The sequence below is a fragment of the Diceros bicornis genome, chromosome 28 (genome assembly GCF_020826845.1).
Source record: "Diceros bicornis minor isolate mBicDic1 chromosome 28, mDicBic1.mat.cur, whole genome shotgun sequence".
Lineage (NCBI taxonomy): Eukaryota > Metazoa > Chordata > Mammalia > Perissodactyla > Rhinocerotidae > Diceros > Diceros bicornis.
Genome location: NC_080767.1, coordinates 43586562 through 43652491, shown reverse-complemented (window position 1 = coordinate 43652491; position 65930 = coordinate 43586562). Strand labels below are relative to the sequence as shown.

The 65930-nt window shown below is 60.7% G+C and overlaps 6 protein-coding genes across 15 annotated transcripts; 4 read left to right on the top strand and 2 right to left on the bottom strand.

The window, feature by feature from the left end:
• The first annotated feature begins 1626 nt into the window (after window positions 1-1626).
• On the top strand, window positions 1627-5640 carry DPP7 (dipeptidyl peptidase 7). 4 transcript variants are annotated; one of them, XM_058524573.1, is made up of 13 exons: window positions 1627-1735; window positions 1811-1924; window positions 2010-2149; window positions 2232-2395; window positions 2633-2768; window positions 2844-2925; window positions 3063-3229; window positions 3462-3522; window positions 3915-4033; window positions 4194-4350; window positions 4510-4574; window positions 5006-5076; window positions 5202-5640. In XM_058524573.1, the coding sequence occupies exons 1-13, from the start codon at window positions 1654-1656 to the stop codon at window positions 5335-5337; spliced, it is 1494 nt and encodes a 497-aa protein (XP_058380556.1). In that variant the 5' UTR covers window positions 1627-1653; the 3' UTR covers window positions 5338-5640. The 4 variants fall into 4 exon arrangements, with proteins under 4 accessions (XP_058380556.1, XP_058380555.1, XP_058380554.1 ...); XM_058524572.1 differs by having other exon boundaries at window positions 3375-3522; window positions 3936-4033; XM_058524571.1 differs by having other exon boundaries at window positions 3375-3522.
• Window positions 5641-6806: 1166 nt separating this feature from the next.
• Window positions 6807-24641, bottom strand: MAN1B1 (mannosidase alpha class 1B member 1). The gene is made up of 15 exons (XM_058524703.1): window positions 24618-24641; window positions 21786-22470; window positions 21387-21661; window positions 20683-20791; window positions 18851-18966; window positions 16166-16320; window positions 15771-15880; window positions 14207-14392; window positions 13359-13507; window positions 12793-12981; window positions 10426-10616; window positions 9503-9623; window positions 8796-8993; window positions 8592-8723; window positions 6807-7780 (listed from the first exon to the last, which is right to left on the bottom strand). The coding sequence occupies exons 1-15, from the start codon at window positions 24639-24641 to the stop codon at window positions 7577-7579; spliced, it is 2844 nt and encodes a 947-aa protein (XP_058380686.1). The 3' UTR covers window positions 6807-7576.
• Window positions 22806-29720, bottom strand: UAP1L1 (UDP-N-acetylglucosamine pyrophosphorylase 1 like 1). The gene is made up of 9 exons (XM_058524570.1): window positions 29417-29720; window positions 28551-28755; window positions 28136-28311; window positions 27652-27824; window positions 27347-27540; window positions 26700-26840; window positions 25952-26137; window positions 25257-25323; window positions 22806-24767 (listed from the first exon to the last, which is right to left on the bottom strand). Exons 1-9 carry the CDS (start codon window positions 29703-29705, stop codon window positions 24684-24686), a joined length of 1515 nt encoding a protein of 504 aa, XP_058380553.1. The 5' UTR covers window positions 29706-29720; the 3' UTR covers window positions 22806-24683.
• A 4430-nt stretch (window positions 29721-34150) lies between these two features.
• Window positions 34151-42279, top strand: SAPCD2 (suppressor APC domain containing 2). Its single transcript, XM_058524569.1, has 6 exons — window positions 34151-34811; window positions 37740-37852; window positions 38460-38606; window positions 38963-39070; window positions 39196-39315; window positions 39389-42279. The coding sequence occupies exons 1-6, from the start codon at window positions 34244-34246 to the stop codon at window positions 39515-39517; spliced, it is 1185 nt and encodes a 394-aa protein (XP_058380552.1). The 5' UTR covers window positions 34151-34243; the 3' UTR covers window positions 39518-42279.
• A 9858-nt stretch (window positions 42280-52137) lies between these two features.
• On the top strand, window positions 52138-58092 carry ENTPD2 (ectonucleoside triphosphate diphosphohydrolase 2). Of its 7 annotated transcripts, XM_058524568.1 has the most exons (9): window positions 52138-52338; window positions 53814-53931; window positions 54509-54659; window positions 54853-55012; window positions 55093-55320; window positions 55778-56032; window positions 56129-56248; window positions 57242-57376; window positions 57457-58092. In XM_058524568.1, exons 1-9 carry the CDS (start codon window positions 52222-52224, stop codon window positions 57658-57660), a joined length of 1488 nt encoding a protein of 495 aa, XP_058380551.1. In that variant the 5' UTR covers window positions 52138-52221; the 3' UTR covers window positions 57661-58092. The 7 variants fall into 7 exon arrangements, 6 of the variants coding, with proteins under 6 accessions (XP_058380551.1, XP_058380550.1, XP_058380549.1 ...); XM_058524567.1 differs by lacking the exon at window positions 57457-58092 and having other exon boundaries at window positions 56916-57376; XM_058524566.1 differs by lacking the exon at window positions 57457-58092 and having other exon boundaries at window positions 55778-56248; window positions 56916-57376.
• A 1620-nt stretch (window positions 58093-59712) lies between these two features.
• Window positions 59713-65470, top strand: NPDC1 (neural proliferation, differentiation and control 1). The gene is made up of 9 exons (XM_058524561.1): window positions 59713-59985; window positions 62722-62868; window positions 63984-64118; window positions 64215-64385; window positions 64458-64524; window positions 64606-64690; window positions 64781-64860; window positions 65069-65165; window positions 65288-65470. The coding sequence occupies exons 1-9, from the start codon at window positions 59874-59876 to the stop codon at window positions 65375-65377; spliced, it is 984 nt and encodes a 327-aa protein (XP_058380544.1). The 5' UTR covers window positions 59713-59873; the 3' UTR covers window positions 65378-65470.
• Window positions 65471-65930: the final 460 nt, after the last annotated feature.

Here is a 65930-nt window from a genome sequence, read left to right as displayed (position 1 = left end):
AGGACTTCAGCCATGAGAAGGGGAAGGAGGGTGCCCAGGGGAAGGGCCAGCAGAGGCCAGGCAGGACCTCGTTGGGGCCATGCAGGCCTCCGTTGTGGACCTGCCCAGTTCAGGGTGCCTGGGGGCCCCAAAGGGACGTGCACAGGTCGTGGAGTCAGGATCAGAGTCTGGGCACGAGAGACAGGTTTGAGAGTCCCCGGGTACAGGGTTGTGTCGTCTAGAAAGGGTGGAGGAAGGGCCTGGTCCTGGGGTGCCCCCACCCTTACCATTGGGATGGGGAGGAGGAGAGGGGTAGTGGAGACTAGAGGGTGGTCAGGAGGCAGCCAGGGGAGCAAGAAACATGCCCTCCACAGAGAGCTGGTTCTGGGGAGAATGCCTTTGAGAACCAGGTGCCCTGCACCTGGGGACGCCCTGTGTCGCTAGTTAGGGTGTCGACGTAGGCCAAGTCTGCCCCGGGAGAGGATCCTGGGCCCAGTGCGGGCTCCACCGTGCAGGGCTGCCCTGGGGAGAGACAGGAGGCCGCTTTCCAGACTCTCACTCTCCATCAGTGTGTAGAGAAGGGAGTTTTCAAGCGTGAGGCCGGCCCCGGGGCATAGCGGTTAAGTGCGCGTGCTCCGCTGCAGCGGCCCGGGGTTCGGATCCCGGGCGCGCACCGACGCACAGCTTGTCAGGCCATGCTGAGGCAGCGTCCCATATAAAGTAGAGGAAGATGGACACGGTTGTTAGCCCAGGGCCATTCTTCCTCAGCAAAAAAAAAAAAAAAGGAGGATTGGCAGATGTTAGCTCAGGGCTGATCTTCCTCACACACACACACACACACACACACACACACAAAGCAGACAAGCGTTTCTTTCACTTCTTTGGGCCACTCTTTGCATATTGACTCGTAACTGTAGGGAAGCGGAATGTGGCGCGTTTCCCTATCGACAGACACGTTTCCGCTGCTTGAATTGCTGTGATCCAGTCTCTGGTGTCCAGGAGGGGCTGGATGGTAAGGAGTGAATGTGCACGTCTCTGGTGCAAGGCCTCGGGGAGACTGCCCTTCTGGAGGCTGCGGGGAGGGCCACTGACCCTCTGCGTGGGAACCCCCGTCCCCAACCACCCCCATCTTCCCAAGCTTCCTTCCATCCCCCATCAGGGACCCTGCCCTGGAGAGCCACTCCTCTCCCGTGGGCTGTCTACAGGAGGACCCGGCCCAGAACATCGCTGTGTGGCCCTGAGGCTGGGAGGGGGCCTGGTAGGGAGCCGAGCACTTCTTGCCTGGGTGTGTGTGTGGTGGTGACACATCGCCCAGCGCCGGCCCCACAGGGCGGAGTGTGCGTGTGGCCGCTGAGCCGAGGACCAGCCTGGAGGACCCAGGGGGGAGGTGTGGGGCAGGGCTGGCACCAGGGCGACCCTCCTGCTCCCCCGGCTCTCACTGTGCGCTGGGATCACGTCCTGCCCCAGCACCAGGTCCTGGAACCCTATGCGTGCTTCACATGTCCCCACGGCAACCGTCTCCGTGGTGACACACTGGGGGCCAGCAACCTATGGGAGGACCGGGAAACTAGGCTGGCTCTGCTCACTCACAGCCCCACCCAGACTGTCACGTGCGGGTGTCCCGCGAGTCATGTGACCCCGCTCACGTGACCCGCCACTGCCGGCAAAGCAGACATGAGCCCCCAGCCCCGGGCAGCCCTGCCCTGGGCCCTGGCCCTGCTGCTGGCACTGGGGCTGCGAGGCCTGGAGGCTGGGGGTGAGTGCGGACCCGCGGGGACCCTCCTCGCCATCCCCGGTGTCCCCCCGACCGCTGAGTATCGTGTCTCTCCAGCCCATAGAGCGACAGACCCCGACTTCCAGGAGCACTACTTTGAGCAGCTTCTGGACCATTTCAACTTCGAGAGGTTTGGCAACAAGACCTTCCGCCAGCGGTACCTGGTGTCAGGTGAGGTCGCCCTGGGGACCCCGGGACCCCGCGACCCCGGGGGGCCTGTCCCACGCCTCACCCACCCCCTGCCTGCCTCCAACAGAGAAGTTCTGGAAAAGGGGCGAGGGGCCCATCTTCTTCTACACCGGCAATGAGGGGGACGTGTGGTCCTTCGCCAACAACTCAGGGTTCATCCTGGAGCTGGCAGCACAGCAGGCGGCCCTGGTCATCTTTGCGGAGCACGTGGGTCCCCGGGCAGCGGGCTGCGGGCTGGGGGGCTGGGCGGGAGGCCGCGGAATCAGCATCCGCCGTCGCCCGCCCACAGCGCTACTACGGAAAGTCGCTCCCGTTCGGCGAGTGGTCCACGCGGCGCGGGCACACGGAGCTGCTGACCGTGGAGCAGGCGCTGGCTGACTTCGCCAGGCTGCTCCGGGCGCTGCGGCGGGACCTCGGGGCCGTGGATGCCCCCGCCATCACCTTCGGCGGAAGGTAGGTGTCCCTGTGAGGAACAAGTGTGGAGTTGGCCCCAGGGCCAAACTTTCTGTGGGTCTTACATGCTTCAGGTCCTTCTTGGGGGCGCCCACGGGCTCTGGGGAGGGACGCGGGTGCTGGGGTGCAGGCCCGGCCGGGAGAGGTGGCCTGGGAAAGGCTGCCGCCAGAATCTCCCTGGGGCGGGTGTGCACTGCGGTGGGAGGGCCACGGACCTGACCCTGCGCCTCCGCCCAGCTACGGGGGGATGCTCAGCGCCTACATGAGGATAAAGTACCCCCATCTCGTGGCGGGGGCACTGGCGGCCAGCGCGCCCGTCCTAGCTGTGGCCGGCCTCGTCAACTCCTACCAGTTCTTCCGGGACGTCTCGTTGGTGAGTGAGGGTTCCGGGGTGTGGGCCAGCCCAGGGCGTGGCGGCGGCTGCAGCCACAACCGTCCCTCTCTCCAGGACTTTGAGAGCCAGAGTCCCAAGTGTGCCCAGGGTGTGCGGGACGCGTTCCGGCAGATCAAGGACTTGTTCCTACAGGGAGGTGAGGGCTGCACACCCTCCTGCCGACCACCCCGCACCTCCACCCCCTCACCGGATGGCCACGCCTCACACACCCCCGTCCCCCACCCCACATGCGGCGGCAGCCTCCAAACGCCCTTGTCCTCCCCCTCCTGGCAGCCTACGATACGGTCAGCCAGGAGTTCGGCACCTGCCAGCTGCTCTCTGACCCAAAGGACCTGACCCAGCTCTTTGGGTTCGCCCGGAACGCCTTCACCGTGCTGGCCATGATGGACTACCCGTACCCCGTCGACTTCCTAGGGCAGCTTCCTGCCAACCCCGTCAAGGCGAGGAGGCCTGCTCCCGGCGCAGGGAGAGGCGGGCTGGAGTCTGAGGAGGGCAGTCCCCCAAGCACAGAGATGGGCCCAGCTGCCCTGGGGTGGTCAGTGCCGGCCAGCCCTCCGCTCTGAGGGTCTCCCACCCACTCTGCAGCTTGGGACCAGGGAAGAGCAAGCGGGGAGGAGGGCTGCAGGCCGCAAGTGGGGGTCTCCTGCTGAGCACTCTGCCGGCACCCCCCAGGTCGGCTGCGACCGGCTGCTGAGTGAGAGCCAGAGGATCAAGGGGCTCCGAGCACTGGCGGGTGCGTCTGCCCCTCAGCCCTGGGCCACTGCCCAGTGTAGTGGCCCGACATCGGTGTGGGCGGGTGGGCCGAGGAGTAGGCGGGCGGCAGCCAGGTCCAGCGAGGGCCCTGTGGAGGCAGGGAGCAGAGATGACCCCACACAGTCCCTGGGGGAGGAAGTGGCCACACCCCCTCCTGGCCCAGCCGGGGGGTGCTGCTTCAAGGGGCCTCTGGGAGGTCCAGGCGGGGAGGCCCTGCTGGGAGGGGGAGCTTCCAGTGGGCCCCCTCAGCAGCTAGGGCAGGAGCTGACAGCACAGACACCAAGGACCCTACTCCTCACTGGGCACACAGGCCCCCTCCGAAGGGGCAGGGTGGGTGTCCAGGTGCCTGGCCCCAGCCCCCCTCTCCTCCAGGGCTGGTGTACAACTCCTCAGGGACAGAGTCCTGCTACGACATCTACCAACAGTACCAGGCCTGCGCAGACCCCACGGGCTGTGGCTTGGGCCCCAACGCCAAGGCCTGGGACTACCAGGTATGGGGGTGCTGGGGGCCGGGACTGCCAGGGATAGGGGTGCTGGGGGCCTGGGACTACCAGGGATGGGGCGGCTGGGGGCCTGGGACTGCCAGGGATGGGGGAGCTGAATGAGGTGACCCACCCCACCAGCCTGACCACAGTGTGGGGCGTCCCGCAGGCCTGCACCGAGATCAACCTGACATTTTCCAGCAACAACGTGACGGACATCTTCCCCGAACTGCTGTTCACTGAGACCCTCCGCCAGCAGCACTGCCTGGACACATGGGATGTGTGGCCCCGGCGGGACTGGCTGCAGACCAGCTTCGGGGGGGGCGGTGAGGCTCAAGGCAGGGGCTGGGGGGCTGCATCCTTACCTCTGCACTGAGCTGGCTCTGCCCCCCCACTCCCAGGGGCACAGCTGGGGTCTGATCTGCCCCGCGGGTCACTAATCCAGGGTCCCCCGTCCCCACCACTGCTTGCTCTGTCCCTTTCAGACCTCAAAGCTGCCAGCAACATCATCTTCTCCAACGGTGACCTGGACCCCTGGGCAGGTGGCGGGGTGAGTCATGGCCCGGCAGCCACTGCCCCCAGGTGGGTCCTAGCACCCTTGGCTCTGACCCAGCTGTGGCCGTCAGTCTTCAATAGCGGTCCTGTCCAGGGTTTTCCCTCTGGGTTTGCCAGAATCTCACAAGAACTGATGTTGCCTTTGCTGATATCCACATCTCAGTTCTGTACCTCCTTCATTTTTGCTCCAATCTTCATTATTTCCTCTCCCTTTTTTGGTTCTTTTCCTGACTTCCTACTGTGAACTGACATCCGGCTCATTAATCTTCACCTCTCCTTTCTAACGGGACCATTCGAGGCTATGCAGTCACCTCAAGTTACTGCTTTAGCTGCAGCCCACAAGCAGGCTGCGCGGGGAGGGCTGAGGTGGGGCTGTGGCAGAGCGCACACCGCACACCTGACAGGAGCCTCCCTCCATGGACACAGATCCAGAGTAACCTGAGTGCATCTGTCCTCGCCATCACCATCCAGGGGGGAGCCCATCACCTAGACCTCAGGTGCAGACCTGACCCGGGAGGGGGTGCTGCGTCAGGCCGGGGCCAACAGCTGGATGTGGGCTGGAAGTGGCGTGAGGCTCCAGGTCTGCCTGCCCAGCTGAGGGTCCCCCATGCCTGCTCCTCAGAGCGTCCCACCCAGAAGACCCCGTGTCCGTTGTGGAGGCACGCAAGCTCGAGGCCAGCCTCATCAGTGAGTGGGTCAAGGCAGCCAGACATGAGCAGTGGCTGCAGCTGGCACAGCATGGGGGGCGCAGAGCCTGAGGGGCGCTCCCCCAACGAGGACCAGAAAGGACAGCAGGGGAGTGTCTCGGGAGAGATTCCGGGGGCGAGGAGCCGCAGCCGATCTTCCTGAACCCGGAGCTCGGCCCAGGGTAGCCAGCCAGGCACCTTGCCCGGGGCAGAACAAATGTCTGGCATCCTGGCCAATCACCTCGTGTCCTGTCTGTGGTCTGCGTGGGAGAAGGGAGCCCGACATGGTGAATGTGTGGCACACAACCTCCTAAAATCAGCTGCACACTTAATAAAACAGAATCCTCAACCCCGTGGTTTGCTGTTTTGGGGTGACGGGGGTGGGGGGGGCCTTTCCCGTGGCCAGCTGACCTGCAACACCAAACACGAGAGGCTGCCGAGTGATTCCCTTCCACACCACCAATGCCACTGCCCCGAGTGTCCCTCCGGGGAGCCCCGCTGAGGGAATGTGGCTTTGCATCCCGCCCCTCCTCCTCGTCCATCTGTTTGGGGCCAGGCTCCGGGGTGTGGGGTGCAGAATCTGCCTTTCTCGGCTGCCTCAGGCCCCACCTCCCAGCCGGATGTCCAGGTAGACACACTCGCTGTCCCGAGTCCGGCTGCACAGCTGCTGAGGAGGCTCCCAGGCTCCGAGGGGCCAGCAGGGAGCTCGACACGCCCTCCAGCGGATGGGGGCTTTGCAGGGCAGGCAGCTGGCAGCTGTGAGTGCTGGGACAGGAGGCCACTTCAGAGACAGGCCCTGCACACCTTTCCAGGCACAAGCCATGCGAGGTTGGGAGCCGGGCTGGGTGAGTCGAGGAAGACAGTGCAGGTGGGTGGCTGTGGGAAAGCAAAGGGCTGCCACTAGGCACCTGAGTGCCGGAAGGAGCAGGGAACGAGGACCAAAGCTCTGCCCGACGATGGGAGCCCAGCAGAGGCACGCCCAGCAGTAGGGGACACCCGGCTTCAGAGGGAAGAAGGATCTTCTAGAAATGAAGAGAGCAATGGGTGCCTCACACTTAACAAAGAGGGAGAGCAGAGCCTGTCCTACAAGGTCATCTGATCCTAGGAGGCAGGGAACCCCTCGCTTTCCCACATTCGTGGCCTGGGTTTCTGTCTTCTCTCCAGAAAACGGCCCTGGGTCAGTCCTAAGGGATGGACCTGCAGGTTACACTGAAGGAGGCAGGGCAGAGTACAAGCCCACACCCGGAGGAGGAGGCACGAGGCCCAGCTGCGCCACACGCCGGAGGAGAAGCGCACAGAGCAGGTGCAGGTGCGACCCCACCGTGCCACAGCACCTGCACAGCCTCCCGTCCTCACCACCACTCTGGGCCCCACAGGGCCCAGGGCCTGCCCCGTGGGTCCCACGACACTTCCAAAGTCCCCTGCAGGCCAGTGAGGGCAGGAGTCCTGAGCTCAGTGGACAGGATGTGAGGCCTGACCCAACCACAGCTCCCCCAGGGCCATCTACGGGTTCCAGGAAATACTCGCTTACACACATGGGAAACACCACAGTTAGAGCAAATCTACTTTATCCCGATTGAGAAGTCCATTCTATCGGGGTGGGTGGGGAGCAGGACGAACTTGCTCCCCAGCCCCTCCCAGCCCTTGCAATGGGGGGAGGATCCCTGAGTCCAACGTGTAAACACCAAGCCGGCCAGGAGCCAAAACGCCCATGAGATCACAGACGCCCGAGACCCTCGGGTCAGGGTACGTTCACAGGCTCTGACACCCCAAGGCCGAGCTGCATCCTGGCCGTCCCCTCAGCTCGTCTCAGAACAGAACATGGGCTCCGGGGACCCACAGCAGCCCCAGGAGGCAACCAGAGGCCCCAGGACCCCCACGAAGCCCCTGTGTCGGGTGACGGGAGGACGTCCAGGTTCCAGGAATGTAAGTCACGATTCGAGTTTCCTCAGGAAGAAGGAAGGAGGCTCTCCCAGGACAGGACCACCTGAATCTCAGCACTGATTTCTTCTGACTTGTTCCTAACAGTGTCCTGATAAGAGCCACAGACAAGGAGCCCAGAGCCAGCGGAGGACCACCTGCTGCCCAGCGGCCACCCCGAGCACCTCATGAGGCCCCCAGACGTCCCGGGCCCGTCACACACCGGCCTCCATCATCAGCCTGGCTTGGAGCACGTCCAGCCAGCTGGGTGGACACCACACGGCCAAGGTCAAAGGAGGTGGATCTCCCAGGGCCAGGTCCTGCTGACAGGCGCCCTCGACGACAGGACGTGTCAGACCCCCGGGCGGTGCCCACTCAGGAGTCATCCCGCCTAGGCAGGGGCCCAGATGGGCAGTGGGTGAGCCTCGGTGTTGAACACGTAGGCGTCCAGGCTGAGCAGGTCCGGGTCGTCAGAGAAGAGCAGGTACAGGTACTTGAGTGTCTCCCCCAGGAAGAAGCTCTCCATCTTGTCCCTGGGCTGCGGACTGCGGGGATCCCGGACGTTGCTGATGGAAGAATAGCCGCCCGAGGGGACCTGCACAAGAGCCGAGGCCACAACGTCACAGCTGCAGGCACAGCTGGCTTCCCACTCCCAGGCTCAGCCCTTGGGAGGGGACCAGCCAGAGGCATAACCCCTGCCTCACTGCACCACGTACAGCCCCAGGAGAGGGTCTGGGGTGGAGGACACCAAGGTCAACAAGGGGACTGGCCGCCCTGGAGCTCAGCCACAGTTCCTCCAGAGACCCCTGGAGATGACAGCTCAAGTGACCAGATGGAAAGCGCCACATCCAGAACTCGGCAGAGGCCTCGCAAAGGCCCTGAGGTCACCCCACGGGTCCAGAACCCACCGCCTCACACACCACAGGGCAAAGGTCTATCTTGGCTCTGCCAGGGCAGGTGGTGGGCCCTGGGCAGGGCATGACATTCTCTGAGCCATGGCGCTGACTGTAAGACAGATGGCCAGGCCTGAGACGGCGGGGGCGGCATTGTGGTCACGGCACCCATCCTGGGGAGCAGTGGTCCCGAGGTCGTCCCTGGGTGGAAAGTGCTGCCCATGCCACACAGAGGGTCAAGGAGGGACACACTCTGTGCACATCAGGCCACTGTAGGGACCCTCTCCACACACACTGGTCCCTCAAGACAGGACTGAGGGACACCCCAGACACCAAGACCCTGGGTCACACGTGCCCTCAACTCTGAGGGAGAGGCTGAGGTGGGGCCCGTGGGGCTGGGGTGGGGCCTCCTCGAGGCCACAGCAGGCCCGCCCCTCCCCGATCCCAGCGCCCTCGCCCGGCCGGTGACCAGCGAGGAGCTGGGGACACTGACGGGCAGCGAGCGTGGCTCACCCGCGTGTACGTGTTGAAGCTCTGCAGGAGCTCCCAGCCCCAGTCCTGGTACTTGCGGTCCCCCGTGAAGCGGTACAGGTAGAACAGGCTCTCCACCGTCTCGGGCCGTAGCAGGTTGTGCCTGTCGGCCGGCTGGGGAGAAGACAGACTCAGGTGAGCCCCCGTGGTGCCCCGACCCAGGCCCTGACCCCGGCCCCAGCTCACCTTGACCTGCACATCCTTTTGGGCCTTCTGGGGGTACAGGTTGAAGTGTACGATTTCGGGGCTCAGCCCTGTCTCCATCTGACGGTTCATCTGGTAGCAGGTGTCCATGAGGGCCCGGGCCAGCTCCATGTGGTCGGCGGGCAGGCCGTGGTGGGCGCCCAGGGCCAGCGTCCCTGGCAGGAAGCACACCAGGTGGTCCTGAAATCAGAGGGTCTCCTCACCACCGCTGAGCCTGAGGCCACACGAGCCTCAACACCGAGTCCAGCGCTATCTCAGGCCTCCCACATCCCCAGGAGCCACCAGGCCTGAGTGGTGTCCTTAACGTCTACAGCGCAGGAGCATGACCAGCGACTGAACTACAGGCCAAGCACTGGAGTCAGTGTGGGCAGGGGAGATGCTGGCAGGAGGACACCCGCCTCCGAGGGAGCAAATGCTGACGCAGGCCGTCCCCGACCCTCTGCCCCATAAACACCAAAGGAGCACGGGCTGCAGGAGGGCGGGGTGGGGCCCTGGGGGAGGTGCCTGTGGCACGACACAGACCTCAGCTCCCCCTGCCATCACGGGGACAGCGTCTACCTGTGACAGCTCACACTCCATCGCCAGAATGTCATTGTTCTCCCCCAAGTCATGGAGCCATGAAGCAACAAGGACAAATGGGTGCGGTGCAAAGTCCCCCCAGGCTCCGCCTGGACCAGGCACGTGCTCACCATCTTGGGGCTGAAGCGGCCATGGGCGAGCTCACCCACAAAGGTGAGCTTCCCGGGTTCGGATTTGCGCAGCAGGTGCCTCTTGATTCCCTCGACGGCTTCAAGGTAGTCTTCCCGTAACCTGTGCAGACCAGCAGGCCCTGTCTGCTCCGGCCAGGCCGGTGCACCGCCCCCAGTTATCCGGGGACAGACGCATAACTGGCAGCTGCCACGCACACACTAGGCCCCGAGGCCTGGCCCTGTCTGGGGCCGCACCACTGAGCCTGGGCGTGGTGGCCTGGGGCAGGGCAGCCCCTTGGGGCAGAGGGCAGGGCCTCCTGCTCCCTCAACAGGGCCTGTTCCTCTTAACCAGCCAAGACCAGCCTCTGTGGAGCCCCAGGACCCAACACGTCCACCTCGGTTGTCTGAACAACCGCCCAGATGGTGAAGCCCTTATCCATGCCCATGGGGGTCAGCCTGGAGCTGCCCCGGGGCTTCTGGTCACAGTCATCCCTGGGCTTGAGACTTTGGGCGATTCCAGTTCCCTTACGAGGGATACTTGTATTTTCCGATCGTACAGAACTGAGGTACAGTTCTCTACCTGGAGAGCGTACGTTTTTAGCGACAGAGTAATAAGAGGAAGGAGGCCCAGGTGTTCCTGGGGAGCGGAGAAGCAGAGCTGCCTCTACCCAGCCTTGAGGAAGACAACTCGGCGGGTGAGCTGGGGCCCCGCGGCCAGACCCGGACCCCCAGCCCTGTGTGGTGCTGACAAGCCACAGACTGCCGTGACCGTCTGGGCCCCGTCTGCTGCAAAAAGCCTGCACATTCCCCACGGAGGGGCCAAGACCTGGCCTGGCAGGGCCACTGATTCTGCCCAGCTTGGGACAAGCAGAGCCTCGGGGAGCCCCAGGGAGCCCGCCCAAGGCAGCAGAAACAGGCCTCACTGCGTCTCCTTCTTCCCGCCCTGGATCCACTGCTTCAGCAGGTACTCATAGTAGCTGTCGGCCCTGGCGCCCAAGGTGAACACTCCCATGTGGGTGAAGAGGCCGCTGTGCGTGTTGATGAACATGGGCACCAGCCCATCCTTCTTCCCAGACAGGGAGTGGATGTGCCTCATCACCTCCTCTGCAGCATCCTGGGGCAGACAAGGGCAGAGTGCGGGTGAGCGGGGGGCGCAGAGCTGCAGGCCAGCTGCAGAGATGGGCTGCATGAGTCCCGCCACCCTCGTGACTGAAGGGTTCCCAGCAGAGGGGAGAGAAGGCCGGTTCTGGCCCACGGCATCCCTCAGCCACCTGCACCTGGCAGGGGTTTCTGAAGAATGGCCCACACCACACAGCAATCAGGTCCCTTCACTCAGATGTGGCCGCCTCGGGCCTGACGACAGGGCTGAATGCGCCCCCTCGACAGTCCAGCCCCCATTAAAAGAGGGCTGGATCTGAGACCACCGCCATGGTCCTCAGGACCTCCTGCCCGGGATGCCACCTGCTTCCACTTCCTGGAGGGAAGGCAGGCACGTCTGGTTCCGAGCCCAGGGTTGCTGCTAGAGACATCAGCTGCCTGGACTCCTGGTCCACCGGGTGAACTCCTATTCGTCCTTCAACACCCAACCAACCTCAGCTCCTCCAAGCTCACCTGTATGGCCCGGGCAGCACCACATGTCTGTTCTCCCAAGGCTGTGTGTACGTTTTATCCCAGGGCTCAGAACCCTGCACCTGACTGATTTCCTGGTCTCTACCCGACACGTCCACCGACACCCATCTACGGCTTCCTCCGAGGCGGGGCCGCTTTATTTCTCTTTGTCTCCAGCAACTGTAGAGACCCGGCAATATGTGGGTGCCTGGCGGATGTCTTAGGAGCAAATGGCAGAAATGCCGAGTTTTGGCATTACAACTCAACAACAGAAAGACGGCTTCTCCAACCAATGAAGAGACCTGAGCACACATGTCTACACAGAAGATAAACAGGCCAACCGGCACATGGAAAGGTGCTGCCCATCATTCACCACTATCAAATCAAATCCTAAATGAGACACCATTACACACCCACTAGGCTGGTTACAATGGAAAAGACGGAAAGAGCAAGTGCTGGCGAGACCCTGGACAAGTGGAACCTTGTGCCCTGTTGGAACCTGTTCACAGGGCTCTATTCTTAACACCCCCGAGTCACAAACCACCGAAACGTTACAGCTGATGAGTGGATAACACGTGTGGCCCATCCACACAACGGGACACTGTGTGGCCGTAAACAGGAGATTCTGACACCTGGATGTGCCTTGAAACCATCACGCTCAGTGACAGAAGCCAGACACACACGGCCCATGTCGTAGGATTTCATTTATGTCAAATGTTCAAGATAGAGAAATCTAGAGAGACAGGCCATTTGTGGGTCCAGGGGTAAAGGCATCGGAGAACAGGAGGATGGGTCCTGCTTTCTTTTTGGGGTGATGAAATAGTTCTGGATTTAGACTAGTGATGGTGGCAGACGTGCGAGTACACGGCAAAGGACATGTGGAAACGAAGAATTTCTTGATATGTGAATTCGCCCTCAATTTAAAAAAAAAAAAGAAGAAAAAACCAATGGAATGGAATACCCAGTTTGGAAGTACCCCCCACGTACTGGAAGTTCACCCAGGAGAACAGCGACACTGCCAAGGGGGACCACGGATCAACACACAGAAACATTTCAGCAACGGGGCAGCAAGTTAGAAAAACTAAACGTGGATCTTGCCTTCACTCCACATACCATACGCCCATCACGTCACACACAGGGTGCCTGCGAGACAGCAACGCCGCTCCCAGCGGTCCACCGAGGACAGACGCCCACCTGAGCCCCACTGCCCGTTCCAGGTGCCACCACAGCGCCAGGGGAGGCCGACGGCCGGGACGACGGCAGTGTCACCAGCACAGAACTGGCTACGAAAATGCCAGCGTCTCACCACATCCAACACCACACAGCCCTAACAGAGGGGGCCTACAGTGCGCTGGCACAGAGGAGGCCCCAAGACATACTGCCAGGTGGACTCAGGGCCACACAGGGCGCTGCATGAGAAGCTGTCAGCTCTGTCAGGGCCCTAAGGACACAGACAGCACCAGGGCAGGGCTGGGGCAGAGGACTCACCCTGTAGCCAATGCCTTCCGTGCCTGTGCACCTGTTACCAATGAGGAAATGGGATTCTCTAAGAAATAATTTTAAAAAAGGACACAGGTCTTGGGCCCAGGGTCAATGTCCACACAAACCTGCACTTACTGCGCTGAGCAGTGAGCGCTCCCACAGGAAACCCCGCTCCAGCCAGAATCCCAGCCCCTCCGTACCTGAAATTTCTTTACTCCCGTGAGACGAGAGAGCTCTCGGAACTCCAGCTGAATGCTCGTCACCTCGGCCACCGTGCTGTCAGAGGTCCAGCGGGGCGGGTGGGCCACTCCAGTGCCGATGTTCACATCGGAGTACGGAATCTTGGAGGGCGTCTGGAACGCAGGCATTAGGCGATTTCCAAAATCTTCCTGATACACAACACAGTGAGGAATCAATGTTTCCTGTCACACAGTGGCCTTTGTTTCACGGTGCAAAGCCGTCACCCATTTTCATCCAGTTGAGTGGAGAGACATGAGTTTGCTGGCTTCATGCGGCCCCAACACTCAACAGCAGCAGAAGTGAGCTGGACTCACTCAGCTCTGAGCGGATTTTCCTGCTGGCTGCGGTGGCAGTAAGCAGTACTGCCTCAGCTCACACCCCCACAGAAACCGAGATGGAAATGAACTGGAGAAGGGAAAATAGGAAACCTCCACCCTCAGGGCCCCTTGAGCAAGGGCATGCTGCTTGAACACCCGAGCCTCATCTCCCTGCAGGGCACCTGCCAGCCCGGTGCCAGGACACTCACGGCTTTCTTCAGGAAGAGGTCGTCCCCAGACAGGTGGTAGGCACTCAGGAGCCCCCCCAGGATGCGGATTGTGCTCTCAAACAGGTTCACGTCCACGTCTTTTTGAAACACTAACTTGTTGGAGACCCACTTCCTGGCTTCTTCAAAATCTGCGACATGAAACAGTAGAGGATCAAGAACAAATAGTCCTGGCATTCCCATCTGATCCAAAGCTCTGGGGCTGCATGCATTCTTGCGCCCATCCTTCTCCCACAGGGTTTCCCTCTCATTGCCTAGTGCAAGGGGGTGAGGCCTATCAACTCCGCAGATGAGGAGCCAGCATGCAGGCCGGGTGAGCCCATGCAGTGTCAGCACGAATGGCCCACAGTCAGAGGCCACCACACAAAGGACCACGTGAGAGATTCAGGGGTAGTCTTCAGCCTATTCACAAAACTTACAACGGTGTTTAAAATATCAATTTAGAAATAACTAAAAACACATAATCCCAATTTAAGTCCATCTGTGTGGCATAAGGAGGCCGTCAGGGAGAGATTCAGGAGCTGGCAACTACATCAGATCACGTGTCACCTCCCGCCATGGAGCCCCGACCGACTGCAACAGAAACACAGGCTGCAAATGGCCCTGGACGCCTGCCCAGGGTCCACGCTCAGCTCTCAGCAGGGGGCGTAGGGGACAGCTGTCCTGAGCGTCCCCGGGGCGCCTGGACGTAAGGTGACAAAGGAACCACCCAGCAGGTCCACTCCACGGTCAGATGTAAACAGCAGTGTGGACTCCCGTGGGTGCGGCTCGCAGCCCTGCCCGAGCGTCACACACAGAGAACTAGCCCATGCTAGGGATCGAGCAGATACCTTTTTTCAGACCCAAAATCCACATGGTGTCCAGGGCATCAATCAGAGTGAGGCCGAGGCCAAACCACTCACTGAAGGACCGGGACACAGGCTTCAGCTCGTCGTGGCCCCAGGCGAACTTGCGGTATCCGGTCCAAGCGTGGCGGAAGGCCTCGATCACGGCCTGCTGGCGCTCGTTCGGGGAGGCTGGAAGGAGGGAAGCAGGTCGTGGGGACCTGGTCCTGGTCAGGGCTCAGACAGAGACCCCCTATGGCCCCAAAGTGAGTGACCCTGACACACGCAACACTGTCTGGGCCCACAGGGCAGCAGTGGACAGCAGGGAAGGTCGGGCACAGCACCGAAGGTCAGATTCTCACACCTGGACACAGCCACCAAGGCAGCGAGGCCTCTGGGGACTGCACACGACAGCTTGGACTCTCGTCCGCCTGGCCTGGGCCCATCCACATCCACCAGGGGCTGGGCAGGTATGACCCTCTGGGGCCGCAGGGAGCACGCTGTGAGCAAAGGCATCTGAGGCAGCAGCCCAGCGTCGTGGATCACGTGGCTGCGTGTGCACTCCGTCCGGGCTTGGGAATGTCAAATGTGATGGGCTGGGGACTCGAGGAGAGCCCCTGATCTCAGAGGTCCCCACGTTCTGCCACAGCAGCTCCAGGTGTCATCAAGGAGGAAACACCGTGGAGCAGATACACTCAGGCCCCTCTGTGGCCTTTCCAGGGCGCCCCCAGGATGATTCGGGGAGACGTCGTCTCTCCACACGTGGGAGGACCACATACAACCACAGGGTTCTGGTGTGGATGAAAACCTGTGTCCACGGCCTCACACACACGTCCTCTCAGTGTGGTGTGACACCTATTGTGTGCACGGCCATGGCTGTGCCATCCAGTCTTAATGCCACAAGATTGCTCAGCGTCCCCCACATGCCTGGCTGCACGTCCTGGCCCTGGGCTCCCTCGTCCTTCCATCAGAGGCACCAGCAGCAGGAAGGAGGGTCACAGCCTGAGCCCCGGACTCAGCTGACCTGGCGCAAGACCCCACACACGAGGCAGATGGCCTTGGCAGGCACTGACCTAATCCCAGTTTCTGTCTGGAATGGGGATCCGAGAGACGGGCTACCTCAAAGGGCACCGTCAGAACAAGGCAGATGGGCTGCACACACCTTACAAGGCAACAGCGCCCAGGAGGCCCTCAACCACTGGTGCCAGAACACAGGGACCCCACAGAGCTGCCCGAACCCGCCAGGCCAGGGGAGACGCTGTGTGTCACATTCCTAGGCCCCTGGTGGCCCAGACACAGGCAGGGACACGAGCTCCCCCGCACACGCACTCCTCCTGTGGCTACAACGTGGGACACGGGACGACGGGCCATCAAGGAGCCACAGGTCATCACCAAAGCTCTAAAGGCCCTGTGACCCCAAGGACCTAGGCCCACCTGGGTGAGGAAGGATGACCAGCATGCAGAGGGACAGCAGCGCTGCACCGCACACCCAGGACAATCTATGCCTGTCTACACGCCCTCTCAGTCAGAATGTCCAGGTAAGGCCCGGGAAGGCTTGGTGGGGCCTTACCTGGTTGGTTCTGAATCCTGGCGGCCTGCGAGGAAGGCTTGGTGGGGGCGTCTGCCTTTCTGGAAGGGAGTTCAGTGCCCTGCTCTGGCTCGATCACTGCTCCCCTCCAGCTTCAAGGAGAGAAGGAAGGGCAGTCAGCCAGCGCAGGACACAGATCCAAATGCCCCGGGGTCACTGCCCAGCTGGGGCTCAGCCTCGCCCTCCATGCGGGAAGGAGGGCTACAAGAAGGCAGGGCCCCGCCCTCAGGATGGGGCACGTATTGTCAGCTTCAAAAGGAAAAGCTCCTTTAGACATCATGCTGGTTCTTTATCTTTGTTTTTCAGAAAAGGAAACACGAAACGGACCAGCCACAGTGGTTCCACATGTTCAGACCCATCTCTGGTGCTCCTCGTACCTAATGATTGTTCTCTGGGTGTTTTCTTCCTGGCGAGCAGCACCCACGGCCTCTTCCCTCCTCTGGGCGTCATCCTGCCTCATGCCCTTCGAGTCTTTACCGGGGGCTCTAATCTGCAGGTTGGGTGGTCCCCGTCGGAAATGCCTTTGAGGCTTCTAGACAAAAATGAGAGTCAGTTATGAAAATAATTCAATGCTTAGGAGCCGCTATTCCTTCTCCATCTGGAACACTCTCCCCAACCAGACCCAACCCCACAGAGCGCTGTGCACTGGCCGAGGAGCACGGCCCCAGAGGAGACCATTTTCATTTTTCTTCACGAAATGCGGATTCAGGAGGAGCTCCTTATGCACAATCTCCTGGCCCTGACCGCACTCATGGAGACTCCACCAACGGGCTAGTGCAGCCCTGGATGACGGGTTGAGCCCCTGGCGCGGGGTATTTCCAAGCTGTCACAGACACTAAAGGTACCCTGAAAGGGTTAGAACCACGTCCTCAAAGAACAATGTCGCAGGCCTGTGCCCCGGGGGCTCCCCCACTTCATCCCCAGAACAAAGCGGGAGACAGGGGGCACCGGGGCCGCTGACAGAGCGCAGGGCTCAGGCGCTCTGTTGACTGCAGCACTCTCCCAGATGGGGCGGCCACCCTCAGCAGAGGGTGTGACGAGGCGGCTCCTCCCGAGGACAGGACGGAGGCCGACTTGCAAGGGAGAAGTCTCTGCTTTTCAGCGTCCACGTAATCCGTGAAGATGTTCTCATTTAAAGATGCCGCCAACTCAGAGCTGGGACCCTTGGCAGAGAGAATGGGGTCTGGCCCTGCCACAGCACCGTCACTGACACAGGTCTCAGGGACAGGCCCAGAGTCCCAGCAGGAGAGGCCCCGCAGCCTCCAGAAGGGCAGTCTCCCCGAGGCCTTGCACCAGAGACGTGCACATTCACTCCTTACCATCCAGCCCCTCCTGGACACCAGAGACTGGATCACAGCAATTCAAGCAGCGGAAACGTGTCTGTCGATAGGGAAACGCGCCACATTCCGCTTCCCTACAGTTATGAGTCAATATGCAAAGAGTGGCCCAAAGAAGTGAAAGAAACGCTTGTCTGCTTTGTGTGTGTGTGTGTGTGTGAGGAAGATCAGCCCTGAGCTAACATCTGCCAATCCTCCTTTTTTTTTTTTGCTGAGGAAGAATGGCCCTGGGCTAACAACCGTGCCCATCTTCCTCCACTTTATATGGGACGCTGCCTCAGCATGGCCTGACAAGCTGTGCGTCGGTGCGCGCCCGGGATCCGAACCCCGGGCCGCTGCAGCGGAGCACGCGCACTTAACCGCTATGCCCCGGGGCCGGCCTCACGCTTGAAAACTCCCTTCTCTACACACTGATGGAGAGTGAGAGTCTGGAAAGCGGCCTCCTGTCTCTCCCCAGGGCAGCCCTGCACGGTGGAGCCCGCACTGGGCCCAGGATCCTCTCCCGGGGCAGGCTTGGCCCACGTCGACACCCTAACTAGCGACACAGGGCGTCCCCAGGTGCAGGGCACCTGGTTCTCAAAGGCATTCTCCCCAGAACCAGCTCTCTGTGGAGGGCATGTTTCTTGCTCCCCTGGCTGCCTCCTGACCACCCTCTAGTCTCCACTACCCCTCTCCTCCTCCCCATCCCAATGGTAAGGGTGGGGGCACCCCAGGACCAGGCCCTTCCTCCACCCTTTCTAGACGACACAACCCTGTACCCGGGGACTCTCAAACCTGTCTCCCGTGCCCAGACTCTGATCCTGACTCCACGACCTGTGCACGTCCCTTTGGGGCCCCCAGGCACCCTGAACTGGGCAGGTCCACAACGGAGGCCTGCATGGCCCCAACGAGGTCCTGCCTGGCCTCTGCTGGCCCTTCCCCTGGGCACCCTCCTTCCCCTTCTCATGGCTGAAGTCCTGCCCAGCCATTCTCCTGTCGCGCACTCTCCCCATGGTCCAGGCAGCTCAGTTCTCCTGCCTCCTGCCCTCCACTCCTGATGCTCCACACGTCTCCACCAGGCAGCCAGAGAATCTTCATGGTGAAAATCTCCAACACTCCGACTCCCAATCTTCCCGTGTGTGTGCCACTGAAACCTCCAGTGCTGCCCACACCCCAGGAGGACCCGCAAGACCTGGTCTGGACTGAGCCCAGTCCCCTTCCCCAGCCAAGCCCACTGCCCGGGGCCGTTTCCCTCCCTTCAAGCCCTGCTCTCCGGACTCTATACAGAGCCAGCAACTCCTCTGCCTTCAGAGTGCAATTCAGTGTCTGTCCTCAGAGGGGCTTCCCTGACTGGAGGACCCGCTCCAGCCTTATCTCCCAGGGTGTCTGCTCTCTTCCTTGTAGGATGTGCAGCACGGGCCACCTGCCTGCTCCTGTGTGTTGCTGGTGTCTCGCCTGCCTCTCCCGCCAGCCTGTAGCTCTGAGAGAGAAGGGGCGGGTCTGTCTGTTCGTCACCTAACACAGGATCCGGCACACAGCAGGTGTTCAAACAAAAAGGAACGAAAGAATATTCCTCCTCCTTTCCCCAAATATTGTCCAACCAGCCCAGAATAAGGAGTGTGAGGTTAAAACATCAAACAAATGGGAAGAAAAAGAATTCTTACCCATCTGTTTGAAATACCATGTATGTTTTGAAGTGCTTCTGGAACTGACCCGTTACAACTCCACATATTTTATTGAAAGTACCTTAGGTAAGAACCCCGGGAAGTGTTCTGGGTTAACATCTGCCTTCTGAGGAGCTGGTAAGACTGGTGGATTTGCTGGTCTCATCTTCTGCTCTTCCGCTGACCTGCCATTCGGGGCTAAACAAGAGAATCTCATGCATCTCAAATATGCCACGAGGCCTAGAGGAGAGGCATGGTGGGCCGTAGATACGTCTAGACAGGTGTGATTCCTTATAAGAGGACATCAGGAGACCTCAGAAGTCATTTAAGTGATTCAAGAATGGCCAAAGACAAAGGAAATCATGAACAAAATGAAAAGACAACCAACCAACTGGGAAAAAATATTTGCAAATCATATGTCAGAGAAGGGGTTACTTTCCAAATATATAAAGAACTCGTACAACTCAACAACAAAAAGACAAACAACTCGATCAAAAAATGGGCAGAGCATATGAACAGACATTTTTCTAAAGAAGATACACAGACGGCCAACAGGCACATGAAAAGATGTTCAACATTAGTGATCACATCACATTAGTGATGTTCAACATCACTAATTATCAGGGAAACGCAAATCAAAACTACAATGAGATATCACCTTACACCCATCAGAAGGGGTATAATTAACAAGACGAGAAATAATAAGAATTGGAGAGAATGTGGAGAAAAGGGAACTCTCATACACTGCTAGTGGGAATGCAAACTGGTGCATCACTATGGAAAACAGTACAGGGATTTCTCAAAAAATTAAAAATAGAAATACCATACGATCCAGCTATCCCAGTACTGAGTATTTATCCAAAGAACATGAAATCAACAAAACAAAGAGATATATGCACCCTTCTGTTCACTGCAGCATTATTCACAATAGCCAAGATGTGGAAGCAACCCAAATGCCCATCAATTGAAAAATGGATAAAGAAGATGTAATATATATATACAATAGAATACTATTCAGTCATAAAAAAAAAAAAATCGTCCCATTTGCAACATCACAGATGGACCTTGAAAGTATTAGGCTAAGCGAAAGCAAAATAAGACAGACAGAAAAACACAAACACTGTACGATTTCACTCATATGTGGAATATAAACAAACACATGGATAAAGAGAACAGATTAGTGGTGACCAGAGGGGAAGGGAGAGTGGGGCAAAACGGGTTAAGGGGCACACATGTATGGTGACGGATAAAAACTAGACTATTGGTGGAAAGCAGGATGCAGTCTACACAGAAACTGTCATACGATATCATACACCTGAAATTACACAACCTTATAAACCAATATGATCTCAAAAAAAACAATGACCAAAGAGAATGAAAGCTTTTAAGAGCACTTGGTAATTTTGTCCTCATCCCCAAGCCACAACCCAAAACACTGGGCCTTAATGTTCCATTCCAGGAAGTACAAATGGTGGCAAACAGGCCATCTACTTGAGCGACCTGGGGCAGCTCTTTAGCTTTCCTCCTAAAGAAGCGATCTTAGAGAAATTCAGGATTCTTACATCCTCAGCAGAACTCTGCCCAGTCCTTTCCAAACACACGGAAACACGTGTTATGAAATTCATGGAATGCCTGTAGGCTGAGCATTCAACCTCGGGACTGGATTTCTCTGTAGACGCAGAGGAGGGAGGCGCCAGGACTGACACCAGACCCGTAGGAAGCATCAGACAGCGCCAGTTAACATCCACGTCCTAGCTAGGTGGTTACAACAGGACGCTTCCTTCTAGCTGGATTTCTGCCAATCCGCTGACATTTACGCCTCCTGGAGGCAGTTAAGGTAGACTGCAAGACGTCCTGCCTGTCAACCCTCAACGACCCGCACCCATCATGTTACGCCACACGAGTAGCTGATACCTTTCCACGGGTCAGCCACGCTGATGTAGGACAGGAGCCCGCAGAGCACCAGAAACGCGAGGAGGAAGAGGATCACGTTCCGCTGTAATCTCGACAGTTGCTTCCATTTCTGAGGGAGGCACAGAGAATGACACTTTTTACTGAAAATAACGCAACTGGAAATCTCTCCAGCTGCTACAGACTCAGCGAGGACGATGAGTAATTCCGAAGGTGCAGCGTTGAGTTCTACTGTTTCTGAACTTTGTTCTCTCTCGGCAGGGATTAGGGCTGGGACGACACTCCAGCGACATAATGCACGGGCACACGTAAGATGAAGTAAAAACAGACGCGGAAACCATTTGTGTCCCGTTGCATGGGCAGTGGACGAAGACTCCCGCAGCTCGCGGGTTCCGGCTGAGACACCCAGCTGGGCCTTGCGTCTGCCCAGACGTGGTGTCCCGACACCCTGCAGCCGGGGACCACCAGGAACACACCAGTGGTTCAGCCGGGTGGGCCCAGTCTTTTCCACACCGAGGGAGAACGAACGTTCCACTCAACACGGAGACGGCGGAGGCGCGCCGAGACCTGCCGGCCCGGCCTCTCCCCCAGACCCTCCCCGCGCCTCCCCGCAGGGCTGGGCCGCGACGAGACGGCTGCGGGCGGCCGCCCTCCGCTTCCCGGCGCGCGGCGGGACGGGGCAGAGGACCCGCGGGCACGACCCTCACCCTCCAGCACGAGCGCCGCCGCCAGGTCTTGCTGCCGTCGTAGCCCTGCCCGGGGCTCAGCGTCACCGAGATGAAGTCCCGAGGCGGCGCCGGCGGCGCCGGCGGATACATGACAGCGGCAGAGGCGGCCCAAGGGATCCCGCCCAGTGGCCGCGTCAGGAAGCCGGGCGCTGAGAAGGACCGAGGACTCCGCTGCTCGGATAGCCTCGGGCAGCCATCGCCGCGCCGACCACACCACGCCCATCGCGCTGCGCGCCGATGCGCCTGCGCCGAGCCTTACAAACCCCACTGCGCCTGCGCACGCTCTCGCTGCGACCTGCGTGAGGGTATACGGCCTACGGCTCCTGCGTAGGTGCGCTCTCGCGCCTGCGCGGTGACCTTACACCTTGCGGCGCTTGCGTATGCTGGCGCCCGCGCGTATATCAGCGGAAAGCGGCGGTGGCCTGGACTTGAGAGGGTTCTGGCTTTCGCACGGCCCCGGGTCCCGGTTCCCCGTGGTGGCCCCGCTGCGCCCCCGGCCGCGACTTCCCCGACGGGCGGTGGTCAGTGAGGACCGGCCGGCCTCCCCGCCATGCAGGCCGGGGGCCCCTGCTCCTGGACCCGCGGGGCTGGCGGGGGCGGGCGGCCCGCTGGACTGTCCGCGCCGCCCGCGCGGGGTGGGAGGCGGCGGCTCTCGGGCTCCTCGTCCCGCCCCCGAGCCTTCGGGGTGCCCGAGGCGTCGCCGCGCTGTGCTGTGCGCGCGTTTTTCCTCCGCAGAAGCGGGGCGCACCGCGGCCCCGCACGGCGAGGTCGGCCCGGCTCTTGCCCTGCCGGACCTCAAGCTCGGCCCCTCCCTGCGGCTTTCCAGGCCAGGCTGCCCACTGCCCCTGGGGGGAGCCCGCTGCCTCCTGCGGTCCTGGCTGCAGCATTTCTGGGTGTCCGGAGGGCTCCCCAGTGTGCGCGCCCCCTGCTCAGCGCCTCGCTTGTCTGAACCGACTCCGGGAAGCCCCTTCCGCTCTCCTGCCCCTTGCCCTCCTCGGGTAGTCCCAGCGATGCCCTCAGGCGTCCCTCCCTGCACAGCCTGTTCCCAGGGAAATGGTGGCACCTGGAGGATGCAGGTGCAGGAGGACTAGTCCCCAGGCTTTCAGACTGAGAGCGCCGAGGCCGCCCCGGCGTAGCTGGGTCAAGAGGCAGGTTCTGGGCCCACCCCCAGGGTGCCTGACCCACTAGGTTGTCTCAGGCCCCCCTGAGACCCTGGAGAAGAGCTGGACGGGAGCACGAGGAAATTCCTGGGCAGCCCAGAGCGGGTTCGCCCGTATGGGCTCTTGGTCCCAAAGGGCCCCCACTGGGCTCCAGCCCTCGGATGGACCAGAGCTGTGAACACCTGGTGCTGTTCCCAGCACACACGTGCTCGTCAGAAACCGCACTCCCAGGCGGTCAATCACAACACGTTGTGTTTATTGGAAATCCCCCACCTCCTGTGGAAGATCAGGAGTTTGGCAATCTTTCAAAACTCAGTTGTTTCATTAGCGGGAGTCTGGGGTCGGAGATGGGGTGACCATAAATGTAGCATGAGGGAGGTCTCTGTGGTGACGGGACACCTGCCTCTTGAGAGCAGAGCAGGCGCAGGAATCCACACCTGTGGTTAGCCACTTAGAGCAGCACCAGCCTCTCCTGGTCTGCCGGGTCCTGTGACCACGTGAGGTGAAAACACTGCAGGAAACTGTGAAGGGTCCCCAGGACCTCTCCCTGCTATGTTTGACACTTCATGTGAAGGTATAGTTATCTGAAAATAAAGTTTTTAAAAAGCGAGCTGTTTCAGCCGTTTACCCAGCTAACTCGACTTGTGTAGAGAAGAGCTCGTGCAGTTAGAGCAGTGAGGAGCCGCTGTGGGCAGGACCTGGACCCGGGCCTCCTCCTTGGCCGACCCCCCTCTGCCCCTGGCCCTCTGCTTGCCTGTAGAGCAGCTGAGAGAAGGATCCTAAGGCACATGGTTTGAATCTGAGGTTTGCACAAGACTGGCAGAGCCTAGGCGTGACCCTGGCCCTGCCGTCATGCCCGGGTCAGGATGCATGGGCACAGCTACCGTCCACCCCAAGCCACTGGAGTCATCAGCTGCGTCTGAACCCACCACCCAGATAACGTCCTTGCCTTGGGGACACCAGGGGTTCCACGCATGGGCTGCGGGCTGCAGCAGAGAGGGAAGGGGGTTGGTGACCCGGTGGGGCAGTAGGCTGCATTAATGCTGCTCCTCACATCACGGGGAGAGGTGGTGCCGCTGCATTGGTTTTCAGAGGGGAGAGCAGGTGCCGGGGCCCAGACAGCAAAGCCAGAGGCAAAAGCCCAGGGCCAGCTGGTTTCCTCCAGCCTCGGCCAGGCTGCAGGGAGGGGGCCATGGCCCCAAATATGGAGGCTGTGTCCCCCCCCCCCCACCAGAGCCGGGGAGGAGGGGGAGCACCAACAGCTGTCAGAAGCTCCTGGTGGGCCGGGCAAGGGATGGCGCCCCCCACCTGGTAAATTCGAGATTAATCACCCACCGCAGGAGGCCGCCACTGGTCCTGGGGGAAGCACATAAAATTCAGCAGCTTAAACCAGCCACTGACGTGACGGAGGCTGAGGCTTTGGAGAGGAATTGAGAGAATTCGGTCTCAGGTGTGCAGGCCGAGCTTCTCTGAGAGCCGGCTCTCCCTGAGCGACCAGCCTTTATGGGTAGGGGTCGGGCCCCTTCTGCTGTGGGCCTCAGCTGGGCAGGCTGGGCTGTGTTAGTAGTTCAGCTGCCAGGGAGGGAGGGGGCAGCCTCTGTGAACACGTCACCCTGGGAGAGAAGAACACTGTCCCCTTCTCTCGTTCCCTCATCTGTACATCTGCAGAGATGCTTCTCCGTGTGGCTGGGGCTCCTTCTCACCATGCAGATGTGCATGTGGGGCAGAGGAGCCGCCTTCCCATCACCTCTCAGCTCAGACAGCAGAAGCAGGGCGCGCTGCTCTCACCCGCTGACGCCACACCTCCGTTGGGCCCCTCCCCACAGCCTCCTCTCAGCCCCACTGTCCAAGGTCCTGAGTCCCTCTGCCTCCTCCTCGGACCCCAAAGCCAGGAGCGAAGCCCAAGATCCTGAGTTGGCCGACAGCAGGCCTGGCGTCCCTTGTGTCCATGGAAACGGGTGACAGGAGAGGTCCCACCCTCCTGGAGTAAACCAGCACGCTTCCTTCTGTGTTCCACAGGCCGGAAAGGCACAGCAGCCTGCTTTCCTACCCAGAGCCCCAGGTCAGGCCCCATCTTCACCCCTGGAGACCCTGGGTTTGCAGGTGTGGGAGGGAGTCAGGGCTGCAGCGCCCTGGCCCGCTTCTCGTCCAGGATGAGCGGGGACTGGAACTCCCGCCCTCGCAGGTACACCTCCAGACCCTGGAAACAGGCAAGCCACGATGGCCAAGTGTTCCCCGCTCAGCACCCCCGAGCGGGGTCCCAATTCTGCCCGGAGCCAGGGAAGGGCAGAGCCAGAGAGGCTTCCAGAAACAAGGGTCGAATGTCTCCTAAAGACCACAGGCCAGCATGAGCCCTCCCAGCAAACTCAGGCCAAAACTTACCAGACAAGGGAAGGGGCCAACATTCCTCTCAGCAAGGCTCCCACAGAAGCCTGACTCCCCAAACCCCAGACTCAGACCTGGCCTGGCTGGTCCTCTCCACCCCTCCCAGGACCTGTGACGGCCTCTTGACACCTCACCCCACCCCGGGACCCAGAAGGTCCTCTGCAACTTAAGGGACTATTTACCCCACTAGTAAACTGAGACAGAGCTTGACTTCCCACCCATGCACCCACCTCCCCCAGACAATCTTCCTCTGATCATGCAAACCCCACCCCAGAAAGGCCTCACACGGGCGGGGGGCTCTCACCTCTCCAGAGTAGGACACCAACGGCGAGATCTCACAGATGGCCAGAGGCTCTCTGCTGCCAGGCAGGCTGGGGGAGCCCACTTGTCAGCATCTGCTCAGGGGTGCGCACCCCGGGGCCCTCTCCCAGCACCACCGTCATGGGAGCTGGCCCTCCTCGCCTGGCCCAGCAGGCTGATAACCCCACCCAGCCCCTGCAGCCCCTAACTCAGCAATGCCTCTTCCTGCCGACACCCAGAGCCCTGAGCAAACTGCTCCTGTCTGAGTGACAGGCCCTGATCTGAGCTGGACACCCGCTCCTGCCAAGCATCCTGCACAGATCTGGGCAGCCAGATCTAGGGGCAGCCATGGACAACCAGGGAGTTTGAAACCTGATGTCAACCTGCCTTGCTGTTTTCTCAATGTCATGCCTGGGTCTTGGTTTCAAAGCTTATGAATGAACCGGAAAGGGCTGCAGTCCCCCACCTCCCCCAGGGCCTTGAGCAGACCTCAAGAGCTTGGGCCAAAAGGCTGCAGTGACAGTCACCATATGGCCAGGCTGGGCACATAGCCACCTGCGTTCAGTGTGGGGCAGAGGCGGAAACCCCCCCTCGCCCCGCCCCCAGCTCAGACAGCAGCAAAGCCAGAGGGGCCCTGGGGCTGAGGGTGGGGCCCTGATTCCCTTGCCCTTTGGGCAGCACGCTGGGGCCCACACTCACCTGGGCAGCTCGGGGAGCCGGGCTCCATGTTCGTCCAGAAAGTGGGCCCCCGCCTGCAGGGCCCACTGGTAGTGCTGAGCAAGCAGGGCCCGCCGGGCTGTGGAGGGGTTGTCCCTGTCTGCCGAGTCAGAGTTCTTCAGGGGGGAGAACTCCTCCTCCCGCAGCACTTCAAAAGCCACGAAGTTCCTGGTGGAGAAAAGAGCTGGTGACCCAATGTCCTGGCCCAGAAACCCTCGTGCTGGGCAGGTGAAGGCCAGGCCAGGTTACAGTGACTAAGCGGGGTCTGCTCTGGGAGCAGCAGGCCTGGGGAGGGCCCCACAGGCACACTGAGCCTTTCTCCTGAGCCCTCTCTTTTATTCCCACCAGCCAAACCCCCAGACCCTGGGACCCCAGAGTGAAGGCCAAACACCCTGAGAGCTCCCAGCAACCTGGCCTGGAAACAGCCTCCTGACCCCAGGCGAGGGGCAGATGGAGGGCTCAGGAGGGGGCACGGTGACCCCCAAAGTCCACAGCCCCAGGGACTTCCACTGCACCACATGTTCCTTGTGCTCCCATCCCTGGGGGTGCTTCCTTTGGCCTTCTCCCCCTGAGACCTGCCCTGCAGCCCCCCAGCTCCCCACTGCGAAGGGGCACTCCCAGCCCTCCCCAACACACCCCCCAGCCTCCACTTCCCTGCCCAACTGGGCCTCAGAACCCACCACCAAAACAGGAAGAGAGAAGGAAAAAAATAATGACTTCTGCCACTAACTTAGCAAACTGGAACACATCAAACACAAACTTCTCCATCTTTATCCCGTTCGGTTTTAGCGGCTTTACCGGATTTCCCTTCTCGTCCACGTATGGGACCTTCTTCACAGCCACGTGTGGCTTCAGCAAGGGCTCAAACTCCCTGAGAGGACAGGTGGACAAGGGGAAGAAGGACACAATTTAGAAATGACACCGGCGGGAACCCCATCCCTGCCTTTCAGCTTGCCCGGCCAGGTGGGGCGGGCCGGCAGGTGGACACCGCAGAGCACGGGAGCAGTGGAGCTGAGCCCAATCTCTGGGAGGGCACAGGCGCCCTCCCGCACTCCCTGGCCTGAGACCCAGGCACCTTCAGCCACATTCCTGCCCAGGCAAAATGGCTACCGGGGAGCCATGGGCGGAGGTGGTCTCCGCGGGGAACGGGCCGCGCCACAGGAGGAGGAGCAGGCCATCTCGGCCGTGGAACCTCACACCAGCTGCGGGGGCTCTCTGGTGCCTCCTGCTTTTTTAAATGCGAGAACCTTTCTCCACCCCAACCCAAGAGCAGGCTCCTGACCACAGCCCCACCGGGTTCAGGTCAGCCTCCAGTCACTGTGGCTTGGCTGGCCCCACCGGCCTTGGTCAGCCTTCGTGGCCACCTGCTACACACACCTGGTGACCATCTGGAGAAAGTCTCGCGTGAAGAAGTGGTTACAGATGTTGCCTGCGTTGTAGAGCAGGCCCCCGTCCGGCGCACGAAGCTCCGCAATCTCGGGGCTGATCTCGCTGTACTCCAACACCTGGAGGACACCGTCCACCTGGCACACCACGCCCACAGGCTCCTCAGGGTACGCCTTTTCCACCACCTGCAGCCACGAGGGGACAGGAAGCCTGGGTGGGGCCGCGCTGGGAAGACGGGGCGGGGCAAGGCGGCCCGGGGGCGGGGCTCGTAGAGGGGCGGGGCAAGGCGCGCTCACCTTGGCGCCACAGTCCGCGCGCCGCATCACACAGAAGCCTATGAAGAGGGGGTCGGCGAGCCGCACCAAGATGTTGTCCACGCAGTACACGTGCACAAATTCCACTCCTCGGCGCTCCATGTCCTCTAGGATCCGGTGGTCCGCCAGCGCGCGGTACAGTCCCCCGTTGCCGTCTGCAGGGGCAGAAAGGGACATGCTCTTGGCAGGGCTCCGCCGGGCCTCAGCTGGCTAGTCCAGGGCATGCTGGAGGCAGGGGGTGCCCCTCGGGGCTGGACCTTGTGCCTGAGACAGCTATCACTTTCCAAGTAGTCCTGAGGTTGTTCCACGTGACAGATGGGAATCAAGGCCCAGAGAGAGGAGGCCACTGCCCAGGACCGCACAGCCTGTGGGCAGCACATTCTGGCCTCTGTCTCAGTCCTCCTGACCCCTGGCTAGCTACACATTCTAAGCCAGGTGGTCCCCCCCGTTTCTGGGTGGGGTGTACCTGGGGCCATGGCAACCTTGTCTTTCCGCTCCAGGATGGCCCTGCCATCAAAGGTCACGGCAGGCAGCATGCGCTGCTCAAACATGACCACATTGTCGGGGTCCAGCTGGAAGAAGTCATTCTCCTTGAAGAACTCGGCCGTGGGCCCCAGCGTGAACTCACTCGTCATGATGTACCTGCAAGGGGAGGCAAGGCTGAGCCGGCCTTTCTGGGGGCCTGGCAACTCTGGCCGCTGGGGCTCTGACAGGGACTGCCATCAGGGTCCAGCCTAGGGCCAGGGTCAGGCCTCAGCCTGGGTGGGTGCTGGGCTCTGTCCAGGGCTGTGCTGGGGTTGGGGTTCAAGTCTTGGGTGGGGCAGGGCTGGGCTACACGGGGGGGATCACTCGAGGGCCAAGGTAATGCAGAGAGGGCACACCAGGGCACAGTGCAGCGGGTCCCGTGGCACTCGCCAGCCAGCTGCTCCACCCGCCGAATCCGCTCTGCCTGCAGCTGATAGAGGGTCTTCTGGCTGGGCAGGCCCACCTGATACATGCCCTTGGGGTAGGTCACGCCCAGACGAGTGCCCTGCCCGCCAGCCAGCAGCAGCACGGCCACCTTGTTCAGGGCGATCTGGTGGAAACCTGAGGGCATGGGGCGCCATGAGGGGGTGCCTGGGGCCTGCCACACGACCACCCCTTCACTTTAGAGCAAGCCAAACTTGTGCCCGGGGCTCAGAGACTCCTGACAGCCACAGGACAAAAACTTCCAGATAACATTCTGATCTCATCTGGGCGAGGGCCCTACCCAAACCTAACCTTGCCCCGACCCTTCTGGGTTTCTGATGACATCCTCCTGGATTCATTTCCAACCCGGGTCCTTCACAGGGAACACCGGGTCGGCCTGGTCAGAGCTGCACAGCTGGGGCCCGGGGCAGGCTCCCCTCCAAGAGACTAGGGGTGCACCTGCGCCGGCGCTGGTGTGAAGTGTGTGAAAAGCAAGTGTGCAAGGGGTCCCCTGCTGTCAATACGCCTGCGGGCTGGGCAGCTGGCCATCCAGGTGTGCGCATGCACAAAGCACCCTCCCGAGGGAATGCGGCCCAGTGGCGGCCGCCAGCTTGGCAGCGGTCGGGGGCTCCACACCGCAGTCGCGAGCTGGTACGTGTGAGAGGAGAGGAGACTTCACAAAGAAACAAGGCAAACCGAATTTCTCCCCGCACAACCTCCCCTCTCCCCCGTCTCTACGGTCAAGGCCCCTTCCGGCCGGCCAGGGGCGCCCCGCCGCCGGGACCCCTGCCCCGCCTACCTTCCTCCTCCCAGAGCCGCCGCGTTTCGGGGTCGCCCCGGCTCGCGCTGCCCACGCGCTCGCGGGGCAGGGGCCGCAGGCGCGCGGCCAGGTCGGGCGGCGGGCCCGGGGGTCGTGCGCAGGCCGCGGCCGCGCTCAGGCAGTGCTCGCGCAGCGCCTCGGGCTCTAGCGGCTCCAGCTCGGCCAGCAGTGCGGCGCGCGGCCCCGGCGCCAGCTCGGCGCAGAAGCGCAGGAGGTGCTCCTGGCCGGCGCGCTGCAGCCGGGCGCGCACGTCCCGCTCCGAGGCCATATCGCCGCCGCCGCCGCCGGCCGCGTTGGCAACTCGTGACCCGCGCTCCGACCAGCGTCACGGGACACGACGGGCGGTGCCGACCCCAGCGGGGCGGGCCCGGGGCGCCTCGCTTCGACCCCGCCCCGGCCCCGCCCCGGCGCCTGTCGGTCCCTCGCCTGCAGGGCCTCGGCCCCCTCGGCCCCTCCTCCGCCACGCCCCCGAGATCCCCGCCCCGCTCCCGCCCCTCACTCCGCCCCCGCCCGCTCAGTGGCCCCGGGCGAACCGCTGGGGTCGCGCCAGCCACAGTGGGCGGAGGAGCCGGACCCGGCGCTAGGGACTCCTGAGGCGTACGGGCCCGGGATGCTCCGAGTCGGAGAGCCCCCAAGAGATTCTGCGACCACCTGACCCCGGGCGCACTTCAGTTCTAATCCACCCCCCTCTCTGCCCACAGCCCTGGGCGGCGGGGGCACCCGAGGAGGAGGCTGGGATCTGTCCCTGCTCGTGGCCATGTGTGCATTTACCAAGACGCATGGCGGCAGGGACAACAGTCCAGGGGCTCAATGAAGAGACAGAGTCAGAGCTGGGCCGGTCTGGGAAGGATAGACCCATCAGCAGGGCCGTCTGGACGTCACTAAAGCTCCCCCAGAAGGCCACCCTGCATCCTTGGGGGCTCCATGCTTCGCATCCCTCCTCCTTCCCATTGCCGTGTGACCAGAACCGCTCAGCAGCGGCCCCTCACCCCTGCTTTGTTATTTTAACTATCAGGCTTTAAAATATCCTGCTGCTTATAAACTCCCTTGTGAAAAGCATAAAAGGGTAGTTTCCACCATTTGGGGACAACACTTTCTTTTAGAAACGAGTTTAAAGTCTAAAAGTAATATATGCACAGGCTTAAAACAAATTCAAACAGTGCTTTAGGACCCGAAATGAAAAGGAACATCTCCCCCAGGCCTGCCCCAGCTAACCCCTGTCAGGGCAACTGCATCTCTGTGCAGGCAGGTTCTGCACACAGAGCCCCCACACACACACATACACACCCTTCCTGGGTTAAGAGGCAGACCTTCACCGCCCCTGGGGGCCTACTATACATTCTTGTGGACCTGAAGGGAGTTATCTTTCCAAGGACCATCGTAGGCCTGCCTCAGGGCCTTTGCACTTGCTGTTCCTCCTGCCTGGACCGTTCTTCCCCAGAAAATCACATGACTTCCTGCCCCGCTTTGCCAGGTCTCTGCTTTTGTGTGGCACCTCCTTGGAGAGACCCTTCCAGGTCAGGTTAGCTCAGAGAGCACGCTCCCATCTTTCTCTGTTCCTTCCTGCCTTTCTGCAGCCTCTGCTCCCCAAATCCCCCACGAGAAGTAAACTCCGTGAGAGCTGGAGGTTGTTTGGTTCACTGCTCTGTCCCGTCTCCTTGGATCAATGCCCAGCCCATGGTAGGCGCTCTAAATGTTTGATGACTGAGTGGAGGAGTGTTGGATCCCAAGCCTAGTGCAGTGCCCAGGCCATAGCAAGTGTTCAGGAAGTGCTTGCTGAACGAATGAACAAATGAATGAATGAATGAATGGTCTGCTCCAGGAGCCTGTAGTGGTTGAAGGGCAGTGTGCCGCAGACATTGGAGGTGGGGGCTGCCTGGGAGCAGAGTGGGCTCCACACCCCAGACCAGGGTCCATGGGAACTCTCATCACTGCTGCACCGGTGCCCTTGAAGGCAGGTGTCAGAACATGAACTCAGGGCCCGTCTCGGTCAGGGCAACCCCCAAATCCCACCTCAAGGTGGGAGTGCGGCTGAGATCAGCAGGGTTTGGACAGTCAGGACTGTGTAGCCACGAGCACCTGTAGGGCCAGAGGAAGGGAGCTGACCCACTGGGCAGACAGCGGTGCAGACAGGTGCGGGTGCCGGCGAGGCAGAGGTGGGCAACAACCTCCTGGACACCTGCCAGAGGCGGGCTTGGGGCCTAGGGCCTCAGGGAGACAGGGCCCAGAGGCCAGCATGGTGTCTGGCTGTCACTGCAGGAGTGGAGACCAGAGAACCCTGGGGCAGGCTCAGGGACTGGGAGGCAGTTGCCCGTCCTTCATTCCATGCCCAGTGCTAAGCAGGGGACAGAGGGGCCTGGTCCCCCTGCCCACCTCCAAGGAGCTCCAGGCTCACACAGTGAGAACATGATTGCAACTGAGATGGGCAGCTCAAAAAGTACAGGGGCCACAGGGACCCACCTGGTCTGGGGCTCTGGGAAGCCCTCTGGGGATGACAGCAAAGCTGAAAGCTACAGAGCTAGGAGAGTGTCAGGCCAGGCTGGAGAGCGGGGTGGAAGGAGGAAATGACCAGAGTTCAGGACAAGAAGCACACGGGGCCACACCTTAGTCCCACGCCCAGAGCTGGAACTGACTCGTCGCCTGTGTACCTTCCTCTAGTGCTAGCCAGGGGCCACAGGGAAGCCCACAGACCAAAGGCCAGCAGGGGCCGCCTCCCCCAAGGCTCCAGACGCTTTGAGAAGCTCTCGCTTCCTCTGCACGGTGGGCTGAGGCTCACAGGGGCCCTGGCCTGGCCTGGGCACTGCTGGCCATGGTGTCCTGAGCTGCAGCAGCATTGCTTGCTGCTGGCTGCTGGCCTCCACACCCACACTAATTCCCACAGAGCTGTCCCCAGGCCTTTCCATCTCCCTGGCCTCGCCCTGGCAGGTGTCCCACCCAAGATGGCATTTCCGCTGTGACCTCTAGGATAAGCACCCGCTGTGAGCCAGGCCTTGGGATGGCCCCGCCCTGCTGGGAGAAAGCAGCCCCATGCTTTGAAGGTCAGGGTACCTAACCAGACTTCAGGGGTTGGGTCAGGTACGGAGCAGAGTTCTGATGGATGCACAGTGGTCAGCCCGGAGCAGACAGAGGAGGGCGTTCCTGGTAGGAGAGCCACGATGTGCAATGGGCCAGAGGCCAGGGAGTGCCGGGTACCCTAAGGATGGGGGACCGGGTGTGCTGGAAGGACAGTAGGAGAGGGGAGATGAACTGCAGGACAAATGGCTTGAATGCTGGCCTGGGACTTTGGCTGGTCCTGCCACTAAAAGGGAAGGCAACGATGGACCAGGCTCCATGGGGGGACGCCAGGCTCACAGTGTTCTAGGTCCCCCCAAATCCCTTACCACAAAGAAGCCCTGACTTGGAGGGGTAACCCCACGGGAGAAGTGGACCCAGGACACTCCCTGGCCAGGGCAGCTGCCCTTACAGCCTGAGACACAGGCACCAGTGCCTTAGGGCCCGAGGACACAGAGGCCCAGGTAGGCAGGCCACCTAAGAGGGGCTTGAGAGAGGCCAGGCAGAGGGCCGAGGTGAGCCCTGTGCCGGGGGCCCTGTCTGGAGGGAACTCTGCTGATTTACCCCCGAAGATGGATAGTCGGCTTAGAAAGCAGCAGATAACACATGGGCGATGCTCAGGGGCAAGGTGCCCATGGCATGGGGATGTCATGGGAACACCACGGGGGGGAGGGATGGGGACCAGGGCTGGGCCTGGAGGACAGGCAATGGTGAAGGCAGGGGCTCCAGGCAGACAGCGTGTTGGGCCCCTCCCTAGCTTCTCCCACCAGTCAGTCCTGAGATGGGCTCCCAGAGCCGGACCACAGGCTAAGCCCTGGCCCCATCCCAAACTGACCAGATGGAATGACTGGATCCTGGCTGGAAATGAGGCAGGGGCCTCCGGGGACACAGGGCTACCTGGCCGGCCTGAGGAGACCTGAGAGCCAGAAGAGCAGCTGGAGGTGTCTAGCCAGAGGAAGAAGCTGGAGCAGAGGACCTTGGGAGTAGAGGAGAGCTGGTCACCAGATGGGGATCTGGGGACACAGGAAAAAGTGGCTTTGTCCTGCAGCCGGCAGGAAAGCCTCGGCTGTCCCAAGGGGCGAGGGGAGGAGCTAGCAGCAGTGGGGACAGAGAGGCCTCTGTGAGGGGAAGAAACCCACCATCCTCTTGGGACCCGCCTGGCGCAAGAGAAAGGGGCCCCGGAGTCAGCGGTGCCTGTGCCAGGGGACCCTCAGCAAAGAGTGCCCAGGGGAGCTAGAGGTGGAAGGTGGATTCCTGGAGGGGCTGTGCTCCCCATCCTTATCCCAAGAGGCCGCCTGGGGACAGGTTTTCAGCAGGGCGCCAGGCCCTGCCCCTCGGAGAGGTGGGCCGGGCGGCCAACCCGAGAGAGGGCTGAGCTGCGGCAAGAGGGCTGGTGTGGTGGGGCGGGGAGCAGAGGGGGATCCGCGAGGCCCGGAGCGAGGCAGAGGTGGGGGACGTCCCCCCACTGCGGCGGGAGTGAGCGGGGCCCTGGTTCCTCCGCCGGAAAATCAAACCTGGCTGGCTACCTCTCAGCCAATCGGGGAGGAGATGGGCCAGCCTCGGCCAATGGCCGCCGCGAATGCTAATAAGGGCTGACGCCAAGAGGAGGCCCATTCAAAACGTAGCAGCTATTGTAGCGACCGGTTGCGCGCGCCGGCCGGGACCCGCCGTCCGGCCGCGCGGGAACAGAGCCCGGGCGCACGCGGGGACCCAGCCCGGGGCGCGCCCAGGACAGAGCCCGGCCGGCAGGTGCCCATGGCCGGAGCCGCGATGGCCGAGACGGGGCGTGGGCCGCCCGCCGCACCCGCGCCGGGCACCGAGGGGCTGCCGCGCGCCTTCCTGCAGAGCCTGCGCACCCTCTTCGACATCCTGGACGACCGGCGGCGCGGCTACGTGCACCTGCGCGAGATCGAGTCCCGCTGGCAGGGCGCCGACGCGCGCGAGCTGCCCCGCGGCGTGCTCCAGGGCCTGCGGCAGGTGGCCCCGGCCAGCGGCTACCTCACCTTCGAGCGCTTCGTGGCCGGCCTGCGCACCTCGCTGCTGAGCGCCGACAGTGGCCCGCGGGGCCCGGCGCGCACCCCGGCCCGGGGAGGCTGCCCGGCGCGTCCCGGGGGCCAGCCGCCGCCGCAGCGCCTGGTGTTCGCGCCGGCCGAGGAGCCGCGGACGGTCCTGGAGAGGAAGCCCCTGCCCCTGGGCGCCGGCCCCGGCGGCTCGGCCCGGAGCCTAGAGACGCTGTGCGGCCCGGCCGAGGCGGCGCCCGGCCCCGCGGAGCCCGAGCGGCCCCAGGGCGCGGCGCTGGAGCGGAGCCCGAGCGCGGACGCTGGTGAGTGCGGGGCGGCCCCCAGCCCCGCCTCGTAGCTGTCCCCCGCCTGCGCCTGAGGCCGGAGCGCGAGAGGTGCTGCCCATGCATCTCCCACGGGGGTCGGGGGGAGGGGGACGGGGGCCAGCTCTGCGTGGGCTCGTGAGCCTGGAACGCGCTTCACAACCTGGAGGAAAGAGGCCTCGAGCCCGTCCCGGTGTACTCAGGGGCCAGGAGACAAGCCAGCCCCTTCCCCGACACAGCTCGAGGCCACGAGGGCGAAGGGGCCGGTGAGTGACTCCGGAAGCCCCACCAGGAACCCACCCTGTACCAAACCTGAGCTTGGCACTGGGGACCTCTGCCGGTGCAAGGAGGCTCTCCACCTCCAACACCTGCCCCACATCTGAGGACACCTGCGCCCTCAGTCTCATCTCTGGTTACTGCTTAGGTGCAGGCGGTTTCCCCTAGTGCAGACCAGGGAGGGTACCCCAGACTGGCTGGAGCCCTCGCTGCTTTCTTGGGTCCTGAGTCTGACAGCTCAGCCAAGAGGGTGTGGGCCCACTGCCCCCCCCCACTGGGGCCAAGGCAGGCAGGAGCTGCTGGGGGTGGTCCAGGAGGACCTGGCCCAGGTGCTAGGAAGAGCAAAGTGGTGGGTGGGGCTCCAGCCGGGTCTTCAAGGCCTGAAAGGCTGTGCTGCTGCTGATGCCTCAGAGGGACACAGACTACAGCCCCTGGGGACGGCCGTCAGGCTCCTCTTCTGGTTTCTGGTCCACTTGGCAGGGACAGGAGATGGCTGAATGGTCCCCTGTTTGTCCCCCCAGTGCCTGCCCTGGAAACAGGACCTGCATTATGGCTGGGGGCGGGGGCCAGGCCCCTCAGCTCATTCAGCCTGCACACGTGCCCTGCCAGGTGCAGGCCTTCCACCCGTGGCAGCTGCCAGCCCCTTTTGTGCTGCCCACCACTCTGCCAGCCTCACTGGACCCCCCCAATCCAGCCTCGGCCATGTTCCCCAGCCCCATGACTGCTGCTTGGAGCTGCAGTGGCCCCCAGCTTCCCTGGTGAACTGATGCAGCAGCCCACCCTAGGCTGGGGGTACCCCCATCCAGGCTCCCCTGGTCCTCACTGCCCAACCTCCCTGTCCTCATGGTGTGTGAGGGGAGCTTCTGGATGTGGCTGGCCCCAAGTGCTGGGCCAGTGCCATCCATGTGGCTGCACACAGTTGGAAATCAGCTGTGGGATTGGGGTTGGAGGCCTCAGGCCTGTGGTCCAGCCCTGCTCTGCCCCGGCTCCCTGTGTGGCACTGGGTCAGATACTGCACCCCTCTGAGGGCCGGGCACGTGGCCAGGGCCCACCATGGGGCAGCATTCGCACCGATTCCTCTTTAGGCCTCAGGCCAGAGCTCTCACTGTCACCTTTTTTTTTTTTTTTTGTGAGGAAGATCGGCCCTGAGCTAACATCTGCCAATCCTCCTCTTTTTGCTGAGGAAGACTGGCCCTGGGCTAACATCTGTGCCCATCTTCCTCCACTTTATATGGGATGCTGCCACAGCATGGCTTGACGAGCGGTGTGTTGGTGCGCCCAGAATCCGAATCTGGGGCCGCCGCAGTGGAGCAGGCGCACTTAACCACTACGCCACTGGGCCAGCCCCTTACTGTCACATTTTACAGGCAGAGGCCCAGACAAGGGGCGTGGCATGCTCTTGGGGTGCCAAATCTAGAGTTCCAAGACCCCCCTGTTCCCCAGGAAGAGAAAGCCATGCATGCAGAGAGCCCCCCCAGATCCAGGCCCTCCTTCCTTGTCCCCTGTTGGGGCTCAGTGTGCACCCCAGGCCGGCCGGGCCCGGTAGGTACAAGCTGCTAGCTCCGTCATCCAGCTGGACATCCAGGTGCTGTCAACGGGGACCCAGGAGCTGCCTTGCAGACTTGATATTGCAGACCAGGCCCAGGTCTTTTGGGTGCCCTCAGCTTCCCTCTGCCTGTACCTTCTCTGCGGCTGCACAGCAGGTTGGAACATGAACTCTGGGCCTACTTGGAGCCTGCCTGCCAGGTCTGGCTGGCGGCCCACATAGCCACCTGGTGCCAACCCTCTGGGCGTGTCCCTGCCGGGCACACCTGCACCTCCTTACATGACCGCCCACTCCCGTTGCCGGGCGCCAGGGGCATGGCCTGCGAGGATGAGCCTGGCGTGGGGAACAGGGCTAGGGAGCCAGGGACAGAGCCCTCCTCCACACCTGCACCCTACTCCTCCCCTCCTGGGCAACTCTGCACATACTCGCCTATCCCCCAAGGAAGCCACTGGCCCTCCGGGAGGTCCTCACAGGGAAGTGCAAATGCTGCAGGTGGACACATGCGCTGTGGGAACTCCCAAGTTACCTGATGAGTGCACTGTGTGTGTGCATGGGACTAACTTTATACAGTGAGCACCTTCATGGGGAAACTTAGGTCTCACCACCCATGCCCCACATTTCACTTCCATGAACCCCGGTCACCCTTAAGGGGCCTGTGCAGGCAGGGAGAGGAGTGGAGAGGACCAGTGGCCCCACTCGCTCGCTCTGTACCTGGCAGCCTTTGAGCCCCGAGGTGTGCTCAAAGTATTCTGGGCACTGGGGGCGCCGAGACGGGCCGGATGAAGCCCCTGCTCCCAGGGAGCTCACACTGGGGTGTGTGTGTGGTGTGTGTGCAAACATGCAGCCTCAGCGGCCACACAGCCCTCCCCAAGGCAGGTGCGAGGGGAGCTGGTGCGGGTGGAGTGGGCCGCGCTAGGCCAGTGCCCACGCCCCCCAGGCTGGATTGAGCTGTGGGGGCGGCAGAGGCCCTGAGTTGCTGATGACCACGCAGGCTTGTGTCACCAGGGTTGGTGGGGGCGTCTGGGACAGACCTGGATGCCAGGCCTTGTGCGGGATTGACTAGGCAGGCCTGGAGGTGAGCCTGGCCCTTGCCTCTTCTGCTGAAGGTGCAGTGGCCGGCAGGGCTCGGGAGCTAGGCGTGGGGGGTGCCCAGCGGGGCCCCCATGCCCGAGGGGAGCGTCGGAGGCACACCATCACCAGTGGTGTGGACTGTGACCTGGTAAGTGGGGCCCGGGGGCTCTGGGGACTCTCCATCTTGCCTGGGAGTGGACTCAGCCCCCACACTTTGTCTCCTGGACCACCCCTCTGCCTGGGAGGGGGCAGCGGGGCTTTGGTTCTGGGGGGCCTGTGGCGGGAACGTTAGTCACATGCTTCTGCATCCAGGCTTGAATCCATGTGAGGGATGGCCCAGGGTCAGGTCAAGAAGTCCTCTAGGGAGAAGGTGGCCTGGGTGTGCCAGGGCAGAGGGCTGGGCCCTTCCCCAGCACTGCCCTGCCCCAGCCGCGTGCTCGCCGCTCGTCGTGAAGAGAGGGGCGCTGAGCTGGGGACAGCCATCTGTTCCCCTGCAGAAGCCTGTGGAGGGGCTGAGGGAGGCCAGGACTCTCCTGGGAGGGGGAATGGGGCTGTGCTCCCAACGCAGAGGCATGCGAGGGCTCACACATGCACCGGTGTGTGCGCACTTGCTGGCGGATCTGTGCCTGGACGGGCTGGTCTGGGTGTGCAGGCGTCTTGAGTGCACGACTGTGCCTCCTCGCGCACATACGTGGGCACGCAGACATGTGCTACATGTGGGCTTGTTGGCACGTGTGTGTCCCTGCGTGTGGCAGCTGAAGCAGGTGAAGGAGCTGGAGCAGGAGAAGGAGGTGCTGCTGCAGGGTCTAGAAATGATGGCGCACGGCCGGGACTGGTACCAGCAGCAGCTTCGGCGCGTGCAGGAGCGCCAGCGCCGCCTGGGCCAAAGCAGGGCCAGCACTGTGAGTGACACTGCCTGGGGCCAGGCTGTCCCCAGGCAGAGGGACCCTTCCCCCGGCACACACAGTGACCGCCCAGCTAACCCCAGGCACCCTGGGTGTAGGCCTGCCCCATTCCAGGGCACAGTGCCTGTCCTTCCACCTGGGGTGCTGGGACACCCCCCATTGTGATGTCCCCCTGGGACCTGAGGGGCCCTGGGGCAGATGTCCCCCACTGGAAACACCCCTGGGCTCCCCCTCAGCTCTGAGCAGTAACTTCAGGGGTCACTTGTGGGGAGTGCCACCTGGGGGACCCATCAAGGCACAGTGGTTGACCTGAACTGGCCCTGCTCTCTGACGCCCCCCTGCCTTCCTCCCAGGACTTTGGGGCTGAGGGGAGCCCCCGCCCACTGGGACAGCTGCTGCCCAAGGTACAGGAGGTGGCCCGGTGCCTGGGGGAGCTGCTGGCTGCGGCCTGTGCTGGCAGGGTGAGTGCCTCCTGGACCACCCGGCATCCATGCAGGGCCCAGACCCAGCTCGGGGCCACCCCTCACCCTTGTCCTAGAGGCTGTGCTGGGGAATGCCAGACCTGCCTGACCGTGCCCTCCCGTAGGCTCTGCCCTCATCCTCAGGGCCCCCATGCCCGGTCCTGGCCCCCGCCTCGCCTCCGGCGCCAGGCTGGCAGCAGCAGACCATCCTCATGCTGAAAGAGCAGAACCGGCTCCTCACCCAGGTGAGGTGCAGGGAGGGCTGTGGGGTGAGGGCTGGAGGCCCCGCAGGCCCTGACTGTCCTCCTGCCTGGCCAGGAGGTGACCGACAAGAGTGAACGCATCACGCAGCTGGAGCAGGAGAAATCCGCCCTCATCAAGCAGCTGTTTGAGGCCCGTGCCCTCAGCCAGCAGGATGCTGGGCCTCTGGACTCCACCTTCATCTAGCAGGACATGGGCGTGGATGTGGGCCCCCTCAGCCTGGCCTGGCGCTCAGCCTGGGGCGGGCACCCCCTTAACCCCACCTCTCAGGCTGAAGACCACCCGGCTGGCCTGGACACGGCACCCCCCCTCCCTTCCAGTCTGGGCTGCTCCAGACGCCACCAACCCCAGGTGGAGCCAGCAGGTGGGCTGCCCCCCAGGATGTCCTGTGGCCCCAGACACTGACTTGGTTCTGGCCTCCTGGGCTGATATGGAGTGGGGCTCCGTCCTGCTGGCACAGCCTGAAGCTGCTATTGCCACTGTTGGTGCATAGTGGGGGACCCCTCCTTGTGTTTATCAGATCTCAGGCAGCCCTGGACAAGCTGGGCTTGTGGCAGCCCGGCCTCATGTTTACAGCCGCCTGTCTCCCCTCCCACCTGGGGTCTCCAGTAAAAGGTACTGGTCACACTACGCTGCACTCCCGACAGTGGCCAGCAGAGGATGCTGCACATGCTGCCACAGGCCCTGCCCCGGACCCCCCACCACCTGTCTCAGATGGAGGCCGGAAGGAGGGGACCCTGGGACACCTGGGGGCCCAAAGGCATCTTCCCCCAACCCAGGGCACCAAGACTAGGGGGCTGTCCGTCAGCCAGGGTAGATGGAGGGGGTGGGAAGTGGCCTCTAAGGGGAGGGGGGTGTCTGCCTGTGTGGAGTTCCGGGGGAGCCCCCCCGGGACGGTGGTCTGGGTTCATGCCTGGGCCAAGGCTGAAGGTTCCTGGAGTGGGGCTGGAAGGATGGCCTGCTTGTCCCCTGCCTACAGACCCCACACCCTAAACCAACTTGGGTTAGCCGTCATCCCTCCTGGCCAAGACTCCACCCAGACTGAGACCCACAGTGCAACCTGTGGACCAGGCTCAGGGCCGTAGGCCTGCCAGACCACCTGACCAGGGCAGGCTGTGGTCACAGGGTGGCTCCTGTGTCCCCCTCCCCTAGGGAGGTCCTTGTGTCCAGGAAGGGGTGTCAGCCTAGGCCTCCCAGACATACCCTAAGGTGCCTTGTAGGCCAAGCACCCCCACCAGGGCTCACCCCCCACCCCCAGCTTGGCCCCAGGTCTGGGCTGGGAGAGAACACTTCTGCTCAGCTACAGAAAAGGGGAACCACAGAACTCAGGAAGAGGCTGGGGGGGACCCCGGCTCAGCCGGGCCTGCTAACAGCACCTCCACCTTAGGAGGGGCCCGGTGCTCCGTGCTGCCATCCCACAGGGACCCCCAAGCCAAGGGCATAGTGACATCACTGGTGGGTTGGTGGTGGGGGGCCCCAGATGTGGAGTGTGGGTGTGTATGGAGCACAGGGACCCCACACACCTGAAGAGGTTGGGCACAGCCTCCTGCAGCCCTGGAAGGCACCCTGGCCACAGGGAGGGGTCCTGGGTGCAGGACAGCTGTTTCTTTCTGGCCCCAGCTCTGTGGTAACCTGCCAGCAGCAACCTGGACCAGCTGTCCCCCCACAGCGCTCAGGGCCTGGGGTGGGGGGTGGCCAGCATCCCCAGTCAGGCCCAAATCAGCCCAGTGTGCAGGCTGCCCTCAGAGGATGGGGGTGAGTTCTCCTGGGGGCCTAAGCAAGCCCCCTGGCCTAGACCTCCTGGACAGGCTCCCTGGAAGAGGAAACAGAAAAAGGAGCAGGCCCTGAAGGGCAAGACACAGCCTTCAGCATCCCAGTGGACTTGCGGTACAGTGGTTAGACCAGTGCCAGCCAGGACAGACCCTCCCAATCATCAGGGTGGGTCCTCTTTTGGGGATTTCCCCAAAGCTGCCTCTTTCGTGGTTCTTGGATCTGCCCCTCCCCTTCCATCCCATGACCAGTCCCCCACACCAGCCCAGGCCCTGAGCCCACCCTCACTAGGAGTCCCTCCGCTCACAGATTCTCTAAACAGAGCCCCTGACATTTCCAGAACTGAAAACTGCACCCTCCCCTGCTCCAAATCCTTCCATGACCCCGTCACTCAGGGCAAACCCAGGCCCCAAACAGTGTGGCCCCCATAGCTCCCACCCAAGTCCCTTATGTAGCTGGGGCTGCAGCCGAGCAGAGCCCCTGCCACCTCTGGGCTCTGCACATGCTGTTCCTGCCCTTCCTGCCTCACCTGGCTTCATCCTAGTCAGCCCTCCAGGCATACAGACAGTGAAGGAATCTGCAGAGACCAAAACAGGGAAGGTGGCAGTCTCCGGGAGAAGCAGGCATGGTGGCCCGCATTCCCCCAAGGGTGTCTGCCACTCCTGGGGGCTCCCACATCCCCTCTGACGTCTGCACGGAACCTGGGAGACAGGAGACAGAACATAGTGTCTGCCCCAGGGGGGCTTTCGTCAGGAGAGCTCCCGCATGCCACTGGCCCTTCAGCTGCAGGGTACATGTGAAATGAGCTGGCCACAGAAGGTGACTCAGGAGAGGGGCCTCTCGGCCCTGGTGTTCCGTGCAGGGTGAAAAAATATGTCATCTTCATTTGCAGCCTGAAATCAGGCTACCTATGTGGCCCTGGAGACCTCAGGGGAGAATTTTAAGTGGCCCAGGTTGGCAGGGCCTGTGTGAGTGGCAGAAGCAAATGCATGTCCTCAAGCAGGCTCTCAGCCTCGCACAAGTGACGCCTGGGGCAGAGTAAGTCTCTGGGGCTGTCCCACGTACTGCGGGATGTTTAGCAGCATCCCTGCCCTCTATCGGCTAGATACCAGCAGCACATACACACTCAGTTGTGATAACCAAAATGTCTCGAGAGTGCCAAATGTCCCAGGTGGGGGGCGGGGGGGTGCCCAGGTGGAGAATCTACAGGAATGCAGCTTTACCAGGCCTCAAGGATTCAGCATTGATCAAGTTCCAAGGAAAATTAATATCTCCACATTAAGAAATTTTCATACCACCAAGAAAGAATCCACCACGAGAGCCAGCAGAAACAACAGATGGATTCTGTAGACATTCCAGATAGTGGAATTATCAGATAGAGAATATAAAATAACTACATTTTATATGTCTAAAGGAATAAAAGACCCTTGAAAATATGAAAGGAATAGTCTTTATAGTTTCTTATTCTATAAGAAAGTATAATATTTTATTCTATAAAAGTCACCAATAAAGTAAGAAAAAGAATCAAGTAGAACTTCTAGAAATACAAAAAATGTAATAATTGAAATTAAAAACTCAAATGGACTAAACGTCAAATGAAAATTTTCAGCACAGCTGAAAAGAGATTTAGTGAATTGAAAGACAGGGCTTAGGAAATTATCCAAAACACAGCCTGGAGAGAGAGAGAGATGGGGACCATGAATGAGCTGTGAAGAATCTTGAAGGATAGAGGGAGCAGGTCAATCAGCATTTGGTTGGATTTCCTGAAAAAGGATAGGAAGAGAGCAATATATGAAGATAAACTGGGCTGAATTTTTCCATAATTGTCTAAACACATCAATTCTCAGATCCAGGAATCCCAACAAATCCCAGCCTGGATGAATAAAGAGAAATGCACATTTTCTCTTATGAGATCATAAAGGAATTCAGAGATGGAAAACCAATTACCTACAGAGGAACCACCACAACATCAGAGCCCAGAGACAGTGAATGATGACTCTGATGACCAAGACAACGTAATTATTAACCTAGAGGTTCACACCCAGAGAAACTATCTTGTAAGAATGAGGGCAAAAAAAAAAAAAAAAAAAAAAACATTTTCAAACAAACAAAAATTGAGAGTTTACCACCAACAGGACTTCACTAAAAGAAATTCCAGAGGAAGGACTTCAGAAAGAAGGTAAAATTCAAGAAGGAATCCTAAACAAGGATGAATTAGTTATCTATTGCTGCAGAACAAATTGGCTTAAAACTTAGTGGCTTAAAGCAACAATTATTTTCTTGCCATTTCTATGGGTTAGGAATTCAGGAGCAGATGCGCCATGTGGTTCTGGCTTGGAATCTCATATCTGCTGGGGTGGCAGTCTCCTCTGAAGGCTGACTGGGGCTGGCGGACCCACTTCCAAGAGCATCTGGCTTCTTGTCTCCACAGGGCTGCTTGAGTGTCCTCACGCATGGCAGCTGGTTCCCTAGAGTAAATGATCCAGGAGGACAGCCATGAGGAAGCACGTGCCTTTTAGGACCTAGTCTCAGCAGTCACTGAAAGAGTCACGCCATCCCTTCTGTCTTGTTCCATTCATTAGAAGCCAGTCCCAAGTCCACTCCTTTCTCAAGGGGTGTGGAGGGGAATTAGGCTCCACCTTTTCAAGGAAGGAGAATCAAATAATCTGGGGACATATTTTAAAACCAACCAAAATATATCATTAAATATGTAGGGAAATCCAAGCAAACAATGACTGTACATGATAATAATAATGTTAATTTGTGTGTGGGGCACAGGATAGAACTGAAATAACATCAATAATCGCATATAAGTAGGGAGGGTTATTGGAGACAGGCATTTTAAAGTACTTTAATTGTTCATAAGGAGGGAAAAGATATTAACTTTAGATTTTATTAAGTATGTATGTTAAAATAACTAGGAGAACCACGTAAAATAAAGCTATCCAGTGTATACCTTCCAAAGAAAAGGGGCAGAGAGGGATGGGATAAGAAAAGGAAAAAGAAGTTTGACCTTAAGAAGAAAAGAGAAAAAAACTCAGAAAACACATAATAAGGTGGTAGAAATACATTACTAATCACAATATATGTAAATGGATTAAATTCTCTAGTTAAAGACAAAGTTGTCAGATTGGACTTTTAGAAATTCAGATATAAGCTGTTTTAAGAGACAAATCAAAAATATAATGACGCCAAAAAAGAAAAGCTCGAGTAGTTATACTAATATAAAGCAAAATAGATTTTAAGGCAAGAGACACTACTAGTGATAAAAAGAATAACTACCTGAGAATAAAAAGCTTAATTTACCAAGAAGATACAACAACCCTAAACTTGTAATCACCCAATAACATAGCCTCAAAATATATAGATCACAGAAGATATGCAGACATTTCACCGAGAGGATATACAGATGACATATAAGCACATAAAAAGATGTTCAATATCATTAGCCATTAGAGATGCAAGTTAAAACCACAATGAGATATCACTACACCCCAATCAGAATGGCTGAAAGGAAAAATAGCGATAACACCATATGCTGGAGAGGATGTGGAGAAACTGGATCACTCATTCGTTATTGATGGGAATGTCAAATGATACAGCCACTCTGGAAAAGAGTTTGGTAATTCCTTTTAAAACTAAAATCGACTTACCATATATGATGGTTAGTTTTATATGTCAACTTGACTAAGGTGTGGTGCCCAGTCGTTTGGTTAAATAACATTCTAGTTGTTGCTGTGAAGGTATTTTGTGGATGTGACTAACATTTACATAAGTAGACTTTGAGTAAATTAGATTAACCTCCATAATGTGGGTGGGCCTCATCCAATCAGTTGAAGGCCTCAAGAGAAAAGATCTAAGGTTCCCCCAAAGAAGAAGGAATTCTGCTTCCACACTGCCTTTGGACTCAAGACTGCAACATTGACTCTTCCCTGGGTCTCCAACCTGCTGACCTGCTCTGTAAACTTCAGACTTGCCCGCCCCCACAATTGCAAGAGGCAATTCCTTACAATAAATGTCTCTCTCTCCCTCTCTCTCTATATATACATATATTCCTGTTGGTTCTCTTTCTCTGGAGCACCCTGACTAAATACATTATACAACTCAGCAATTGCATTCTTGGGCATTTATCCCAGAGAAATGCAGACACTTTCATGCAGGAACATGTACACGAACGTTCATAGCAGCTGTGAGGCAATAGCCTCAAACTAGAGACTACCCAAATGTCCTTCCCTGGGTGATTGGTTGAACAAACTGTGGTGCATCCACACCATGGAATGCAATTCATCAATGAGGAAGGAACTGTAGATACATGTAACAACATGGATGGGCCTCAAGGATATTATGCTGAGTGGTGAAAGCCCATCTCAAAAGGATACATTATGCACTATCCATTTATGCAACAATTGTGAAATAACATAACTATAGAGCGGATGTGCATGTGGCTGGAAAGGGGTAGTGCAACAGAGCTGACGTGCACGTGGCTGGAAAGGGGTAGTGCGACGGAGTCTCGTGGTGCCAATTCAGTTGAGTTTCTTGGTTGTGGTGGTGGTTATGCAAGGCTACACATGTGGTAAACTTGCAGAGGCTATACACACACACACAAGCAAGTGCAGGTAAAAATATGAATATGAATAAGATCTTTAGATTGTACCAACGTCTTTAGATTGTACCAAGGTGAGATAAAACACAAATTTTTTTTAAAGATTTTATTTATTTATTTTTCCCCCCAAAGCCCCAGTAGATAGTTGTATGTCATAGCTGCACATCCTTCTATTTGCTGCATGTGGGACGCGGCCCCAGCATGGCTGGAGAAGTGGGGCGCGCACCGCGGTGCGTCAGTGCGCGCCCGGGATCCAAACCCGGGCCTCCAGCAGCGGAGTGCGCACACTCAACTGCTAAGCCACGGGGCCGGCCCCACAAATATTTTTTAAAACAAATTATATATATGTATATCAAGACTTGTAAGAACTGTAAAGAAAAATTGACAAACTCACCATCACAGTGGTAAATGTTAACATATATCTCTTAATAATTGATAGACTATAGTAGATCTGGGCATTGTTAATAATGTTGATCTAATAGACAGATATAGACCAATCACTCACTAATTGGAGGATACACATTCTTCTCAAGCACAAGGAACATTTATAATGATTTTTGACGACATGCTAGGCCAAAAAGCCAATCTAGCAAAGGTCACAGTATTGCAGAGACTGCTCTCACACAGACCACACGATCTAATCACATGCAGGTGGGTTAGAAAACCAACATCCAAAAGAGAAATAGAAAAAGCCCAGACTTTGGATATTAAAACACACACATCTAAACAACTCATGGGTCAAATGAGAAATCACAATGAAGATGAAAAACAAATTACCTAAAAGAAAACAAGCAGAGCATGCATCGAAAGCCGAGAGCAGAGGGAAATTCATGCAGACACTTACCCACTCACGTCAGGAAAGAAGAAAGGAATGAACTCCAGAAGTGGGAGAAAGAAAGAGCAGAATGAATACAAAGAGTGCAGAAGGAGTTATAATAAATTACATTAAAACATATTCATGGAGCATACTACGTTCCTGCCACTTTCCTTGACGCTGAGGAACAGCCAAACGAGAGACACAAGAATTCCTGCCCACATACAGTTATGTTTGAGAAAGAATAAGAAAGATTAGAGCAGAAATTAGTGAAATAGACAACATATGTTACATAAAACATCAATAAAAGCAAAAACTTGGTTGAGAAAACTAAAGAAGTACACAAGTAGCTAGATTAGAGAAGAACGAAAGAGATAACGCAGAAATAAATGATGTCAGGAATGAAAAAGAGGGAGATAATGACATATGCTTCACAAGTGATGCAGATACTAACAGGATTGTGTGTGTGTGTGTGTGTGTGTGTGTGTGTGTAAGATTAGCCCTGAGCTAACATCCGTTGCCTATCTTCCTCTTTTTGCTGAGGAAGATTGGTCCTGAGCTAACATCTGTGCCCATCTTCCTCTATTTTGTATATGGGATGCCGCCACAGCATGGCTTGATGAGTGGCACGCAGGTCCGCACCTGGGATCCGAAACTACAAACCCTGGGCTGCAAAAGCGGAGCACGCACTTAAACACTATGCCACTGGGCTGGCCCCTAACAGGATATTTTAAACAAGATCATGCCAGTCCATACGAAAGGGATAAATTCCTAGAAAAATACAAAACTGACTCAAGAAGAAACAGAAAACCTACCTAACCGTACCACTACCAAAGAAATGGAAATACAGTCATGGGCCACATAACGACGTTTGGGTCAACAATGGGCCACATATAGGATGGTGGTCCCATAAGGTTAGTCCCACAGAGCCTAGGTGTGCAGTAGGCTGTATCATCTAGGTTGTGTAAGTACACTCTGTGATGTTCCCACAATAACGAAATCCCCTAACGTCCCATTTCTCGGAATGTGTCTCGTGGTTGAGCAACACGTGCCTAGAGTGGTCAAAACATCCCAGCAAGAAGGATGCCAGGCCCAGCGCTTTCACAGGCAAGTTCTCTCTGTGATTCAAGGAACAGATAATCCAAATACCATGCAAGTTCTACCAGAGGAAGATTTTACGAGGCTAGCATAACCTTGAATTCAAAACCAAAGAAGGACTTTACAAGAAAGGAAAAATACCCTCTAATCCCATTCAAGCAACATAGAAAGTGAAATAACACACTGTGTCCAACTTGGGTTAACCCCAAGGAATGAAAGATTCGTTTAATATTTTAAAATTTGTTGTAACTCATGACATTAACAGATTAAAAGAGAAAAATCACAACTGCCAAGAGATGCAGAAAAAGCATTCAATAATACTCAGTGTTCATTCATGTTTGTTGGTTTTTAAGGAATTTTTGGAAACTCAGAATCTACAAAAAAGCCTTCAGCAAACATCATGCCTAATGGTGAAATGTTGAAAGCATTCTCTTTTATGATCAGGAATAAAATAATAACTCCTGTTACGGTCCATTCTATTCAAAATTTTACTGACAGTATTAGAATTATTAAGAGTTTAACAAGGTTGTAATTACAAAACGAATACAAAAAAGTCCATTGAATTTCTATAAACCATCAAAAAATCCTTAGAAATGTAATTTAAAACAGTAAAATATTATGTACCAAGTATACTAAATCTAAGAAAAAATGTAAAAGACCTTTAAGGAGAAAATTATTTTAAAAATTTTTTGAAAGACCTACGAAAGCCTAAGTAAATAGAAAAATAAACCATGGTTTTGGATAAAATACTCAATATTTTTTAAATGTTCATTTTCCCCAATTGATGTCTAGATTCAATTAAAATCCTGACGGGTTTTCAAGGATTTGGTAAGCTGGGTCTGTGGAGGAGGTGAGGGCTCCAGGAAGAGAAGTTGGGAGTGGGGACCATCTTCCCAGAGGTGAAGACTCACGCAGCTCTCCCGGGACGGAGGTTGTGGTGGGTGGATGGAGAGCCCGGTCCGGCGACATGAGAGGGCCGGGCACTCCCTACACGGCAGGGCAGAAGGCTGGCCCACGTGATCCACAACACTGGGACCAACCAGTTCTCCACGGGGGAAAACAGGACGGGAATCCCCTCCTCCCGACCTACACAAAACCCACTTCCAGGGGGATCAAAGGCTTGCAATCAGCAAAACAATAAAACCTTTAGTGAACGACAAGGAGAACATCTTAGGACCTCAAGGTAGATCACTCACACAAGACCCCAAAGAACAAAGGATAGAGCAGAAAGCCTGCTACATTCAGACTCATCGAGAGCTTCCGTAATTTCACGGGCAGAGGATTAATGTGCAGAGAGCACGAAAAGAACGCCTGCATGCCAGTAAGAAAAAGATGAACAACCCCTAGAAAATGGACTGAAGATTTGAACAGATGCTTCCCAGAACGTAGGAAAGGTGATCCATCCCATAAGTAATGAAGAACCACCATGAGAATCTCAAGAGATTTCACCCGCCCCAGCTTCTCAAAAATCTAAAAATTGCACAACACCAAATGTTGGTGAGGATGTGGAGCAACTAGAACTGTCACGCACGCTCTCGAGAGCTCCAGACAGCACCATCATTTTGAAAACAATTCGGCGTTTGCTAGTGAGGCTGAACCCACATACGCTGCAACCACAATTGGCTCCTAGGATGGTCCCCAGGGAAACGCTGTGAGTGTGCAAACGAGAGCAGCAGCAATCTTACTCCAGACAGCCCGGAGCTGGAGAGCCCCACACGCTCATGGGTGGTAGGTAAGTTTGCACACTCACACCAGAAAGCAATACAGCAACCAGACCGAATGGACCACAACTTCCAATGTCAACATGGATGAATCGCAAAAAAATAATGTGAATGAAAGAAGCAGGTTACAGAACAGTATGTCCAGTAAATAAAATATGATTTGAAACCAGGAAAAACAACACAATATATGATTGTAGAGATGCATTGACAGGTGGAAAACTACAAAGAAAAGCAAGAGAGAAAGACAAAACCCAAGAGAATGGACACCTTGGTCAGGACCTCCAAGGGGTGTCTGAGTGCACGCCTGATTGTGAGTACACAGCCCCACCACTTCCGTGTGTCTGCTGCATCTCGCCAGGCAGCATAGGCTCCCCCCTGCTCCCCCCCAGGGAGCCTTTGACGAGTCTGTTCTCCCCAGACAGGTGGTGGGTGGGCCTCCCCCGTGCCCTCCACATGGAGTTCACCAGCACCCCTTGTTCACTGTGCATGCACGAAGCCTGGTGTGCCTCTGGCCCATGGGAGGTGCTCAGCAAGCACTGGTTGAATGACTGAGTGAGCACATGAAGAAAAGTGAGTGAAGAGCCTTCACCCATTAAGGTGTTTCAGCCACAAGACACTGGTTTCCCACGGGGAGACTGAGGCAGGGGCGGCCAAGACCTCAGCAGGCCTCAGCAAATGCCCCTCTCTCCTCATAGGGAGGTCTGGACCTTATAGGGGAAGGGGGGCTCTGAGGACCCCTCTCCGGAGGGCATTTCCCCACACCACCTCTTTCCCAGGCAGAGGTATTCCTCCCCCGGGGCCCTGGCCAGGCCTTGTGCTGCACATCTGGAACCCCGGCCCGCCCCACTCCACCAGTTTCCCAGAAGCCCAGGCTGCCCCACCCAAAGCCCCCTCCCGCCCGCCTGGTGGGCTCCTGCCAGGGCCAGCCTCACTCCACACCCCCAGCCCGCCTTCCAGGGCCTTCGCCAAGAAGGGGCCTTTCCGCTGGCTCTGGTTGTCTTGGAGAGAACTCCCTCCCAGCCTCCTCCCGGCTGCTCCCTGCTCCCTGCCCACCTCCTCTTCTCTCCTCTTGGGCTAATCTGGGCCCTCGGCCACGAGCCCATCTCCCCCAAGACAGCGTCCAGGCCTCCACTCCCTACCCCATCCTCTCAGGCCTGGGGGGGCTCTGTCCAAGGACACTCCAGGACACCAGGGAGCCCAACTTGGGCCTAGTGGGCGAGGAGGGGGGCTGCGGGCCAGTGCATGGGAGCAGGCCTGCAGTGCTGCGTCTGCCACCCTTTCATGCGCTGGGCTCCCTCTGGGACGCCTCTGTCCCTTCCTTTTCAGCCTTCTGTGCATGCCTCTCCCTCCCCTGGGCATTCCGGGGTGGAAAAAACGGCCTGGGGGAGGGCGGAGTGGGGCTGGCGGGAAGCGGGGGCCTGGGGCCCTGTGCTGGCCACACCCAGAGACTCTCTGCTGGGCCCAGCCAGATGGGGCTTTGAGACAGCCGAGCAACCTCCTGGGGCTCCCACCCTTCCCGTCGGGGTCCTGAGCTGGAAGAAAGGCTCCTTTGCTGGGCCTGTGACACCAGACCCTCAGCCTGGGCAGCCGTCCCAGCCCAATTGTCCCTGCTGGTTCCAGCCAGCCAGGGTGTTGCCCAGACTCTGCCCCCATCAAAGGCGGCCCTTTTGGCCCTCCACCTGCCCACCCCCAGTCGTTGGCACTCCCTTGGTCGTCTTGCCACATGGCTCCCTGCTGCTGTATGGCTGGGATTCCAATTTCGCAGAGGACACGAAGTGGGGGTGGCCACTGGCCAGGGAAAGGGGTGATGCGGCCAGGCTGGTAGGCAGGGTGCATGGGGGCGAAACGATAGAGGCCAGACATTTCGAGGAGACGAGCTGGGGTCTGGGGCTGACTGAGCACTGGCCTACCTCAGCCAGGGTCCAGGGGCCTGTATGATGACTGGCACCCAAGCCTGGCCTGGGAGACCCTCTCCTTTATCTCCAGGATGACGCCTGTGTGCAGAGGACCCCCTCCTGTCCCCTCCTTGAGCCAGAAGGCAGGGCCTGGACCCATGTGAGCTCAAGTTCTCTTGTTTCTGGGCTTGGTGTGGCCACGGCCGTCCTGCCCCTCTCTGCCTGCATCCTCACCTGTCACCTTGGTACTGGGGCTGTGTGATGTAGGCCTGGCTTCAAGCTGCTTGGTTGCTCAGCTTGGAGCTCCCAGCACCTCAAGGGCAGGCCCAGCCTGGGTCATCCCAGTGTTCCTGGGGCCTAACCAGTGTAGTGCCCTGCCATGCAGCTCAGGGCTGGGTCAGCACCACAGGCTGGCTGGCCCTTTCTTGCAGGGAGGGCACGGCAGGGACCTTCTCTCAGGACCAGGCCAGGGGAAAGCTGGGGTCTCCAGCGGCGTGACCCTCGGGACAAGCCTGCCTCGGAGCCAGCCTCGCCCAGGTCTGTCCTCCTGCCTCCACGCCCAAAACACACCACGACTCCCCTGGAGAGGGCTGGGGGTTCTCTAGGTCCTGCTGGAGTGGAACCCCTGAGAGCCCACTGGAAGACCCTAGTCGGCAAGCACTAGGGGTCAGGCGGACAGGTCAGAGGTGATGAGTCTTTGGGGCTGAGCAGACAGGAAGGAGAAGGGTGGGCAACAGCTTCAGGGCGTGGGGGCTACGACCGGGGCACTGGGAGGGGCGGCGCGGTGACTCAGCCGCCGCGTCTTCACCTGCCCTCGGGGCGCGGGCCCGGGCGGGCGGTGGGCGGTGCGGCCCATCGGTAGGCGTGGCCAGCCGTGGATGGTGCAGGGCAGCGCCCCGCCCCGGGCGCGTACCCCGCTGCCCCGGGACCTCGGCCTCCGGCTCCCCGCCGCCCTTCCGTCAACGCCTCGTCCGCCCGCGCGCCCACCCATGGCCAGGAAGGTGCTCTCGCTGCTGCTGCCCTTGCTGCTGGCCGCCGTGGGCCTCGCAGGCCTCCTGCTGCTGTGCATCCCCACCCGCGACGTCCGGGAGCCGCCCGCCCTCAAGGTGCACGCTCGGCACCCGGCACCCGGTGCCGTCCGCGCAGCAGCCGGCCCAGGCTGCGCCCGCGTGGCAGCCCCGGACCCAACCGCGCCCCGCTCCCGGCCCTGCGGGGAGGAGCCCCGGGCCCCGCGCGCCCCTCTCCCGGCCCTGGGGGGAGGAGCCCCGGGCCCCGCGTTCTCCGCTCCCGGCCCTGCGGGGAGGAGTTCCGGACCCTGCGCGCCCGGCTCCCCGCCCGGGTCCACCGGGCGGCAGCGGCGCTTCCGGGGCGACACGGTGCTGGAGACCGAAGTACCGAGAACACCCTGGTCGCGGAGCCTGTCACGGGCGCGGCCGAGGGGCTGTCTCTCCGCTCCCCGGACGCAGCTCCTGGGCGTCCTAGGCCGCGGCGGGACCAGCACCCTCCAACCCAGTGGGGCCCGCAGGGGCGCATCAGCTCGGGGTTCGGCCCAGATGGAGTTCAACAGGCGCCGGGGCCCAGGGAACCCTCCTCACCACCTCCGTGGACCAGACAGTGCGCGCCCTGCCCTTGAGGGGGGCCCGGCGTGGAGAGCCGGGGCTAGTCCTAAGGAGGTTGAGGTGGTGGGCTAGGCCAGATCTCCCACCAGACCTGGCCTCCAGGAGTCGGGCCGGCTCCCTTAACCCTTTATTGGTCTGAGGTGGGGGTGGGGGCGGGGCGTGGTGTGTGGGTGGGTGCTCCAAGCCCCAGGACCCCAGGATGGGCGCAGAGGTGGGTGCTCTGTAACCAAGGGCCACCACCGGGTGGGGTAGGGTGGTGTGGATGGGTTGTGCTGATGCGGAGTTACATGGTGGGTGGGAGCACTGGAGTGGCCGCTCCCACCCTCAGGAGGGCGTGTTCTCCAGAGGCCCTCCCCCTGTTGGAATCCACGCCCTTGGGGGCAGCTGCTGGAAAGAATTTGCAAGCTGGGGGCTGACCTCGCCCCACTTGCAAGGAAAGTCCGGCCAGTGCCCCTCAGCTCTGCAGGACCCAGCTCTCTCCAGCCCTGGCTTTGAGGCCCAGGAAGGGGGCGTCTTCAGGCAGCCCCAGCCCTGCCTCCCCTCCTGGTGCCCTTGCTTCCGTATCCTCAGGTTGGGCTGAGGTCAGACCGGGACACAGGAGAAAGGAAGAGTGGCTGGAGGGGTTCCTCCTGCAGCTGGGCTTCTCTCCCTGAGCCTGTGGACCTCATGTTCCCAGGGCAAGGTTCCAAGGGTGGTCCTGGGACCCTCTGACCCTGACACAGCCCCTCAGCTTGCCCTTGCCAGGAGGGGTCCTGCAGTTAGAAGAGGCTCCTTCTCCCCTTCTCCCCTCAACTAAGCTGTGTCACTGGCCATCCCTGGCCTTCTCTGAGCCTCAGAACTTCATGCTGAAGCTTCCAACCTTGACACAGGGTGGGGTGGGGTGGAGAGCTGAGGGAGCCACAGGGCATGGCCATCAGGCCTCTGCCCACATCCCTGAGGCTGACCTCCACTCCCACCCCCAGTATGGCATTGTCCTGGATGCTGGCTCTTCCCACACATCCATGTTCATCTACAAGTGGCCGGCAGACAAGGAGAATGACACAGGCATCGTGGGCCAGCACAGCTCCTGTAATGTGCACGGTGAGGGTCCCCAAGCACTAGGCACGCACCCTCTGGCCTGGACACTCACTCTCCATAGGGCCTCAGGGGCCCTCTCCAGACATAGCCTCTGTAGGCCAAGCAGTCAGGCCCCTTTGCTTAACGCTAGGTGGGGGCACACTCCAGGCAGAAGCTACAGGAGCCCCCAAAAGAGAGGCTGGGCCCCTGGGCCTGGAAGGGGCTGTGGGCAGTTCCATTCTAGAAAGGAAGCCCCAGGTACTGGCTGGGCCTTGCCTGACCCAAGATTGGCTTCTACATCCTAGATGGAGCAGGAGGGGCTCCGAGGAGCTGGTGGGCACACCCAGGCAGGCCCCCTGGGAGGATGGGCTGGGTTGACAATACCTAGTGCTTTGTTGTGGCACCTGTGCGAACACCCACGGGGCAGGTGGCAGCCTCAGAGACTCTGGGTGGCCTGCAGGTCCCTCTGTCTCTGAACTGGGTGTCTCTGAAGCTTAGGCTGGGAAGGTGTGTCTAAGCTGCCACCTGGTTCGGGAGCCCAGGCCCCCGAACCCTGCTGGCCTATGGCCCATCCAGGGGCTGACCACCTGGCAGTCTCTAGGTGGGGGCATCTCCAGCTATGCAGACAACCCTTCCGGGGCCGGGCAGAGTCTTGTCAAATGTCTGGACCAGGCGCTTCGGGACGTGCCCAAGGAGAGACACGTGGGCACGCCCCTCTACCTGGGAGCCACGGCAGGCATGCGCCTGCTCAAGTGAGTGTGCCCACCCCCTGACCTTCCTGGTCCCGGGTCCCCACAACAGCCCCGGCACAGGGTGGGCCCTGCACGCCCTCAGCAGAAGCCCTGGGCTGGGCCCCCTTGGCCGGTCAGGCAGACACCGTGCTCCCCAGCAGCAAGATCACAGCCGCCTGGGAAGATGCACCTCAGAGTCCTCCTTGTGTCACAGCCTGACCAGCCCAGAGGCCTCGGCCAATGTGCTCGCGGCTGTGACTCAGACGCTGACCCAGTACCCCTTTGACTTCCGCGGTGCCCGCATCCTCTCAGGCCAGGAAGAGGGGGTGTTTGGCTGGGTGACCGCCAACTACCTGCTGGAGAACTTCATCAAGGTGGGCCTGCTGGCCTGCCCGATGAGCCAGGGGGTGTGAATGCCCACCCACTGGCTGACCCCGATCTCCACTCCCCACAGTATGGCTGGGTGGGCCGGTGGTTCCGGCCAAGGAAGGGGATGCTGGGGGCCATGGACCTGGGGGGCGCCTCCACACAGATCACCTTCGAGACAGCCAGCCCAGCTGAGGATCCAGCCAACGAGGTCCAGCTGCGGCTCTATGGCCAGCATTACCGCGTCTACACCCACAGCTTCCTCTGCTATGGCACTGACCAGGTCCTCAAGAGGCTGCTGGCTGGAGCCCTCCAGGTGCCCCACCACCCCCAGCCCACCCACACCACTGTGCCCTCCTGGAGGGAGGGGGCAGGAAGGGATGGGGCCAAGGGCCCAGAGCAGAGCTGGGCAGCAGCCACAGTGAGGGCTTCTCCAGGCAGCAGGAACCGAAGTTGGGCTTGAATCGGCTGGAAGGACAGGTGGGGCGGGATCCAGCATGGGCAAAGGCCCAGTGGCTGGGGCGGGCCTGGTGAGTGCCTGGCTGGGGAGAAAAGAGGGCCAGGGCCAGATCTCAGGGGTTTGGGTTTTATCCAGCAGGCAATGGGGAGCCATTGATTGCTCCTGGGAACAGAAGTGATGTTGCCAGAGTGCGGGAGTTGTGGGAGACTCAGCAGGCTGGTCCCAGGGGGAGGCCCTGCAAGGGTCCGGGGTGAGGGTGGTGGGCAGTGCTTGGAGTGGGAGTGGTGTCACCTGCACCCTCGTCATCCCCCAGACCCACAGCTCCCACCCCTGCTGGCCGAGGGGCTACTTCACCCAAGTGCAGCTCCAGGATGTGTATGGGTCGCCGTGCACGGCTGCCCAGCGGCCCCCGACCTTCAACAGCAGCGCCAAGGTCAGCGTGTCAGGGAGCAGTGACCCGGCCCTCTGCCGCAGCCTCGTCTTGCGGCTCTTCAACTTCTCCTCCTGCGGCTTCTCCCGGTGCTCCTTCAATGGCATCTTCCAGCCCCCTGTGGCTGGGAACTTTATCGTGAGTCCAAGGGCCAGGGGTTGGGGGCTGGTGCCTGGGGACCGGTGCCCTGAAGCACACAGGGTCTGGTCGCGGTGTGACTGTACCCCCTCGCAGGCCTTCTCTGCTTTCTTCTACACCATGGACTTCCTGACGACTGTGATGGGGCTGCCTGTGGCAACCCTGCGGCAGCTGGAAGCAGCCGTGGTCACCATCTGCAACCAGACGTGGAGTGAGGTGAGGCCTGCTCCCTCCCTCTGGGCCAGGCAGGGGGCTCGGCCAGCCCTCATCATGCCTCCTGTCACTCATCTGCTCTACAAGTAGAGGGGAACCCAGGCCTTTCAGAGCACCCACTGCAGTGGGGGACACGCCGCTAATCAGACTCGAAAAGTGGCCGGACTACGGCAGGGAGCCCAGGAGCCAGACGAGACGGGGTTCCGGAAGACTCCCTGAGGCCTGACCCTAGAACCAAGCTCTGGAGGGCAGAGGAAACAGCCAGTGCAAAGGCCCTAAGGCAGCGGGGAGACGGATGGGACAGGGGCAGGGAGGAGCGTGGAGGGACGCCCCACCAGTGGAAGGCTCAGGAGGGACTTGGTAGGGCTTGGGGTGAGGGAGTGAGGAGTGGAGACAGCTTCCAGGTTTCTGGCTTCTGCCACTGGCTGGATGCTGGCGCCAGGTAAATGAAGAGGGGGGATTGGGGCACATGGAGCATGAGGTGCCCACCAGAGACCCCAGGAGCAACAGTGTCTCCAGGCTCAGGTGGTGGCAGAGGCCCCATCGTGTCCTCTCTGTGTCTAGTCTCAGGCAGACTGGGGTGGGGCAGGGGGAGTGGAGGGCAGGAGGCAAGCCCAGGGGCCCTGGCTGAAGCCTGGGGCTTCTCCTGTTCCCCTGCTCACACGCCAAGGTTGCTGCAGCCCTCTGCTCCCTGGGTGGCCATCCCTGCTGTCCCCTCGAGGCCAGCCATCCGGGCCCAGGTGCTGGCTGCCATCCAGAACTCACACCGCTCCTGCCGGAGGGAAAAGCCCTGCCTGAGGGTGCCCTCATCCTTCGCCTGGCCTCGGTCTTTCTGGGGCCAGTGACGTGGTCTGCGGCCCGCGTTGCGCGCGCGCGCGTGTGTGTGTGTGTATGTGTATGTGTGTGTAGAGGTCCAGCATGCAGCCGGCCACCCCTCCCCGTGGGGCCGAGACCTCCCAGTGGTCCCGGCCCGACAGTCTCCCACCTGCGTCCCAGCTGCAGGCTCGGGCGCCGGGGGAGGGGGCCCACTTGCCCAACTACTGCGCCGCGGCCACGTTCGTGCAGCAGCTGCTAAGCCGGGGCTACGGCTTCGACGAGCGCGGCTTCAGCTCAGTGACCTTCCAGAAGAAGGTGGGAGAGGGCGGGCCGGGGCGCCGGGGGCGGGGCCTCCCGGGCCGAGCGGAGGCTGAGGCCGTGCCCCTCGCCCGCAGGCCGGGGACGCCGCGGTCGGCTGGGCGCTCGGCTACATGCTGAACCTGACCAACCTGATCCCCGCCGACCCGCCGGGGTTGCGCAAGGGCACGGACTTCAGCTCCTGGGTCGTCCTCCTCCTGCTCTTCGCCGCCATGCTCGTGGCCGCGCTCGTCCTGCTGCTGCGCCAGGCGCGCTCCGCCAAGTCGGCGAGCGCCATCTAGGGGCGGACTGGGAGCCCCATATCCCCCCATCCTTCAGCCCCACCCCACCCTCGACTTCTCCGCTCCTAATGCAGCCCCGGGCCGAGACCGGGACTCCGGCGCCCACGGCCACACGGGGCCGGAATGGGTGAAGGGAACCGAATCCTGCCCCTCCTGCCCGCTCCAGCTTTGGTTTCGCCTCAAGGCCTCGTGCTCCTCCTCCTCTTACTGGGGGTGGGGGATTCAGACACCCCACAGCCCTCGGCCTGGGACTGCAGGGCTGGGTCTCCAGGGAGTGCAGCCTTTATTCTGATAATCAGGGCTCTCAGAGTCCCCTCCTACCCCCACCCTCCGGAGTCCCAGTCTGTATTGGGGCGGGGAGTCAGAGCCGACAGGCTGGGAGCCAGCCCAGCACCTACTTGTAAACATTTGTAATAAAGAGTTTTTCCTACAGCAGTGGAGAGAATGTTCACGGGATGGGGCCTCTTTGCTGTTGCCTGCCTGCCCTCCCCACAGCTGTGCTGGTCACGCAGGCCCACTCCAGGTCCCGAGGGTGGACCCGGGCTCTTCCTATTTCCTTCCTCTCTGGTCCCAGACCTGGGGTGATTCTGCCCCCCTCGCCTGCTCTGCCGTGGTGGCCTGGAACTGCAAGATGCCTGACCTAAGAGTCCTTGAATCCCTGGAGTCTTCTCTGGCTGGCAGAGCCCCGGCAGCACCCCTAGATCTGCATCAGTGACCGAGGCCAGACTGGAGGCTGGGCCCTGGCCTAGAGCTGGCCTGGGGATGGGGGCACAGAGGTGGCAGAGGGGGGAGGCAGTGGGCAAGGCAGCTGCCTAGGGTGCAGTCTGTGCTCAAAGAGACTGGGGGAGGGGGCAAGCCCTCAACAGGAGGTGGTGTGGGGGGGATGCCAAGATCAGGGCCAGGAGGGAGCAAGGCCCATTGCTCAGAGATGAACCTTGCAGAGCCTGGCTCTAGAGCCAAGCCATGCCATCGCGCGGGGATGCCACTCCCCTCCTACTTCGGTGCTGTTTTCTGCATCCCCAAGAGACATCAGTCTCCCCCCACCACCACCTGCCGCTCCTGCAGCCCCTCCCCTAAGCACTGTTTCCTCCAGGGCGTGAGGAGTGGTATTGGCTGCATCTTCCCCACCCCCACCTTTCTGGAAAGTGAGCTCAGACGCTATTTCTGTCTGTCCAGTGCCCCACGAGGGAGGATGGCAGTCCTTGTTCTCCTCACCCCCTGACCCCTTCTGCGGGTTTCTGAGCCATTTCACAAACCTGAGGACAACCAGCCCTATCTGCCGAGTTCTGAGACACAGAGAGCTGAGAGGAAGCACCGGATTGGGAGCCTCATCCATGTTCTCGCGGTGACGTGAGCCAGAGGGAGGTTTCCAGGTGGGATGGGGTTGGTGTGCTCTCAGGAGGCAACAGGTCGGGCGTAAGGGGGTGCATGGTAGGTGCTTGTTGTCTTGGGGCCCCAGGGAGCTAAAAGGGGGACACCTGGGAACCGTGGACAGCTCCCAGCTGGCTCTCCTCAGCAGCTCCAGGTCCCTCTTGCCCCCTGGTGGCCTCCCTGAGAGCGGCCGCCCCATTCCAACCACAGAGGCCACCAGCACCGGCCGAGTTCTGTGCGTGTGTTTTTATCCCAGTGCCTCGGAGTGCCCAGTGCGTCTTTGGGCACACCTGTGTCTCCCTGCGCACCTGCCCATCTGTGTGTGCCTGGTCTCCCTGTGTTCCTGGGTGCTCGCGGAGGGGCCCAGGCAGGTCCCCTGCTCCAGCGCGGTGGGGGGTGGGGTGGGAGTTGGCAGCCCGACGGGGAGCGGGCCCTGGGGAAGCGCATCCCGAGGAAGCCCACCCCCGGCCAGTCCTTACCCAAATTTATGGAAACAGAGAAAGTCCCCAGCTGCACAGGCCGCAGAGGTTCAGGCACCCTGAGGCCTGGAGAGGGGGTGATCAGCACTAGAGGGAGGGGGAGGGGGCGCAGCCTGGGGACGCCGGCCCGCCCCCGCAGGAGGAGCGCGCAGGCGCACTCCCCGTGTGCGCGCCTCTCGCCGCCGCGCTTCCATCCCGGATCCTTTGCCGCAGCGTCAGCGTCGCTCCCGCCGCCTGTTTCCCTCCTCCTCCTCCTCGGCCTACGCCTCCTCTTCCTCCTCCGCCTCCCTAACACTACGCCCGCAGCCCGCGCCGAGCCCCGGGCCGCGCGGTGCCATGCTGGCCCGGCGGCGGCGCTGAAGGATGGCGACGCCCGTCCCTCCGCCCTCCCCGCGGCACCTGCGGCTGCTGCGGCTGCTGCTCTCCGGCCTCGTCCTCGGCGCAGCCCTGCGCGGTGCCGCCGCCGGCCGCCCGGGTGAGCGAGGGTGCTCGGCGCAGGCCGCGGGGCGCCCCGGGGCCGGGGATCGCCGGGCGGGGGTCGGGGTGCGCGGCGCCGCCGTCACCCTCCCCGCTGGCCCCGCCTCGCTGGGGATGGGATAAACAGGCCCGGCCCGGAGGGCGTGGGAAGGGCTCCGCTGGGAGGGTCTTCTCCCAGGTTCTTGGGGGCGAACCTGAAGTTCATGCGCTTCTTGCCTTTGTCTCTGGCTCCGTGAGCCTGTCTGTGTCTGTGTCTCTGGAGCGCTCTGCGTGGGCCCGCCGCCGGGAGTCTGTCCTGTGCGCCTGTGTGCGCGCGTCTCGGCCTTGCGGGTGCGGGCCTGGCCCTAGGCGCCTGCCGGCCTTGCTGCCCGTGTCTGTCCCTCTGTCCCAGAGTGGGAGTCGCAGTGCTGGTCTGCCTGTCCCCATGCCTCCGGTGGTGTTGGGCACGCGCCTCGCTTTGCTGCCATGGCGGGGTCTGCAAGTTCCTGGGGCATTTGACGGCTTGTCTCGGTCTTAGGGGCTTGTTCTGGCTTCAGTGGGGGCAGGACCAGTCTCAGAGCTCCCTCCCTCACCGTCTGCCCTGGAGGACGCTGCCATTCTGTCTTTTGTGCTAGGGGCCGAGGGGCATCCCCAGGGTAGACTCCGGCAGAGTGCAATGAGCCCAGGGTCCTGGGAGACCCTTCCTGCCTCCTACCTGGGTACTGAGGCTCCAGGCAGCGAAGGTCTGCAGCAACCCACGATCCAAAACGCACCCCCCCCCCAGGGGAGACTTGGTGCCCATACCTCACTCACTTCTCCTGGCAGCCCCATAGGAGAGGTGCTATTCTTAGCCCATTTTACAGACGAGGAAACTGAGGCACAGAGAGGTTAAGTGAGTGGTACGTAGTGCTGCTGGGATGCCAACCTGGGCTATGTGGTTCCGTGTGTGTGGCCTCGAGAGGCCAGAGCAGGGCAGGCTTCCGCCTGGGCAAGCATCCCTGGGCAGGAGGCTGGCATGACCAGGGGAGTCTCCTGAAGAGGCCTGAGGGCCTAAGCATGGCTGGTCAGGGATGGTGGAGACTGCCTACTGAGAGCCTTGCTCCAGGGCACGCAGGGTGGGGCCTCCTGACGAAATGGGCTGGAGGGCTGTGCTGAGCCCCTGGCGTGGGCAGGTGCCATCCCAGCTGCTCATTGGCTTTATGCTCATCCAGATGCAGGGTGGGGTGCCAGTCACTCTCCAGCTGCCATTGTTCCTGGGCCCTCTTCCTGCACCCTGAGGCTGGAGTGCGCGCTTTCCTCGAACTAAACAGGCAGCAGCACTTCCCCCTGGGCAGGGGGGCTGGGGGTGCAGAGAGGCCCCTGGAACCCAGACCCCCACCTTGGCCTGGGGCACTCTGGGTTCTCAGCACCAGGGGTGGGGACTGCCTGGCTCCCCAGGCGCCCAGCTGATGGGTGTTGTCCAGACTGACCTGCTGGCACAGGCTTAATGTTTAACTAGCCCCAGCCCCAGGCCCAGCTCACTGATACCAGTGTCTGCTGACCCAGATTGTGCAGGATGGGTGTCCCCGGGATGGGGCCACTGGAGCTTGCTCACAGGGGTGCTTACAGCCAGGAGACTGTGAAGGTCAGGTTACCAAGGAAACCAAGCCAGGCCAGCCAAGGTCCAGAGAAGGACAGAGCCATGCATTCCCTGACCCCCCATGTCACCCTGGGCCCCAGTGGCCCTCCTGCAGTGTTGGGTGGGGGCTGGGCTGAGAGGAAGGGTCCCAGTTCTGCAGAGACACCCTCCTCCCAGCCTCCCTAAGCAGTATGGATGGTCCTGCTGGGTATCCTCCTGGCTCCGCTGGCTCTGCTGCCCCGTAACTGGGGCCAGCATCCCAGGCCTCAGGACATTCCCTAGCTTTGAAGCAACTCACCTTCTGCATCCCAGAGGGGAAACTGAGGCAGAGTGGGCCACTGTCCTCCATTCCCCAGCATCAGGATGGGACCCAGCAGCCGTGTGTATGGGACACCACATTCTGGGCCCCAAATCAGGAACCGGGCCACCCTGGCACTCCCTGGTCCCTGGCACTGTGGCTGTGGGAGTGACCCCGGCCTGCGTTCTGTATCTGAGGCAAATGAGACCGGCGGACTCCATCCCAGGTCTCCCCAAGCTCAGCAGCACCTCTGTGCCCAGGGGACAAGTGGAAGTCAGACACGGGGAGTGGCTGTCTTCCTGGCCGGCACATGTTCTGTCATCTTCAGCTCAGCTCTCTAGGGCTGTAGGATGGCATGATGGGGTTGGGGGCACAGCCCTGATGTAGTGGGAGGGGTGGGTGGCCAGCATCCTTTGCTGCCCCTGAGCCAGAGAGCAAGACCTGGGCCCCACCCTCTGGGGCTCCCAGTGTGGACAGAGGCTTGCTCTGGGGCATGCTGAGACCAGAGGGCAGACTTGGAGGGCTGCAGGCTCTGCCCAGGAGAGCTTGGTGCTATCTGGACAGTGAGGGATAGTTTCAGCTCAGAGGGCTGGCTCAGGCCTGGAAAGTAGACTCTGGGGAGTGGGTGGGGCAGAGGAGTTCCGATAAATCTTGGGACTGTTTGTCTTCCTGGTTTTGACCCTTGGCAGTAGGGAGGAAGGGCCTGCCCAGAACAATGGCCTGAGCCAGGCCTAGCCAGCTCTGTGGGGGAGGGATCGAGGTGGCCGGCAGTACTGCCGCTGTGCAGGGGCTGAGTCAGGCAGGGACCTGACCCTGCTCTGCCTCTGCTTCCTTCCCAGATGTGGCCGCCTGTCCTGGGAGCCTGGACTGCGCCCTGAAGAGGCGGGCACGGTGCCCCCCGGGTGCACATGTCTGTGGGCCCTGCCTTCAGCCTTTCCAGGAGGACCAGCAAGGGCTCTGCGTGCCCAGGATACGCCAGCCTCCGGGTACGGGAGAGCAGGATGTCCTTCCTCCATCCCCTGCCTGATAATTTATCCCAGAGCCTCAGCTCCCAGGTCCCCTGAGCTTTGTGGGGTGCCAGGGACTCTCATATCACCCTCCGAGTGGCCCGGTGATCCTTTCCAGATGGCACGGGCCCAGAGCCTGGCAGCGGCTGAGGCCTGGGGCACTTAGCCCCTCCCAGGGCAAGGGGTATCCAGTGTGGAATGCTGGGGTGATCTTGGGAGAGGCGGGTCCTGGGTCCTCGCAGGGTCTGCCTTAAACCCCTCGGGCACCCACCTCCCCACCCCTGGGGCCACTCCTGCTCTTTGCCCAGCACACCCTCTCTCTCCATCGCTCCCTCATCCTGTCCACTCCATGTGCACTGGGGGTGCCCCACCCACTGACCTAGGCCCAGAGTCTGTGGGGACAGCCAGCCAGATGCTGAGTGACTTCAGGTGTGATGGGGAATTACAGAGGGGTGCTGAAGAGTCTGGTGGGGCGGGAGAGGCTTCCTGGAGGAGCATGTTCCTGGCAGTGAGTGACGGGGGGGAACTGAAGAGTGGGCCTGCTGTAGAGGGCAGTGGGCTCTGCCCTTTTGATGTTGTGCGGGGGTGTCTACTTGGAGCCTGTCTGGCCTGTGGAGCCCATGGCAGGGACAAAGGGGGCCCAGCCCATAGCCCTCACCCAGACAGCTGCTCTTCCTTCCTCCTGATGGCCTGAGGGAGGTGGGGGGACAGCAGAGAAGGTGCTGGGCAGGGTGATGCTCTGCCCACCCCTTTGTGGGTAATGGGTGGGGTAAGGGGCACCGCTGCCCTCCTGCCTGGCCTCTGCACATTCCCTTAGCACCTCTGCCTCCTTGCCCCCACCCCTACTCTTCCTGGGAAGGCTGGGTTCACACGGAGCTCCCTCAGTTGTCACCATGGCAACCCCGGGGTGGCCAGGGGCCACAGGCTGGTACCTGGTCCTCAGGCCACCAGTGTGTGGGAGAAGCCTGGAGGGAGAAGGAGGCTTGGGGACTGGCTCCAGGGTGGGCCCCTCCCTCTCGGGAGGCCACCTGCAGCTGGTGTTGCCAGGGAGGGGCTGGTGGCCTCTCCAACTGAGGGCCCCTCACTCTTCTCAGCGGGGGGCCCACCCCAGCCCAGACTGGAAGATGAGATCGACTTCCTGGCCCGGGAGCTAGCCCGGCAAGAGGTGGGGCCCTCGAGGCTCACGGCCCCGCCCCAGCCTGGGGCGCGACAGCGGCTCCTGGAGCCTGGTGAGATCCCCCGGCCCATTCCCCCGCCCCCTCCCCACCGCCCTGGACCCCAGCCTGGTCCTGCTGCTCTGATAACCTGCCTTCTCTCTGCTGCAGCCGCCTTGGGACTCTCAGAGCGCGGCCAGGGCTCCGACCTGGACCTCCCTTCCACTCGGGGAGTCCCCGGGCCCACGCCCCACACCTCTTTGGGCTCCCCCGTGTCGTCTGGGCCAGTGCACATGTCCCCCCTGGAGCCCCGGGGCGGGCGCGGTGACGGCCTCGCCCTCGGTAGGTTTCGGCGGGTGGGCAGGGAGGCAGGGCCCCGAAGGAAGGCTGCCCTCACCGCGCCCCTCCTCGCAGTGCTGGTCGTGGTGTGCTCCGTGGCCGGCGCGGCCGCCCTCGCCGTGGCCGCTCTCTGCTGGTGCAGGTGAGCGCGGGGCTGGGCGTGCGTGCGTGCGTGCGTGCGGGCAGCGGCGACCCCGCGGGTCTCACGCTCCACTTCCCGCAGGCTGCAGCGGGACGCCCGCCTGACCCAGAAGGCCGACTACGCGGCGCCGCCGGCGCCCAGCTCCCCGTCAGCGCCAGGGACCTCGGTGCGTGGCCCGCCCCGCCCCCGCCGCGCAGCACCGTACCGCCCTCCCCCGCCACCGCGGCCTGACCCTCCCTCCCCACTGCCCCCGCAGCCCGGGGACCAGCGGCTGGCACACAGCGCCGAGATGTACCACTACCAGCACCAGAGGCAGCAGATGCGGTGCCTGGAGCGGTGAGAGGCCCTGCCCCGGGCAGGCCCACCTGCCCCAGAGCCCCCGCCCCCCGGCGGCCCACCCACCGCGGGCCCCCGCCACCCCCACCCCAGAGCTTACCGCCCCAACCCCGGGCTGGGGCCGAGGTGCGCTGGGCGCCCACTTGGAGTCTGGGCCCCTGGCACCTGGAGGGTGTGGGAGGACGCAGCGATCCCGCCCCCCGCCCAGGCATAAAGAGCCGCCCAAGGAGGTGGACTCGGCCTCGTCGGACGAGGAGGACGAAGATGGCGACTTCACGGTGTACGAGTGCCCGGGCCTGGCCCCGGTGAGTGCCCCGGGGTAGGGGGCTTACCAGCTCCTGGGGATCCCTCCCGGGAGGGTGCCCCTTTGCCGCTGCGCCGCGCGCCCCTCCCTCCCCCCGGGCCCGCATAACGCCCGCCTTCACAGACCGGAGAGATGGAGGTGCGGAACCCGCTGTTCAACCACTCCTCCCTGTCGGCGCCCCCGCCCTCGCTGTCTGAGCCCCCGCCGCAGTGACCCGAAGGCTGGCACCCACCCTCTTGGACCACGGGGCCCACCGGTGGGGAGGGGCAGGGCCCGGCGTTTACCATTAAAGAGAGCGCGTTCTGACACTCGCGTGCTTGTGGCTGGGCCCCGGGCCCTTGCTGGGGAGACCTCCCCCTTCCTCTCCCGTGCGGGGACCTTCTGTCTCCCTTGCACCAGTCCTTTGAGTCCAGGTCCCCAAGCGAGGGCGTGGGGGAACCTGAGAGACCAGGCATGGATGGTGAAGCCTGGAGACAAGCCAATTCAAGTGTGTTTCAAACCCCCGCGGTGGTGCTGGAGGCTGCCCCCCACCAGTACCACTTGGAGCCATGATGAATAGATTCCTGAGTGAGGGCCTGGGGTTTCCTCCCAACACCCCCGAGAGAGGTGGCATTTCTGTCCCCTGCTTGGGGAGACCTCCCCCTACCGCCGCTGGGGAAGAGAGGCTTGAGTTATCACAGACACAGAGGACCTCCCTCTCCAGACCTCACCCCACACACTTCTGTCCCCCGTGGGGGAGGGGAGGGGTGCAGTGCCTGCCCAGGCC

Excerpts from the sequence above, each read along its gene's own strand:
- DPP7 (XM_058524571.1), top strand. The coding sequence starts at position 1,654 with ATGAGCCCCCAGCCCCGGGCAGCCCTGCCCTGGGCCCTGGCCCTGCTG. Across the intron at positions 1,736-1,810 it reads GCGAGGCCTGGAGGCTGGGG|CCCATAGAGCGACAGACCCC; the intron begins GTGAGTGCGGAC and ends GTGTCTCTCCAG. Across the intron at positions 2,396-2,632 it reads GCCATCACCTTCGGCGGAAG|CTACGGGGGGATGCTCAGCG; the intron begins GTAGGTGTCCCT and ends GCCTCCGCCCAG.
- MAN1B1 (XM_058524703.1), bottom strand. The coding sequence starts at position 24,641 with ATGGGGCCTGACCTGGGGCTCTGG. Across the intron at positions 22,471-24,617 it reads GGCCTGACCTGGGGCTCTGG|GTGCCACCATTTCCCTGGGA; the intron begins GTAGGAAAGCAG and ends TGCATCCTCCAG. Across the intron at positions 7,781-8,591 it reads GCTTCAACACGTACACGCGG|GTCCCCTCGGGCGGCTATTC; the intron begins GTGAGCCACGCT and ends GCTCTTGTGCAG.
- UAP1L1 (XM_058524570.1), bottom strand. The coding sequence starts at position 29,705 with ATGGCCTCGGAGCGGGACGTGCGCGCCCGGCTGCAGCGCGCCGGCCAG. Across the intron at positions 27,541-27,651 it reads GCGCGGACTGTGGCGCCAAG|GTGGTGGAAAAGGCGTACCC; the intron begins GTGAGCGCGCCT and ends TCGTGGCTGCAG. Across the intron at positions 25,324-25,951 it reads CGGCTCCCCGAGCTGCCCAG|CCTGCCTGGCAGCAGAGAGC; the intron begins GTGAGTGTGGGC and ends GGGCTCCCCCAG.
- SAPCD2 (XM_058524569.1), top strand. The coding sequence starts at position 34,244 with ATGGCCGGAGCCGCGATGGCCGAGACGGGGCGTGGGCCGCCCGCCGCA. Across the intron at positions 34,812-37,739 it reads GAGCCCGAGCGCGGACGCTG|GTGCAGTGGCCGGCAGGGCT; the intron begins GTGAGTGCGGGG and ends CTTCTGCTGAAG. Across the intron at positions 37,853-38,459 it reads GTGGTGTGGACTGTGACCTG|CTGAAGCAGGTGAAGGAGCT; the intron begins GTAAGTGGGGCC and ends TGCGTGTGGCAG.
- ENTPD2 (XM_058524562.1), top strand. The coding sequence starts at position 53,758 with ATGGCCATCAGGCCTCTGCCCACATCCCTGAGGCTGACCTCCACTCCC. Across the intron at positions 55,013-55,092 it reads TGCTGGAGAACTTCATCAAG|TATGGCTGGGTGGGCCGGTG; the intron begins GTGGGCCTGCTG and ends CACTCCCCACAG. Across the intron at positions 57,377-57,456 it reads CAGTGACCTTCCAGAAGAAG|GCCGGGGACGCCGCGGTCGG; the intron begins GTGGGAGAGGGC and ends CCTCGCCCGCAG.
- NPDC1 (XM_058524561.1), top strand. The coding sequence starts at position 59,874 with ATGGCGACGCCCGTCCCTCCGCCCTCCCCGCGGCACCTGCGGCTGCTG. Across the intron at positions 64,119-64,214 it reads ACAGCGGCTCCTGGAGCCTG|CCGCCTTGGGACTCTCAGAG; the intron begins GTGAGATCCCCC and ends TCTCTGCTGCAG. Across the intron at positions 64,861-65,068 it reads CAGATGCGGTGCCTGGAGCG|GCATAAAGAGCCGCCCAAGG; the intron begins GTGAGAGGCCCT and ends CCCCCCGCCCAG.